Source organism: Excalfactoria chinensis, chromosome Z, assembly GCF_039878825.1.
Source record: "Excalfactoria chinensis isolate bCotChi1 chromosome Z, bCotChi1.hap2, whole genome shotgun sequence".
Taxonomy (NCBI): domain Eukaryota; kingdom Metazoa; phylum Chordata; class Aves; order Galliformes; family Phasianidae; genus Excalfactoria; species Excalfactoria chinensis.
The window spans coordinates 73,985,404-74,057,492 of record NC_092857.1 but is presented as its reverse complement, the minus strand read 5'-3'; the positions used below and the strand labels follow the sequence as shown (position 1 = coordinate 74,057,492).

The window sequence follows — 72,089 nt, the reverse complement described above, 5'->3', positions numbered from 1 at the left end:
ACTGCAACAGCCAACATTTCTCCAAAGCTTATACTATCTATTTTAAAAGCAAATGATAAAACAAATGGCTTCATCATGTGCTAATGAGAGACTATAGACAAATAGAACATCAGTTTGCAAAAATTACACTAGTTCTTGTCATTACACCCGTAAATAGTGACAAGAGGAAAGAATATACTACATTGCACAGTTCTCAGGGGGAGCTCAAACACTGTGTGAAATTCAGATTATAGGACATGGAGAGCTGTGCAGCTGGGCAGGAATTAAACAAGCTCTTTCAGTTTTATTGACAGGGCTAGCTGCTGTGTGTGGCAAAATTTGAGGATAGATTCCAAATCAACCTTGTCTTGCAACCAGATATGACCCAAATATAAGTATAGACAAATAAAGTAGTTAAAAGAAACCTGTACCTGAATTTACTGGAAGAAAAAAGATTTATTAATGGTAAGTATTTATTAACCTGAGCTGGCTAGTTCTAGAACTAAGAGAGCCAACAGAATAAAGAGAGTTGCACTACAAAGAAGGAAATGAGGTTGCAGGACAGTCATACTCAAATTTGTAGAAAAACATTGAAAATTGTGAAAGCAATACTACTGTCAAATGCTACTCTCCTCTTTCACGAGGAGGCTGCACACAAGAAATACATACACTTTTTTTTCACAGGTAAGAAACTGGAATTATAAAGGAAACGGTTAAAAGATGTTCCTTAGAATATAAAATTGGTCCCAAAAAGCCAGAACAGAAAGTAATATTATTTCAGATGGACTGCATTTAAAATTGAAATAAAAACACACTCAAAAGATTTTCAAGAGCAAGTTGTTAGAGGCAAGCAAGCTAGTAATAAACTATATCTCAGAAGCAGGAACCTGGCTAAAGATCTAAGGGAACTAATATATGATTGGCATGTAAAAGAAAGACAAAACCACAGCAGAAAAGAAAATGTATTACTTTAATGCTTTCACTCAGGAGAAAATCCTGGAGTTTGTATGATCTCATATATTCTGGAGCTTCTTTGGATGAACTGCCAATAAAACCTACTTTTTACAAATCAACAAGGGAAACACGAGCAAATTCCTGAAATGAACCATTTTGAAACACTCCAAATCCAAGGAGGTGCTTGGTTTCTTCAACCCATTGTCACTCCAGTTCCGGCTCCTTCTATCTGCTTCTATTAATCTTGTGATTACAGACATGCAGAACCGTTCTATGTATATATAGAACCTTTCTATATATATATGTATTTTTTTTCTATTTTTTTTTTTTTTTTTTCTGAAAATGGTTTTATTGACACTATAATTAAGAAGTTCTTCCAGCAGGTCCGAAAGCTCAGGTGCTCTGACGCTACACTAGGCATCTCTGATGGGTGTGGAAGGTGGGCACTTGACTCACAATCTTGTTATAGCCTTGTTACCAGCTCAAGATAACATTAACTCAAGACTTCGAAAAGTAATGAGATATGAAAGTGGTGAACTGTCTGCTGGTCAAATGGGGTAATAGCATTTGAAGAACCACATTAAAAAACTGAGAACAAAAGAAGAAATACCGTCATGATCTTTTAGAAACCCTTTGCACCTGGTGTCATAAGTCTTGTTTCCTAAATACAGATCTAGTCATTTATTCACAGAATCATTATAGCATGGCTTAGGTTGGAGGGGATCTTGAAGGTCATGTAATTTCAAACCCCCTGCCATGGAGTGTGTTGCCAGCCATTTCATTAGGCTGCCCAGGATCTCAACCAACATGTCCTTCAGTGCCTTCATGGATAGGGCATCCACAACATCCCTGGGCAGACTGTGCCAGTGCCTTACCACTCTCTGAGTAAAAGAAATCTTCTTAACATCTAACATCTAACACAAATCTCCCTCTTTTAGTTAAAAGCCATTTCCCCTTCTCCTCTTGCTATTAGACCATGTATAAATTGGTAACCCTCCTGCCTGTAGGCTCTCCTCAAGTATTTCAAGTACTGGAAAACTGCAATGAGGTGCCCCCAGCCCTTCCCTTCTTCCAGACTAAGATAAGGGCATCAGAGATGCTCAGAATTTTGAAGTGTTTTTCTAACAAATGAACGAAACAAGTCTGGATGATTCTGGAGGGTAAGAGACTACCCAGAAGAAAAATGATGAATGTATATCTGTAAGACTACCAGCAATACTGAAAGGGTGGCAAAGAAAAGTTTCCTTGCACTTCATTGTTCTGCCAGAATTAGGTAACATCTTGAAAGCAAATAAAAATAAATTTATTTTTGATATCACATGAAATTGTAATTTATACTGCTAATTCCCACAGTAGACCATGGAGCAAAGATCTGAAAATATCATTCGTCAGTGGCTATTAAAAACAGAACTTATAACCCACACCATGCTGTGTGTTCACAGTGCTGTGCTGTGTAGTAACCCTCTGAAGAATGTTGTGGCAATTCCTGATCATTGCTGGGCTGGGCAGATACTTCATGCTCTGAGCATGGAGGATGAAATGCACTACCAACTTTAACCTTGCTCCTCATGTTTCTGTATAAAGCAGCTCAGTGAGCGTACATAATAATTGTGCTACTTGTAATGAATAGCCTTCATTTTCACAATTTAATCAGAAGAAACTGTCAAGTAGCTACATACAGATTCACAACTACTAATCACAGAATTAAAACATTCCAAACATTTCTGACAATGTTTATGATTTTTTGTTCAATATTTTAATGTTGAAAAAATTCCCTGCAGTTTATGATACTGTTAAAAGCAATCCAAAGGTGCATACAGACCTCATGAACTGCTTTAGAAAATGTGAAAAAACAAAACAAAATAAAACAAAACAGAACAAAACAAAACAACAACAACAACAACAAACAACAAATACTGGAATATAAGGTCAAATTTCTTCTGTGTAAATGAAAGGTAATGGAACAATAATAAAACATACACATATTCCAGTGCAGACAAAGCCTTGCTAAACTAAATTCCCCATATATGTATGTTTTTTTATTGCAGCACATGCAAAATTACATCGCTGGTTGTAGCTTAAAAAATTGAAGAATAAGAGAGAAAAATCCCTTTTCTGTAAGTAAGTTAAGTGAGACATACATCTGAGAGCAGATATATGGATGATGAGGATGGAAGATGGCTATGCATTCCCAGCATCTCCAAGATGAAAATCCTACTTTCATGGCAGCTGCTGAGACCACCTTCATCCTGAGCTGTGCTGGAGAATAATGTTGGCAACCTAGCTGCTTGCTCTGCAGAATTTAGATGCTGTTATAAGTAAGTAAAGATATCCTCACACAGAATAGTGACCTAATTCATGTTTCTTCCAAGGATCCAAAGTGTTTAGTTCAGAGAACAGTGCAGAGGCAGAGCTATGGACAGAAGTGTCCCAGTGGTGACAGCGTACTATAGGCAATGCTGTTCTGAGAAATGACAGAGCCAAAGGGCATGGAACTGGAAGAGAATTATGGCTGTCGTTTTCATGATTTGTTTTCCCTGCACGACCTTTATTTTAACTATAAATTACCACTTTCACTTTTCAAGTGGTGACTATCAAGGTTTGGAGGGGAACTGAGGAATCATGCACACACAGCTTCTATGTTAATTATGTTCTGTTTATTCTACAGCAATTTTAGGAATATAAAACCTTTTTCATTAGTTTTCTGAAAACCTTTACGGTTAACACTTTCATGAAACTTAGGGTATGAATGCTACGTGTTTATGGGAAACTAGATATTGTCATGTTAAAAGCATGTTAAAATCATTACCAAAACAATTCCTGAATATTTGTTCCGAATCCTGGCAACATTTTAATGGCAGTTGTCTTGGAAACTACACATCTATCACAGTCATGGATAACCTCTGCAATAGCATCCATAGTTAAGTCCACCACTTGGTCTCTAGTCCAATTTTATGTTGCATCTCTTCCTTGTTGGCCTGAGGTCTCGTTGGTCCACTAAGCTAGAAATAATTCACCCTTGTGTTGCCAGTCCAAGTCTATTTGAGACACTTTAATTTTGGAGGCTCGATCTACCTGATGGTGACATGACATCTGTTACAGGATTAATTACACACATCAAATATTATCATTTCCCTACATCTCCTATGAGATAGAGAGCCTGCTAGAATGATGAGTGGCTCTGTATGGTACACAAAGGAACAAACGTAAATTTTATTCAGTGGATAGAAAGATCTGTTCCTGATTCATACCAGAATAAGCTGAAAGACCTTGCAGCTGCAACATTATTCACTAAGATCTGCGAGCAATGTGAAGAAAAAAGAAATCTACGAATTCTGCGAAATTTGTTCTTAAGCTGAGAGAACTCCTGTCTACTGTGATAGTTTTAATTAGTCTGAACTGGTGCTGTGAGTGTGGTGACATGTAAATGGGCATATTAATAAGGCTCCATGCTTGATGAGACCTATTCTCTGCTTACTGTAGATAGTGCTAGGGCTTCTTGTCTCAATGTTAGGTCCTACATCATTTGAAACTTCTGAATTTTAACCAAGTCACTTTTTCAGTACAGAGTGGGAACAAGATTCCTTTTGATATCATAGCAGGGAGGCGTCTGTTTAGTTTGACAGAATCAAAAGAATACTGGAAGAAATATCTGAAAGATCGTCCACTGTTTACAATTAAATACAACAGAGCAGAGTTCAAAGGTGACATACCAAGGTGCAATTAAGGCTATGGGCAGACTCAAACAAGCAATTAGTTGAGAAAGATAACAAATTTAAACCGGAGGTAATCTATTGATTGTGTCACTTTATCACTGCTCATTGTTTCTTTAGAAGTTCTGTAACACACATCCCACACTGATCTCTGTACTTGTGTCACTGAAATATGAAATACCAGATTACAAAGGCTAAGGCCATTGTTCTTTCCAAACCGTTTGCTTCTGCTCCTGCTAACTGACTTTATTCTGGGGGTCGTGTCCTACATGTGGGGCATGTAGCTGCAGCTAGTTGTTTACTATTTGCCTTCAGTCACCTTAGAGCATATACATGTTAATCAGTCAATGCAAAGGCTGACATCTTTTCAATTTACGCTCACATCGCTATAAAATTATATGCCCTTCTCTCCACATGAGACACAACTCATGCATAAGCCAGCAAGGAACAGATTGCAGGATGTCTGTAAAAAAGGTATTCACAGTGAAGATGGAGGCTGACTGACTGATAGAATATCAGGACATGCAAAGTGAAGGGGCCAAACATTTCCTCTGGGTAGATTCTGACACCACAACTCATGGCGTTGACTACTCTGTGACTTAGGACAAAACAACAGCAAGGTTGCCAGAGATATATATAGGGAGGATATATACAGGAGGTATTGCTAAGTCTCCCTTGAGTATCAGCTGTATAGATATGTGGGCGAATAAAATGAAGATAAGGAGAATGCTCTGGCAGAGAAGATAGTTATGCACTTATTGTGAATTTAAATACCACAGTCTACTCTGAGTAGCTTTTCCCTACTACTTGGAAGTCTGATGCATAAAGCCTTTGTTTTTTAAAAATTTGACATCGTTGTTCTCATAGACATTAAACCAGGTGAAAAGGTGAGACATTATTGGTCATCGTTGCTTTCCAAATTGCTTTCCCAAAATAAACTCACTATATTACTGATACAGAGAACATTATGACTGATACAGTATTACTGAACCACAACTGCTGCAGTTGCTGAGCCGCTTTCCATTCAAAAAGATGTGGCTGTCAGGCAAAGCCCCCGGGGGTTGGAAAAAGTGAAATGTCACTGCCATTTTCAAGAAAGGGAGAAAGGAGGAAATGGGAAAATATGGGCTGGTGAGATCATGGAATAGATCCTCCTGGAAGACATGGTAAGGCACTTGAGGGACCTGTGGTAGGGAGGCTGGAACTTGGTAATTCTTGAAGTCCCCTCCAAACCAAGCCATTCCATTATTCTATGATTCTATGATTATTTTTCTCCAGTATTTTTCCCACTGCTTTATGCTTCTTAACTAATCTGCTTTTCAAGTAAATGGGATATAAGATATTTAATGAGATTGCATAGTCATAAAGAATATTTTTTAAACAGTTTAAAATGTGAAATGTAACATGACACAACTGGATACTATTAAAATACCAAGAAGATAATTAGAGGTGGCAACAACTTCTGTACAAAAACACCCAGAGTGGACTAGGAAGAAGTAGAATTTATCATCACAAAGAGGTAATGCAAAATGTGACAGAAACCTTTAAAAGCTGAATTACCTGGAAAAGATGCAAATGAAATGATGGCTCACAGTTAATACAACATAAAATCTAGGAAGCATGTAGCAGAAATTATCTGGCGCAAACCTTGAAGGTGCCGAAAGTAGGGAAGAAAGACATTTACCAACACTGTTATTCTACATGGTAAAAGTGCACAATATGAAAAATATGTACAATATAAACATTAAAAAAATGAAAAAGAGTCACCAGGAGACACACTGATAGTCAGTGGATATGATGGTTTACTTCTTCCCAGTGGCTGTTACTTCCCAGTTACTGGTTGCAATCAGTAATAGAAAAAAGAGCTAAAAAGAGCCTGACATCATTACTGAATTATCACAGTCAAAGAACTTTATCAAATTCATTCCTGAGATATGGTATAAAAAGAGTTTTTACAATGAAGTATTTCCAGTGTATTGCACAAACTGGCTAACGTCTGTTAACATCAACAACTACAAATGTGTTAGCAGAATTGGGGAGTACAGCACACTGCTTGCAAAACACTGAATATGTAGTTTGCTTTTACATCACTTTCATTACATATTTTTTGCTCTGTTACAGTTACTCTGAGGTCCTTTCAGTTCTCACTGCATTCTGAAGAAATGGAATAAATGAAGAACTAGAAGAGTAATTCTTCTTCTTCTGAAGAGAAGAAGAACTCATTAGAGCAGCTCTGCTGAGGACTTGGGGGTTCTGGTGGATGAAGAGTCGGATGGACATAAGTTGGCTGTGTGTGCTTGCAGCCTGGAAAGCTAACTGTATTCTGGGCTGCAGCAGAAAGAGAAATGGGTGGTGAGTGAGATGATTGCCCTCAAGAGGCCCCATCTGATGTATTGTACCCAGGTGTGAAGCTTACAGGGCAAGGAGGACATAGCTGTTGGAGCAGGTCCAGGGGAAAACCATGATAACGACCAGAAGGCAGGAGCATCTTTCCTATTATGACATGTTGAGGAAGCTGGGCTTGCTCAGCCTGGAGAAAGCTCTACAGAGATCTCATCACAATTTTCCAGTACTTAAAAACGTATAAACAGCTTATAAAAAGGAGAGACACAGATTTTTTTACATGATCTGACAGCAACAGGACAAGGGAAATGATTTTAAAACTAAAAGAATGGAGATGGACACAGATCTCCAATATGATGATGATGCACAGGAAAAATCTGCCCAGAGAATCTTTGGATGCCCCATTCCTGGAGACAATCATGCCCCGGTTGGATGTGACCCTGGGCAACCTGATCTATTGGGTTGCAACCCTGTCTATGGAGGGGGATTGGAACTAGATAATCCTTAAGTAAGTGTAAATAAGCCATTCTGCGATAACTTTGTGATTCCGTGCTCACATACATTTCCAAAGAGATACTGATATTATAAGAGGGTTACATGCTTAGCCACACAGTACTGTAGTTATTTCAAGAACACTCTACTTGTAAAAAAATGAAGGTCTAAATACCTGAAAATAAGATTAAGTGACAAAGATTGGTTTGTAATAGCCTGCTTATATCTAGGCCCAGACGCAGCAGATAGGTTGCATCCACAGAATGAAGTACTGACCCTGGTTTGCTATGAAAAACAGGGAGTCTTAATATGATGTTTTATTCTGGTATAGATTTTCACTTGCAAGTTTCTGAAATAAGCACATGTTGGGAAAGTATTTTTATATGCAACATTTTTTGGTTGTTATTTATTTGCTTGCCTTTTTTATTATATTATATTATATAATTTATTATATTATATAATATTATATTATATTATTATAATTTTTTAAATTATTTTATTTTATTTTTTTTAGGTAATGAGATGTGATTTGAAGGACAAATAACAAGGCTACAGATCCTACAACAATGGTAGTGTAGTCAGAAACATGTTTTCTGTAGTGTTCAATATCCCAATAAAGCAAACTCCTGCAGATATGTATTGCCAGAAGAAATTTATTTGCCCTTAGGGACCAAAGATATCAACTTACTTTCAGAATATTGAGGCTCTACCATAGGGCATAATTGTGCCATTTTTTTAATCATTAGTTGCTGTGAATGTTCTGCTATGTAGCCTATACCATAGTATCTGGCAACTATGGTAATTCTTGCCTTTCTTTGTCAATTCCTTACTTCTCCAGCAAAATCCCTCTAAACATCTGAAACTTCCATTGATTTATTTCTTCTCTTGAAGGATATTATACCACTTATGGAGGAAATTTTGCTCCTCTAGGATAGCTTTTCTCTGACTATATAGGACCTCCCTGTCATCATGAAGTGCCTTGTTCTCCCTTAGAAGACAAAGCTGCTGAGCAGTGAGGGCACTTTTTTCACCACAGAGAGCTTTCATTTCTTCCTCGATGCCTATGCTGTACTTTAGAAGGAACTTGGCCTTGTCTTCCTCCCATTGAGCTAAAAGCACTTCCCACCTAGCTTTGTCCTGCATCACAAATGCCATTTCTCGTACTCTGAGAACTCTATCCTCTTCCCTGCGGGCTTTAAATCGTAGATGGAAGGCTTCTTGCCATTTCTCATAGTACTTTTCTTCTGAAGAAGATACATACTTCTCATGAAGATTTGTATTCTCCTCACAAAGAGCTTTATTCTGTCTTAGGATAAGTTGATTCTGTTGGCAATAAGCTTTGTTCTCGACACTCAAGAATCTGTTCTCTTGCTGAAGAATTTGATTCTCTTCCCGAAGTCTCTGATTGTCCTTCCGGACTCCTTGGTTAAACTCTGTGACAGATAGAGGCAGTAATGAACTGCTACTGGTTAAAGACTCCTCTTCCTCTGTGTCAAACATTTTGTCACTTTAGTGCACCATTCACAGGTTGTGCTATGGTCCAGAGAGGCGATTCCACCTTTTCTATTCTATAATCAGAAGAAGTAAAATATCAGACTCTTGTTTGAAGAGCATATAACTAAATAAATAATCAGTCCACAATGTAAACTAGAAATAACGGCCATTCTAGCATTTGGCAAGTATTGAGTAATTTACCTTGCCCTGAAGTACATAAAAATAGTAAATTAAAAATAATGAGATGGAATTCATTATATGGAAAATAACTTTAGAAGTTTAGAATCTTTTTTTTTTTTTTTTTCCTTATAACAAGTGTCCTTTCATGGAAAAAACAAACAAACAAACAAACAAAAAACTATTCCACTTGGCTAATAAATTAAAAAGTCAGTTGGTCATTGCTGGGGGTGCGGGGGAAGGATCTGCCACTATTCCTCCTGGGGGAAGGTGGGTTTGACCATCCAGATAGAGCCTATGAAATTACTGCTTGCAGCTTTCCAGCTGGATGCAATCTCCCTCCAAGATCTTAAATCTCAAAATTACAAGCTTGGAAAGGGCCTACAAGATCATCCAGTCCAACCGTCCTCCCATTACCATTGCTACCACGAGCCACTAAACCATCTCTCATAGCTCCTCATCCAGATGCCTCTTGAACAGTGCCAGAGATGGCGACTCCACCACCACCATGGGCAGACATTCCAGTGCCTGATCACTCTCTGAGAGACAAAGTTTTGCCTTATGTCTAATCTATACCTCCTCTAATACAACTTGTGGCCATTTCCTCGGGTCCTGTTTGTTGCCTGGGAGAAGTGGCCAAGCCCCTTCTCATTGCAACCTCCCTTCAGGTTGTTATAGAGTGCAAAGAGGACTCCTCTGAGCCTCCTCTGCTCCAGGCTAAGCTATCCCAGCTCCCTGAGCCACTCCTGATAAGACTTGTGCTCCAGACACCTCACCAGTTTTGTTGCCCTTCTCTGTACACATTCCTGGGCCTCAATGTCATTCTTGTAGTGAGGAGCCCAAAATTGAACACTATACTCGAGATGCAGCCTCACCAGCGCTGAGTACTGTGAGATGCTCACCTCTCTGCTCCTGCTGGCCACATTATTTCTAATGTGGGCCTGAATGCCATTGGCCTTCTTGGCCACCTGGGCACACTGTTGGGTCATGTTCAGCCAAGCATCGACCAGCACCCCCAACTCCCTTTCCTGTTCATAGTCATCCAGCCACTCAACCCCAAGCCTACAGCGCTGCATGGGGTTATTGTGGCCAAAAGTGCAGGACCCAGCACTTGGTCAGGTTGAACCTCATCCCATTCACCTCAGCCCAGCCATCCAGATCCCTCTGTAGGACCTCCCTACCCTCAGGCAGATCAACACTTCCTCCCAGCTCACCAAGGATACACTCAGTTCCCTCATCCAGGTCATCAGTGAAGATGTTAAACAAGATGGGCCCTAGAACTGACTCCTGGGGGACACCACTTGTAATGGGTTGCCAGCCAGACCGAACTCCGTTAACCACTACTCACTGGACATGGCCCTCTAACCATTTCCTTACCTAAAGAAGGGTATGCCTGGCCAGGCCAGGGGCAGCTAGTTTCCCTAGCAAATTACTGGTCTAGGTAGACCTGTCTAGGAAGACTACATCAACATCCTTACCCTCATCTACCAGTCTGGTCACCCAGTTGTAGAAGGAAATGAGGTTGATCAGGCATGACCTGCCCTTCATGTACCCATGCTGGCTGGGCCTGATCCCCTGGATGCCATGCATGTGCCATGTGATCTCACCCAAGATAATTTGCTCTATAACTTTCCCTGGTACTGAGGTCAGGCTGATGGGCCTGAAGTTCCCGGAATCCTCCTTACAGCCCTTCCTGTAGATGGGAATCACATTGGCAAGCCTCCAATCCTCTGGGACCTCTCCAGTTAACCAGGAGTGCTGGAAGATGGCTCATCAATCACCCCCTCCATCTCCCTCAGCACCTGAGGGTGGAGCCCATCCAGTCCCATGGACTTGTGGCAGCCCAGGCTCTTTAACTCTCTCCACCTGTATCACTGGGGGTGTATTCTGCATAGCATCCTAGACTTTCAGATCAGGGCGTGAAGTGCCCTGAGGATAATTGTTCTGCCCCTTATGGGCTTGTTGCCCACACTGGATGCATCTGTGTAGACACACTTCAGCAAAGTCATCTGCCTCACTCCCTGCTCAAGCATTGTTCCCCTAGGCTCACCTCTGTGTTGTCCCCTTCCCCTGTCGTAGCTGGTTTAAAGCTCTTTCAATAAGCCCTGCTAGCTCCTGCACTAGGATTTGTTGGGGTGGGTTTAGGTGGGTTCCATTATTCATGGACAGCAGGTCAGGGGATGAGTACACTGCCCATAATCAAAGAACCTAAAGTTAATGGCTCAGCACCAGTCTCTTAGCCAATTATTCATTGCTTTTGCTTTCCAAAGCCACACCATGTCCCTCACAGCCCCTGGAGATACAGAACAAAAAATGACTTGAGCACCCACTCCTTCAACTAAACACCCTAAACCCCTGAAATCTCATTTACATAGTTCATAGGCTTCTCTGAGCAGTTTCATCACTGCCCACCTGAACTATGAGTAGTAGAAAATAATCAGAGGGCCCAACCAGCTTTGGGAGTTTCCTGGTTATGTCCCTGACCCAGACCCCAGGAATGAAGCACTAACTGAACCCCCCCTGTTCTCAGAGGACAGCAACAATGCTTACTCACCAGGTATGCCCTGTGACCAGCCAGCCAAGATACCTTCTGCACCTCCTGCCTCCCAAAGCTATTTAAAGCTTATTATCAGGTGTGAATGTTAAGGGCAGGTGTTTAAACGGTGCTGCTAATGTGCCAGCTCCACCTCTGCTGACTCAGCATCCCAGCCACAAGCTTCCCGCTCCCCAGCACAAGTGCAGCACTGTTTCTAGCTTCAAAAAAAAAAAGCCTTAAGAAGAACTTTTATTGTTGGCCCTTTTACTCCAGATCCCTTGCTCAGTGCTGTCTTACCTGCTCTCAAGCTAGTCTCCGCTGCAACGTATACTTAAGTGACAAAAATATACTTACATCTATAACCTTTTTTAGAGGTAGAATTACTGTATCCCTCTGTTTGGACACTATCATTCAAATTATAAGGACAATTATACATTTTTTTTAATTTGTTTTTCTTTATGCCTTATACTCCCAACCATGGGAATGTTATATTGTTTACAATGGACTAAAAGTACTGATCAAGAAGCAGTCTAAAAAGATTTAATTTGTACACATCACTATAAAAATATGGTATTGTAACATCAGGGATGCTTTAGATGTATGCCCGTTGATTGCAAGGAAGCATTAAACAAGTGGCCAATATGACACTTTATCTACATAATTTATATATAAGACTAAAATTGTATATGTATATAAGGAAAACATCTCCAGAGGTTCAGAGAATGTAGGTATCTGTAGAGTATCCAGGATGAGAAATGAAGGAGATCATATGGCACTTACTGTTGTGTTATCCTTGAATCACTCAGCCATCTGGCATATGGTGGCAGATCTGTTAGCCACGTCATTGCAGAACTCACAGCATGGTTGATGTAACAAAATGCCTCTGGTGACCACAAAAGTTCCAGTTATCTGAAAAGTATTTGCTATCATAGCAGATATGTTTGTTTCTTTTTTGGCTGCTGTTGTTACAAAAGTGGTTTAGCGTTAGCTGCTCACCACTTCAAGTTCAAAAGAACAAGTGGCCCCTGATTCACCCAAAATGAAAACACAAAAATGTATCTTAAAAGCTTATAGATAGGATTTGTATTTGGTCCTGAGAGCTGTTTTCTAAGGTAATTTCTTCTGTCCCAGCAAGGGGCACACAGCCATCACTTGGTGCTGATCAAATGTCAGTGATCTGTTAACCCTACTTGGGCTGCAAACAGGGCATGGGGCACAATGCAGTGCTAACTCAAGTCATGGCAAACAGTTTCATGCATGCTGATGCACTGGCTAAAAACACTCCTATGAACAGCAAAAAAAATATGCAGTCATGCTTTCTGCTGTAATAAAGGAATCTCAGAACAGATTTCAAGATTGCTCCCCCAAAATATCATTTTCTTTCTTTTTTTTTTTTTTTTTTTAGGGATTTATTTCTGACTCCATTTTCAGTCAATATAAATGCATTTTGAATTTCCAAGTGTATAGAGTTGCAATCAAAAATTTGATCATCGTTTTTTCTGCACTCCTACAAGCCCAGTCAGAAATACTCCTTGCTTCACAGTCTTGCCTTATTCATCATGTCATCACACTTTTTGGCAGAACATGCATTTGTGAATAAATCTCCTGAAGGATGAAGTACAGGGAGAATAAAATTTCATCTGAAGTCTCTGGAGAACACCTTGGAAACTCAGCAAGCATCGCAACCAATTGAACCAAACTGATTCATTAGTTTCACTGGAATGAGGTCACTATCCAACTAGTATTATGGTTTGGATACTGTCTTTTATTTAAGATTAAATAAAAAGCATTAAAAATTTAAATAAGTTTTGTTACTACAATACAATATACCATTATTAACTATGTTATATTTCATGAGGGCTGCTCTGAAAATAATGCCTTCTATTTTATTATCTTGTCCTATGACAGAAGAGGCTGAAGGAGCTGGAGCCTGGAGAAGAGGAGGACCTCTATAACTTCCTGAAGGGAGGTTGTAGTGAGCTGGGGGCTGGGTCTCTTCTCTTGTGTTGTTAGTGATAGGACCAGAGGGAATGGTTTCAAGCAACAGCAGGGGAGATTCAGGCTGGACATTAGGAAATATTATTTCTCAGAAAGGGTGGCCAGGCACTGGAATGGACTGCCCAGGAGGTGGTGGAGTCACCGACCCTGGGGGTGTTCAAGGAATGACTGGATGTTGTGTTGCGGGACATGGTTTAGTGGGAGCTATTGGTAATAGGCGAATTGTTGGACTGGATTAACTTTTAGGTCTTTAACAACCTTGGTGATTCTTTGATTCTATGATATTGATATAGGAGGTCTGGCAGCAGAAGCTGAACCTTTCTGTGAATACACCACTACATTATGTTGCCATGCAAATAAGCCATTCTGTGATGACTCTGTGCTCACATACATTTCCAGAGAAATAATGATATTATAAGAGGGACACATGCTTAGTCACACAGTATAGTAGTTATGTCAAGAACACTATACTAGTTAAAAAATGAAGGTCTAGATACTTGAAAATAAGGCTAAGTGATAAAGATTGGTTTGTAACAGCCTGCTTATATCTAGGCCCAGACGCAGCAGATGGGTTATGCCCATTATCTCCCCAGAATGAAGTATTGACCCTGGTTTGCTATGAAAAGCAGGGAGCCTTAATATGGTGTTTTATTCTGGTAGGGATTTTCACTTGAAAGCTTCTGAAATAAGCATGTGATGGGAAGGTATTTTTATATACAACATTTTTTTGGTTGTTATTTATTTGCTTGCCTTTTTTATTAATAAAATCATGTTGTTTGTTCTTTTTTTTTTTGTTTTTTTTTTTGGTTTTTGTTTTTTTTAGGCAATGAGATGTGATTTGAAGGACAAATAACAAGGCTACAGATCCTACAGCAATGGCAGTGTAGTCAGAAACATGTTTCTGTAGTGTTCAATATCCCAATAAAGCAAACTCCTGCAGATATGTATTGCCAGAAGAAATTTATTTGCCCTTAGAGACCAAAGATATCAACATACTTTCAGAATATTGAGGCTCTACCATAGGGCATAATTGTGCCATTTTTTTAATCATTAGTTGCTGTGAATGTTCTGCTATGTAGCCTATACCATAGTATCTGGCAACTATGGTAATTCTTGCCTTTCTTTGTCAATTCCTTACTTCTCCAGCAAAATCCCTCTAAACATCTGAAACTTCCATTGATTTATTTCTTCTCTTGAAGGATATTATACCACTCATGGAGGAAATTTTGCTCCTCTAGGATAGCTTCTCTCTGACTATATAGGACCTCCCTGTCATCATGAAGTGCCTTGTTCTCCCTTAGAAGACAGAGCTGCTGAGCAGTGAGGGCATTTTTTTCATCACAGAGAGCTTTCTTTTCTTCCTCGATGCCTATACTGTGCTTTAGAAGGAACTTGGCCTTGTCTTCCTCCCATTGAGCTAAAAGCACTTCCCACCTAGCTTTGTCCTGCATCACAAATGCCATTTCTCGTACTCTGAGAACTCTATCCTCTTCCCTGCGGGCTTTAAATCGTAGATGGAAGGCTTCTTGCCATTTCTCATAGTGCTTTTCTTCTGAAGAAGATACATACTTCTCATGAAGATTTCTATTCTCCTCCCAGAGAGCTTTATTCTGTCTTAGGATAAGCTGATTCTGTTGGCAATAAGCTTTGTTCTCAACACTCAAGAATCTGTTCTCTTGCTGAAGAATTTGATTCTCTTCCCGAAGTCTCTGATTGTCCTTCCGGACTCCTTGGTTAAACTCTGTGACAGATAGAGGCAGTAATGAACTGCTACTGGTTAAAGACTCCTCTTCCTTTGTGTCAAACATTTTGTCACTTTAGTGCACCATTCACAGGTTGTGCTATGGTTCAGAGAGGCGATTCCACCTTTTATATTCTATAATCAGAAGAAGTAAAATATCAGACTCTTGTTTGAAGAGCATATAACTAAATAAATAATCAGTCCGCAATGTAAACTAGAAATAACGGCCATTCTAGCATTTGACAAGTATTGAGTAATTTCCCTTGCCCTGAAGTACATAAAAATAGTAAATTAAAAATAATGAGATGGAATTCATTATATGGAAAATAACTTTAAAAGTTTAGAATCTTTTTTTTTTTTTTTTTCCTTATAACAAGTGTCCTTTCATGGAAAAAACAAACAAACAAACAAACAAAAAACTATTCCACTTGGCTAATAAATTAAAAAGTCAGTTGGTCATTGCTGGGGGTGCGGGGGAAGGATCTGCCACTATTTCTCCTGGGGGAAGGTGGGTTTGACCATCCAGATAGAGCCTATGAAATTACTGCTTGCAGCTTTCCAGCTGGAAGCAATCTCCCTCCAAGATCTTAAATCTCAAAATTACAAGCTTGGAAAGGGCCTACAAGATCATCCAGTCCAACCGTCCTCCCATTACCATTGCTACCACAAGCCTCTAAACCATCTCTCATAGCTCCTCATCCAGATGCCTCTTGAACAGTGCCAGAGATGGCGACCCCACCACCACCATGGGCAGACATTCCAGTGCCTGATCACTCTCTGAGAGACAAAGTTTTGCCTTATGTCTAATCTGTACCTCCTCTAGTACAACTTGTGGCCATTTCCTTGGGTCCTGTTTGTTGCCTGGGAGAAGCGGCCAAGCCTCTTCTCATTGCAACCTCCCTTCAGGTTGTTATAGAGTGCAAAGAGGACTCCTCTGAGCCTCCTCTGCTCCAGGCTAAGCTATCCCAGCTCCCTGAGCCACTCCTGATAAGACTTGTGCTCCAGACACCTCACCAGTTTCGTTGCCCTTCTCTGTACACATTCCTGGACCTCAATGTCATTCTTGTAGCGAGGAGCCCAAAACTGAACACTATACTCGAGATGCAGCCTCACCAGTGCTGAGTACTGTGAGATGCTCACCTCTCTGCTCCTGCTGGCCACATTATTTCTAATGTGGGCCTGAATGCCATTGGCCTTCTTGGCCACCTGGGCACACTGTTGGGTCATGTTCAGCCAAGCATCGACCAGCACCCCCAACTCCCTTTCCTGTTCATAGTCATCCAGCCACTCAACCCCAAGTCTATAGCGCTGCATGAGGTTATTGTGGCCAAAAGTGCAGGACCCAGCACTTGGTCTGGTTGTACCTCATCCCATTCACCTCAGCCCAGCCATCCAGATCCCTCTGTAGGACCTCCCTACCCTCAGGCAGATCAACACTTCCTCCCAGCTCACTGAGGATACACTCAGTCCCCTCATCCAGGTCATCAGTGAAGATGTTAAACAAGATGGGCCCTAGAACTGACTCCTGGGGGACACCACTTGTAATGGGTTGCCAGCCAGACCGAACTCCGTTAACCACTACTCACTGGACATGGCCCTCTAACCATTTCCTTACCTAAAGAAGGGTATGCCTGTCCAGGCCAGGGGCAGCTAGTTTCCCTAGCAAATTACTGGTCTAGGTAGACCTGTCCAAGAAGACTACATCAACATCCTTACCCTCATCTACCAGTCTGGTCACCCAGTCGTAGAAGGAAATGAGGTTGATCAGGCATGACCTGCCCTTCATGTACTCATGCTGGCTGGGCCTGATCCCATGGATGCCATGCATGTGCTGTGTGATCTCACCCAAGATAATTTGCTCTATAACTTTCCCTGGTACTGAGGTCAGGCTGATGGGCCTGAAGTTCCCAGAATCCTCCTTACAGCCCTTCCTGTAGATGGGAATCACATTGGCAAGCCTCCAATCCTCTGGGACCTCTCCAGTTAACCAGGAGTGCTGGAAGATGGCTCAGCAATCACCCCCTCCATCTCCCTCAGCACCTGAGGGTGGAGCCCATCCAGTCCCATGGACTTGTGGCAGCCCAGGCTCTTTAACTCTCTCCACCTGTATCACTGGGGGTGTATTCTGCATAGCATCCTAGACTTTCAGATCAGGGCGTGAAGTGCCCTGAGGATAACTGTTCTGCCCCTTATGGGCTTGTTGCCCACACTGGATGCATCTGTGTAGACACACTTCAGCAAAGTCATCTGCCTCACTCCCAGCTCAAGCATTGTTCCCCTAGGCTCACCTCTGTGTTGTCCCCTTCCCCTGTCGTAGCTGGTTTAAAGCTCTTTCAATAAGCCCTGCTAGCTCCTGCACTAGGATTTGTTGGGGTGGGTTTAGGTGGGTGCCATTATTCATGGACAGCAGGTCAGGGGATGAGTACACTGCCCATAATCAAAGAACCTAAAGTTAATGGCTCAGCACCAGTCTCTTAGCCAATTATTCATTGCTTTTGCTTTCCAAAGCCGCTCCATGTCCCTCACAGCCCCTGGAGATACAGAACAAAAAATGACTTGAGCACCCACTCCTTCAACTAAACACCCTAAACCCCTGAAATCTCATTTACATAGTTCATAGGCTTCTCTGAGCAGTTTCATCACTGCCCACCTGAACTATGAGTAGTAGAAAATAATCAGAGGGCCCAACCAGCTTTGGGAGTTTCCTGGTTATGTCCCTGACCCAGACCCCAGGAAGGAAGCACTAACTGAACCCCCCCTGTTCTCAGAGGGCAGAAACAATGCTTACTCACCAGGTATGCCCTGTGACCAGCCAGCCAAGATACCTTCTGCACCTCCTGCCTCCCAAAGCTATTTAAAGCTTATTATCAGGTGTGAATGTTAAGGGCAGGTGTTTAAACGGTGCTGCTAATGTGCCAGCTCCACCTCTGCTGACTCAGCATCCCAGCCACAAGCTTCCAGCTCCCCAGCACAAGTGCAGCACTGTTTCTAGCTTCAAAAAAAAGCCCTAAAAGGAACATTTATTGTTGGCCCTTTTACTCCAGATCCCTTGCTCAGTGCTGTCTTACCTGCTCTGAAGCTAGTCTCCGCTGCAACGTATACTTAAGTGACAAAAATATACATACATCTATAACCTTTTTTAGAGGTAGAATTACTGTATCCCTCTGTTTGGACACTATCATTCAAATTATAAGGACAATTATACATTTTTTTTTAAAATTTGTTTTTGTTTATGCCTTATACTCCCAACCATGGGAATGTTATATTGTTTACCATGGACTAAAAGTACTGATCAAGAAGCAGTCTAAAAAGATTTAATTTTTACACATCACTATAAAAATATGGTATTGTAACATCAGGGATGCTTTAGATGTATGCCCATTAATTGCAAGGAAGCATTAAACAAGTGGCCAATATGACACTTTATCTACATAATTTATATATAAGACTAAAATTGTATATGTATATAAGGAAAACATCTCCAGAGGTTCAGAGAATGTAGGTATCTATAGAGTATCCACTATGATAAATGAAGGAGATCATATGGCACTTACTGTTGTGTTATCCTTGAATCACTCAGCCATCTGGCATATGGTGGCAGATCTGTTAGCCACATCATTGCAGAACTCACAGCATGGTTGATGTAACAAAATGCCTCTGGTGACCACAAAAGTTCCAGTTATCTGCAAAAGTATTTGCTATTATAGCAGATATGTTTGTTTCTTTTTTGGCTGCTGTTGTTACAAAAGTGGTTTAGCGTTAGCTGCTCACCACTTCAAGTTCAAAAGAACAAGTGGCCCCTGATTCACCCAAAATGAAAACACAAAAATGTATCTTAAAAGCTTATAGATAGGATTTGTATTTGGTCCTGAGAGCTGTTTTCTAAGGTAATTTCTTCTGTCCCAGCAAGGGGCACACAGCCATCACTTGGTGCTGATCAAATGTCAGTGATCTGCTAACCCTACTTGGGCTGCAAACAGGGCATGGGGCACAATGCAGTGCTAACTCAAGTCATGGCTAACAGTTTCATGCATGCTGATGCACTGGCTAAAAACACTCCTATGAACAGCAAAAAAATATGCAGTCATGCTTTCTGCTGTGATAAAGGAATCTCAGAACAGATTTCAAGATTGCTCCCCCAAAATATCATTTTCTTTTTTTTTTTTTTTTTTTTTTTTTTAGGGATTTATTTCTGACTCCATTTTCAGTCAATATAAATGCATTTTGAATTTCCAAGTGTATAGAGTTGCAATCAAAAATTTGATCATCGTTTTTTCTGCACTCCTACAAGCCCAGTCAGAAATACTCCTTGCTTCACAGTCTTGCCTTATTCATCATGTCATCACACTTTTTGGCAGAACATGCATTTGTGAATAAATCTCCTGAAGGATGAAGTACAGGGAGAATAAAATTTCATCTGAAGTCTCTGGAGAACACCTTGGAAACTCAGCAAGCATCGCAACCAATTGAACCAAACTGATTCATTAGTTTCACTGGAATGAGGTCACTATCCAACTAGTATTATGGTTTGGATACTGTCTTTTATTTAAGATTAAATAAAAAGCATTAAAAATTTAAATAAGTTTTGTTACTATAATACAATATACAATTATTAACTATGTTATATTTCATGAGGGCTGCTCTGGAAATAATGCCTTCTATTTTATTATCTTGTCCTGTGACAGAAGAGGCTGAAGGAGCTGGAGCCTGGAGAAGAGGAGGCCCTCTATAACTTCCTGAAGGGAGGTGGTAGTGAGCTGGGGGCTGGCCTCTTCTCTTGTGTTGTTAGTGATAGGACCAGAGGGAATGGTTTCAAGCAACAGCAGGGGAGATTCAGGCTGGACATTAGGAAATATTATTTCTCAGAAAGGGTGGTCAGGCACTGGAATGGACTGCCAGGAGGTGGTGGAGTCACCGACCCTGGGGGTGTTCAAGGAATGACTGGATGTTGTGTTGCGGGACATGGTTTAGTGGGAGCTATTGGTAATAGGCGAATGGTTGGACTGGATTAACTTTTAGGTCTTTTACAACCTTGGTGATTCTTTGATTCTATGATATTGATATAGGAGGTCTGGCAGCAGAAGCTGAACCTTTCTGCGAATACACCACTACATTATGTTGCCATGCAAATAAGCCATTCTGTGATGACTCTGTGCTCACATACATTTCCAGAGAAATAATGATATTATAAGAGGGACACATGCTTAGTCACACAGTACCGTAGTTATGTCAAGAACACTACACTAGTTAAAAAATGAAGGTCTAGATACTTGAAAATAAGGCTAAGTGATAAAGATTGGTTTGTAATAGCCTGCCTATATCTAGGCCCAGACGCAGCAGATGGGTTATGCCCATTATCTCCCCAGAATGAAGTATTGACCCTGGTTTGCTATGAAAAACAGGGAGTCTTAATATGGTGTTTTATTCTGGTAGGGATTTTCACTTGCAAGCTTCTGAAATAAGCACGTGATGGGAAGGTATTTTTATATACAACATTTTTTTGGTTTTTATTTATTAATAAAAGCATGTTTTTTGTTTTTTTTTTTTTAAGGTAATGAGATGTGATTTGAAGCACAAATAACAAGGCTACAGATCCTACAGCAATGGTAGTGTAGTCAGAAACATGTTTCTGTAGTGTTCAGTATCCCATTAATCAAACTCCTGCAGATATGTATTGCCAGAAGAAATTTATTTGCCCTTAGGGACCAAAGATATCAACATACTTTCAGAATATTGAGGCTCTACCATAGGGCATAATTGTGCCATTTTTTTAATCATTAGTTGCTGTGAATGTTCTGCTATGTAGCCTATACCATAGTATCTGGCAACTATGGTAATTCTTGCCTTTCTTTGTCAATTCCTTACTTCTCCTGCAACATCCCTCTAAACATCTGAAACTTCCATTGATTTATTTCTTCTCTTGAAGGATATTATACCACTCATGGAGGAAATTTTGCTCCTCTAGGATAGCTTTTCTCTGACTATATAGGACCTCCCTGTCATCATGAAGTGCCTTGTTCTCCCTTAGAAGGCAAAGCTGCTGAGCAGTGAGGGCATTTTTTTCATCACAGAGAGCTTTCTTTTCTTCCTCGATGCCTATGCTGTGCTTTAGAAGGAACTTGGCCTTGTCTTCCTCCCATTGAGCTAAAAGCACTTCCCACCTAGCTTTGTCCTGCATCACAAATGCCATTTCTCGTACTCTGAGAACTCTATCCTCTTCCCTGCGGGCTTTAAATCGTAGTTGGAAGGCTTCTTGCCATTTCTCATAGTGCTTTTCTTCTGAAGATGATACATACTTCTCATGAAGATTTCTATTCTCCTCCCAGAGAGCTTTATTCTGTCTTAGGATAAGTTGATTCTGTTGGCAATAAGCTTTGTTCTCGACACTCAAGAATCTGTTCTCTTGCTGAAGAATTTGATTCTCTTCCCGAAGTCTCTGATTGTCCTTCCGGACTCCTTGGTTAAACTCTGTGTCAGATGGAGGCAGTAATGAACTGCTATTGGTTAAAGACTCCTCTTCCTCTGTGTCAAACATTTTGTCACTTTAGTGCAACATTCACGAGTTGTGCTATGGTCCAGATAGGCGATTCCACCTTTTATAATCAGAAGAAGTAAAATATCAGACTCTTGTTTGAAGAGCATATAACTAAATAAATAATCAGTCCACAATGTAAACTAGAAATAACGGCCATTCTAGCATTTGACAAGTATTGAGTAATTTACCTTGCCCTGAAGTACATAAAAATAGTAAATTAAAAATAATGAGATGGAATTCATTATATGGAAAATAACTTTAAAAGTTTAGAATCTTAAAAGTCTGGCTATCTATCTCATAAACATACCAAGTGGCATGCATTCTGGGGAAATCCGGAATATTTATATTTATCCTTAATTACCATTTCCTTTTTTTTTTTTCCTTAAAAGAAAAACCAGTGTTATTTCATGAAAAAAACAAAAAGAAAAACAACCTTTCTGTTTGGCTAACAAATTAAAAAGTCAGTTGGTCATTGCTGGGGGTGGGGGGAGGGATCTGCCACTATTCCTCCTGGGGGAAGGTGGGTTTGACCCTCCAGATAGATCCTATGAAATTACTACTTGCAGCTTGACAGCTGAAAGCGGGCTCCCTCTTTGATACCAAACTGCTCCAGGAGGTCTTTCCCTGTCATCTTCTGGATCTCATTCCAGCAGAAAAATCAAACTTCTCATGAACTCATAGCTGGCTCTCTTGAGCACCTCAATCCACTCCTGGCACTGCTTGACAAAACATATGTTATTCTAGAACAGTCACCTTAATTACTATTGAATTTGCTATTCATTTTGGTTTCTACCAAAATCTACCAGAGATTTTGAACTTTCTACTATAGATCTACCAGATCTACCAGTCTGGTCACCCAGTCGTAGAAGGAAATGAGGTTAATCAGGCATGACCTGCCCTTCATGTAGTCATGCTGGCTGGGCCTGATCCCCTGGATGTCATGCATGTGCCATATGATCTCACCCAAGATGATTTGCTCTATAACTTTCCCTGGTACTGAGGTCAGGCTGATGGGCCTGAGGTTCCCTTAATAATACAATAAAATTGTATATGTAAATAAGGAAAACATCTCCAGAGGTTCAGAGAATGTAGGTATCTGTAGAGTATCCACTATGATAAATGAAGGAGATCATATGGCACCTACTGTTGCGTTATCCTTGAATCACTCAGCCATCTGGCATATGGTGGCAGATCCATTAGCCACGTCATTCCAGAACTCACAGCATGGCTGATGTAACAAAATGCCTCTGGTGACCACAAAAGTTCCAGGTTTTTTTGTTTGTTTGTTTTTTTCCCATCATTTCTGCTTTTAGTAACATATTTGTACATTTGCTTATAATGTTCACATCTCAAACCTGATATAACCCATAGGCTCTCCAGGTGCCTGTGGTCCATGTGAGTAGAGAGAAGGTCACCAGGCTCATTCCTGGGGCATAGGAGAAGAGTTGGTAGTTAAAAACAAATAAATCTGTAAAATAGACTTTTTCTTTCAAATCTTTGTTTGCATATTGTATGGTGACAATAACATAGAGATGGTAATAAATATCCAAAAGGTTATTGACAGGAAAAACTTACCTACATGAAGCCTTCTGTCTGCTGGAAAGCACTGAGGCAATCTCCACCAAGGAGCAATCTCCAAAAGACGCTGCCTTAGTGGTGGTCAACCCTTAAATGAGGTCTAGAGGAGGTGTAGTCAAGCTCCACCCCTTCCAGGAGCACAGCTAAATTACTTTCACCTGTGCTCCCACAGCTGACCCAACACTTGCCTCAGCTGATTAATCAGAGGTTCAGGCTGTGATTACCAATTTCCCATACGCATGTGTATGTGCAAGTATATAGCTTTCCCATGTTATCCTTTGAAGTAAGTACTGGTGAGCATTAAAATGACAGCAAAGTTTTGTTAGAACTGAAAGAGATGTTTTTTACTTTTAGTCTCCATTTGAAACGGGGGGATTTGTTTCATGTGCTTATACTTCATTGTGTTGCTAAACTGCCTGATCCTCATAGGCCAACCCTCCCACGCAAATGGAGGCATAATGGAGCTTGAGAACTGTTAGCTCAGCTAATGTCAGCAATCACACCTTCCACAACTATATTCTTCTTTACTCACACAGTCCTCTAGCTGCCATCTGCTCATTGCAGGGTGGAATAAATCCCTTTTGATGTGAGCAAACAGTATACTTGGATCATAAAAAAATAAAATAATATATATATATATTTAAGTGAAACTGTAACAGTGTGATTAGGATGGTGGAATTGTATTGGCACCGCTGGCTGGGCTCTGATGAGGGAAGTGGGTGAGCTAAATGCCTCAGTATCAGGGCTCAGTGTTTGAACTGAGAAATTTCCAATGAACTTGGGAACAAGGTTAGTAGAAAGCTTGTTTTAATACACATTACATTTTCCTGATGTTGTATGAATGAAAACTGGATGGGAGTAAGGGATAAAGAGTTACAAAATTGCCATATCCTATGATGGCTTGCGTTGGAAGGAACGTCAAGGATCATCTAGTTCCACACCGTGTGCCACAGGCAGGACTGCCAGGCTCTTAGATCAATTATTAGATCAGGTTGCCCAGGGCCCCATCCAGTCTGTCTTTAAAGACCTCCGGGGTCTACAACCTTCATGGGCATTCTGTTCCAGCACGTCACCACTCTCTCAGTAAAGAGCTTCCTCAACATCTAATTTAAATCTCTCTTCCTTTAGTTTAAAAACATTGACCCTTATACTGTCACTATCAAACCTTGTTTATTTCCCTCATGTTAATAAACTCCCTTGAAATACTGGAAGGTCAAAATGAGGTCTCCCCACAGCCTTCTCTTTTCCAGGCTGAACAAGACCAGTTCCTTCAGCCTGCCTCCATAGGATGGTGCTTCAGACTGAGTTGTTCTCCACTGCGAGTTGCCGGTAGAGGGACTGGCTGTGTTTCATGTGTAGCACAGAGGCTAACTTTCTCTGAGTGGCAATGTCTAAAACAGAACTTTCAGTTTCATAGGAAATTCTGGATTTAGGGAGAAGGGAGGGAATTATTCCACCTCAAAACACAGAGTAAGTTTGAGACTTTCCCATAGAAAGGAAAAATAAATAAATAATAATTAAAAAAACACCTTAAAAGTAACCCATAGAATTTAAAAAGAAAGAAGATAACCCTGTTTGCTCAATTTCAAGAATCTCAACTCTTCCTTTTGTCAGAACTATGAGGAAATGACAGAACAGAAACTTCTCCTTTTACTGTTAGACTGAATCCTTTGGACCTAGACAACATGTTTCCAGGCTTCTAGATGCATGTTGAGGTAGCCACAGCATGCAGACTTCTAGCTCCATCAAAGGAGACATCATATTTCACCTGGAAGATCTGGAAAACAGAAAGATTCTTCAGGGTATTGTATCACAGAATCATAGAAAGGCTTGTGTTTGAGGCAGGGGTATTGTAGCTATGTAAAAAAATTCACAGCAGATTCTGAGTTGCTGAGCATTTTAAAATCAGTTCAGACTAATTTAGATGTTGAAGAATGGGTCAGTTCTACCAAAACTGTGTCTGTCTCTTAGACTGGGGCTTCAGGTCTTGCTTTGTCTAGAGGCATCAGCCAGCAGTGGTAATTCCCTTCTTGTGTAATTTTATGTAAGTATGTGGCCCCTCCATTTTTATCTTTATGGTAGGATGTGGATTAAAGAGTATTCACGATTAGATTGTTACTGGAGAACAGTTCTGATTCTGACTTCAATTTTGTCTATAGAGAGCTATGACCTTTGTAACATGTCTATAGAAAATTGCATGCTCCAAAACACAATTCTGCTTACAATTTTCAGATTCTTATTTATTTATTTATTTATTTAATGAGGTTTTCTTGTTTTTCGGGTAGACTTTTGGGTGTATTTTTGGGGTTGATTTTAAACTATAAGATTGAAATGGCTTTTCATGATACCCCTCAAGATTTTGTAACCAGTCACAGTCACGGTCACCTTAGCTGATAACATATGAGATGTTTCATTTTATGTCTACAAGTCAGTTTGCTTTTGTTTTGTGTTTCTGAATGACTCTTACACACAATCTATCAGCACTTGTATCAGATCACTCTACAGTTATTCCACATAACCACAGCAAGAGAAATAATGAAGATAACATACATAGGTCAGAGAAAATAGTGCAGTCAGAAAATGTAAAGCATCGGAACATTAACGATTAAAAGGGACTAGACAAAACCAATATGTAACTACAATCAGTGCATCACATCATTGGGAATCAATTCCTAAATCATCTGGAGACAATAAGAAAATATGTTTTTTTTTGTTTGTTTGTTTTTTGTTTTTTTTTTTTTTTCCCCACATTTTGTAGAATTTTCTGCACTTGCATAAATCTGTGTTTAGTGAGAAATGTGTTAAAAATGACACAGCACAGTATCCTTCTTTTGGATTTTTAACAAAAAATGAATGTCCAAGTGGTAATCAAATTAAACATAAATTAAGATATATTCATTTAACATACAATGATCAAGTGTTTACCCAGGTAACAATGTAAAACATTATGTGACTTATTTGATCAATCATAGACAGGCATCACAAAGAGAAAATGTGTTCCAAGCATACAGAAGACTCTACCAAGCATATTTTTTGAATAAATTAGAATAATGAATATGTTAAAGAGGATTGTGATCTACTCACTAGAATTCCATAGTCAGGAAAAGAGGGTGAATTATTCATTGCAATTTACTCGCTTAGCTTTAATGGTGTTCATTATTACTTACCTGATCTAGCAGCAGAACAGTGAAAAGACAAGGCATCAGACAAGAAAGCTGAATTAAAAAAAAAAAAATAAAAATGTTATTGCTATATATTTGATTTGCATACGCATCTATCACCTGAAGGCCAGGACGTGCTGCTTGCACACTCCTTGCAGAAGCAGATCACCAGCTTCCTGTGATTAACAGGTGTTTCATCTATTGCCAGCAAAGGAAAAAGTATTCTTACTACAGAGGGTCATAGTTGACAGAGTTTCAAGGCTTTCCTCAGGTTTGATGTGTTTCTTTCCACTTACCATCCTCACCACCACACACACATTCCTTCCTAACAACAACTCATTATCAGCTATCCATGTAAAGATGTACCACAGTGCCCGGTAGTTCAGACACATGTAGCTTCAAAGATACGAGAAATTAAAATCAATGGTGTTTGACAGAAAAAAAAACCACTAATAATAATAATAATAATAAAAAAATGCCATGGACCATTAAAGTTCCTGATAACCCAGAAAGTGTGAAACTGCAATGGTGCACATCACTCTCAGCACGCACTCAAGCCTCCCACTGTGATAAACAGGGCAGAGTGGCAGCTCAGCATGGTTTACAGCACAAGGCCTTTGCAGCACTCTCTAGATAAACTCTCTTAAACTTGATGATAACTGTTTAGGATTCCCAAAGTCATGGGCAGGGCCTTGTGAAAATTAACAAAGCAAAAGTTGCTCAGTGTTTGTTACTGCCCAATATGAATTTTAAAAAGATAGCCAACATTTCATGTGGTAGTTCTCAGGTATCTTCATTAACTGGATTATATTTAACACAGGCTACATATCAAACATTACATATATTTCATTATCCTAATTAGAAAACAGAGATAGAGATGTCCAAGAATCTTGGTTACCATCTACTTTTTGGACAGGTGACCCATATTCTTAGAATCTCAAAGACTAAAATTTGCTCTGCAGTAATCCCAGTTTAGACCCTCATTTGCTTTGCAGTGAAACCAGGATAAATGATTTCATGGGTTAAAGTACAAAGCCCCTAGACCAATAGTTCTGTGCATTTTTCTGTTGTCAGATCATGGGCAAATTTGCAAGTGACTTCATTATATGAAAGAGAGACATCATGGTTATGAACTGGACTGTTGTGACTTCTATATGAAGTACAAATGTAAGATATTCTTTTACCATTAGAAATGAGAAAAATAAATTGGAGCTGGCCAAAGCATCCTATTACAGAGTAGTGTTTTCTGTTATTTTGAACTACCTTAAAGCCTGTTTAAATATGTATTATTTATATAGTAACACATGATTTAGCAGTAATAATTTACACAGACGATGAAGTTAATTTCCAATTAACTTTTAGCTCCAATAGTCTTAGAAGTTGCCATGGATTAAAACTTTCTGTTTTTCTACTAAATCCATGAAGAGTAACAGGAACCATAATTACAAACATTCTTTTATAACTTTATTTCTCCATTTTCCTTAATTTTATATTTAGCACATTTTTGAAGTATCGCTAACCTAAAATTTGAAAAGAAGAAAACATGGAATGGGAGAATACTGTTTATTTTATATTCTTCTGAGTGCAGAAGAAAAATAGAATGGAAAAATATACATAGATTCTTAATATAAGACACTGACACCTCTGAGTCCTAAATACAATTAATGTTTATTGCCTAAAATCTATTTGCTATATTCTCTATGTGCTAAAAGGAAATCTATAAACATTGGAGGTAAATCACTAACAAGTCTTTCTTTTTTATACAAATGAAACAAACAAACAAAGGAAACTAAACCAAACCAAACCAAAACAAAAATCTATATATCCCCAGCCATTGATGTGGAATAGGCCTAAACAAAAGAAATCTGTTGCTTCCAGTGAGATTTCCAGTGCGGCACTGAAAGAACATAATTTCACATATTATATTGAGTGTCCTGCTTGTCTGTTCTTTAACTAGGGCTATAAATATGGTAGATTCTGAAAACAGCTCTACAGGGATAATTGACTTACAGGTTGCATGAGAAATGATTTTTGAATGGAACAAACCAAGAGGAATCAGAAAATTCACAGATGTTCTCTTCAGGATTTTGTTATGTTAAATCTTCTCCTGCAATCTTAATCCTAACCTCTCATCTCTTCAAGACCACTTCTAAGAGGGAAAGAATGGCAACAGTAACAGAAGGGCTTGTGTGCTTGCCTGCAATGCTTCCACCCAAGTAGCAGAAACACCCAGAGTCCATCTGTCCAGTGAAGACAATGATTTGTTTCAGACACTAATTTCCACTCACAGCACTGTCATGGCTCAGAAGGTGGGCACAGATGGCAAGGTCAGACCTGTGAGAAAGGTCCTGTGCATCTGCAGAATGAGTGCTGAACAGTGGTTAGCGCAAGGCAGATGTGTTGCCGTGCTACAGTATGAAATATGAGTTGTGCTGATGCATTCATATCAATTCAAATAGCCTCGAGAATTTCTTTAATATTCAGGATGTTCAGGGCCCTTGCACCCTACTGTCTTTGGATCTGCCACCTTGTCAGTAGACTAATTTAGAGTGAGAGGAGTTCTGTGAGTTATTTGTAATATGAAGATATTGTGTGCAGCACAATTGCTCCTTTGGAGCTGATAATGACTTTTTATTGCCTAAAAAACAATTTGCCATACTGTGTGGTAATATAATCATTGATTTATGTTGTTAACACATGTAATTATATACCGTAGGCCAAATTCTCTTGTCAGAGCTTGTATCCATGTACAATGAAATAAAGTCACTGAAATAAAGGGACCAAATTTAGTGTTGTCAAGTCCCAGTTTCTCTCCATATATCTTACTAGCTTCTGGGATGAAAAACATTACAGTAGTAGCCCATGTAGAAATGAGTCTGTAAGAAAAAAATCACAGTTGAAATTTGGTGACTGGGAGATCCCACAGAAACAGAAGGAGAAGGGATGATACAGAGATAGGAACTTTGATTCCAAAACTTTACAAATCCAGCATCTCTGTCTCTTGAGCTGAAACCACGTTCTCATGTTGAAGTACTGCTATGCAACATCAGATGCTTTGTCTTAAAGAAGCCTGAACATGTCTCAGAAATAACTTTGACAGAAGTAATAATACTTGCCTAAGAACATATCCACCAAAAAGGCAAGAGACAGTGTTTGAATGCTTCTCAGACACAGAAGGAATTAGAAAACAGCCTTATTCCCACCCGAGTGCACTGATCCTTAAGATGGAGCTGATTTAGCCTCATCCACCTGCCTCTTCTGCAAGGTTGGTTAGATCTTGTTTAGATTGCATCTATCTGGGACAAAGGCTGAGAGAGGCAAGGAACAGATCAGAGCTTGGGAACATGCAGGAGCTGAACAACAGGTGGTCTGCTCCTTAAAATGCAGTGGCTTCAGAGTGCCATTAGAAGACAATGTGTGTCAGTTCAATGTGGTACCTGAGAGAAGGTAGTACTTCATGAAGTCCATCACATGCTTTGTTTACCTCCTGCTTCCTGGTACAAGGGGATATAAAAAGTCATGACAGGTAAGTAATGTATGTGTAATAGATTTTTATTTACTATAGATAATTATCTATCTAGAAATATATCATCTTTCAATATCTTCAGTTTTTCCATAGCATATAGAATTTGACATCATCAAATGCAACAAATAAATGGAAGAAAGAAGCAATTTTAGGAAAGATATAATAAATAAATAGCTGTAATTTGCCATAATCACGTGCTTTTATTGATTTTCTTTTGCTTCTGCTCATGTCAGCTAGATATACTTTAGTTTTCTGATAATGCTTTGCTTTCTTGTGTGACATTTCAAGAACCTACCAACACTTTCCTGTGTTGCCATTAGATTTATAGCTCCATATGAGTGTGTAGGGTCCAATCTGTCTAATTCTGTTAGATTTGCAGGTAGTTTGAAAGGGCTTTTGAAATGAGGCCAGTAAGAGAACCCTCCACATGTAGATGCTATCTCTGTTTTTTGCCTCACAAAAAGTTCAAAAAGAACTAATAAGCTTACCAATAAGCCTTTGACTTGCTTGGAGATGACATCCATAACAAATTATTCTGTCACCTTCCCAGGGTCAGAGTGAGTCTGCCTGGCCTGTAGTTTCCCAGGTCTTCATTCTTGTTCTTACTAAAGGCTGGAGTGAACCTGGCTTCCCTCCAGTCCTCAGGCACCTGTTCTCAGATAGAGAGTAGTTCAGCAACCATTTATTCCAGCTCCTTCAGCACTCATGGGTGCATTCTATTGGGGTCCATGGATTCACATATTGAGTTTGCCTAGATGATTTCTGACAAGTTCTTCCTCAGTCAAGGGGAAGTCTTCCTTTCCCCAGACTCTCTCACTTTCCTCCAGGATTTGCTGTTTCCCAGGGGCAGTCCTAGCAGATTGAAGCACAGAAGGTATTCAGTACCTGTCTCCTCAGTGTCCTCTGTCACCAGTACTCTGACCTCATTCAGCAGCTGGCTGACATTTTCCCTAGTCTTCCTTTTGTTACTGACATAGTTTAAGACGCCTTTCTTGTCCTTGTCCCCCTTGCCAGATTTGATTCCAAATGGACCTTAGGCTTCCTCAGTGCACTTCTGCATTCCCCGATAATGCTTATTTATTCTTCCCAAGTGTCCATACACTTCAATTTGAGTTTTGTTATGAGTTTCTTGCTCATCCATGTGAGTCTACTGCAATTTTTGGCTGTTTTATTACTGTTAGGCATGCACTGATCTTGAGCTTGGAGAATGTCTTGGCATTCTGGCTCCTGTCATGAGATGCACCTAAGGAACATTTATATTTCTCTCTGCACCTTTAAAGCTATGTGAACTCCCTCTTCACCATGGAGTCTGCTAGATTTCAGGATCTTCCTCACACACTGCAAACACCTGCATTGCTGTATAATGCACTTACACTGGAGTTGACAATCTCAGAGGTAGACTGAGACTGGTTGTTTTAGAAAAAGTGCAGCAAGAGACACTGGTTGTGGTCTAATATCATTTTAATGCACAGAATGCTTTGGATATTGTTTCTATTTTGGGCTGCCTCCCTCAGATGATAAAATACCATCTATCAAGAGAAAAACTAAAAGGTGTATGAAAAAGGCAGTGAAAATATTTATGACATAGAAAATGTTTACCAAGCTGTCACTTAAAATGGGTTGTTTAGCTTTTGAAGTAAAGGAATAAGAAAGGATATAATGGGACTATGCCACAAAAGTAACAGAAAAAGCCATCTGTCAAATTTACTTCTCCAAAAAATAAATCAGAATGTTTGGCAAATAGTTGGTTATAAATTCAAATTAATTGCTGAGAAGAATTTTTATCCTTTCCTTCAAGGACTGCTCTATCCACGTGATTTAAAATCACCTTATGGTAGGACAGAGGCACGAAAAGAATACAAATTACATAAAGAGTGGATTGGGAAAGTATTATCAAAGCAACTGTTGCTTTCTTTTCCTCTCACGTGTCTTCTTTCCAGTACTGTGATGATGTCAGAGCGATTCCTATAAAGATCTGAAGGTACAGTGTTCAAAAGAAAAGCTCTGTTATGACGCTTACCTCTAGTTCTCTTCTATGTAGAGAATGAAATTTTGAGTGATAACAGAAACCAGTTCCACAGCTTGGAGTCTTTTCCCCAAAAGCTAGCGACTAGCTTTCCAGGAAAGTGGGATAAACAGAGTAAGTTCTTGTATGACAGATGGCTAATATACTTGACATTGGCCTGGTTTAGAGGCTTCAGTTTCGTCAGCTTTATCTTCATGTCCTGTAAAACTAAGTCTAGTTTGTATGCCATAGCTCCGTCATTCATTAAGACAAAGGTATCTCTTTGGTCAACTTTACCTTTTTCACACAGAAAAAAATTTCTTCTCCCTCTTAGAATTTCAATTAGGAAAAACAGCAACAAGAACAGCAACAACAGCAACAAAACCCAAAACCAACCAACCAACCAACCAACCAACCCCCTGCCCCCCCCCCCCCCCCCCCTCATTTCCCCCCCAAAAGCAATGCTGAAAGCGTAAATACAATTAATCTTAGATAAATAGTGGAATTTCCTCATTCAAAAATACAGCTGTTACCCTGCTTTTGGTTTCAAAATAGCCTACTACTTGGTAGCATTTTAATTTGGCTTCTTCCCTTCTGGGTATTATCTTGCATAAACTAATCCTTAAAAATTTGGGTGTTGACATTAATAATAACAGATGATTAATTTCAGCAGATCCTCGTTAGTAACACTATTCATTTCAGATCCTCATTAACCTGTCAGATAAGAGCTTTGGATTCACCACTGTAAGAATCAAAAGGGGTTTTAATAAGTTCTAATTAAGGTGAATGAGTTGTCACACGTTATATTTTCAGTGTGTTTGTATGCTGGAGGACTGATAGCTTTCTGCTCAAATACAGTTACAAACATCATAGCTCTGTTTACAGAATAATGGTATGGCTGGAGAAGAACAAACTCATTGTGAAAGAAATTGCTATCCAAACTATTCAGCTAAGAAGCTGTCACTGGGGGTGGACAAGGGTTTGAATCAGTTCTTTTGTAAACACTCACAGTCCATTATTGTGTACACATACAATTGTTGTTTTCAGACTACAGTGGACTTCAGATTTACCTTAAGTAGCTAAAAAGAATGCAAATGAAATAGAACTTGATCTGCAGTAATGTAAGAGAGTCAGATTTAAACCACTTAGTAACAGCCTTTTAATTTTTATTTTATTTTATTTTATTTTATTTTATTTTATTTTATTTTATTTTATTTTATTTTATTTTATTTTATTTTATTTTATTTTATTTTTTAATCAGTGAAGAAGCACTGAAACATTTTCCAGTCTCTGATTATCTTAGGAGAAATCTGATAGTGTCCACTAAGCAGAGCCATTACTTGTTCCTGGGCTAGCAACAGAAAAAGCTGTCTAGAAAGGAAAACTGTGAACCTCAAATACCATTTCCATTTACAAGGATAACCAGCACGCTTTAAATACCTCTCCTAAAATACCTTATGTCGGACAAAATAGAAAACTGAGGACTGCCTATGGCTATTAAGGTCACTCATGTCTGTCAGTTCATTATCAAGGTTTCATCTGGTTAATTCACTGGAGGTGTTACATAGGAAAAGGAGGGGAAAATGGAATTGCATGATAAACTGTGTTTAACTGGCAAATTAATTACAGATAAGCATTTCCGAAAATGCGGTTTCCTGGCAATAATATAATCACACAGACAAATCCTGTTTTTTCAGGGTGTACTAAGCACAGCTGGAATTTGCTGCCCACTTCTCTGTTACGTTCCCTTTTCCTTAGCTTTTATATTACCATTCTCAACTTCATGCTGGCAACTGTAGTACTTCTAGTTCAGTGAAATCCAATTATGTGCTTTAACCATACTAAACTCCTGCTGCTACCAGCATCTTTCGATTTACACTATTAATAGTAAGTTTACTGCTTGCCAGATGTCTGCAGGTAGCCCCTCAAAAAAATCAACAAAAGCAAGAGGAGATATGGAGGACAGCTACTAACTTTAAAATGATCAAGGACAAATTAGTCTTTTTGAAACTGGGGAGAGAAAAGATCAGTAAAGCACAGGGGAGGGAGAGAGACTAGGGGAATGAAATGGAGATACAATTAAGCTCGAGTACTTTTGCTGTCAAAAATACCCATCTGCATATGCTCATTGCCTCAAAACTGTCATCTTTCTGCTTCATGATTTTGTATAGCTGTTCTCTGACTTTGGTCCCCTTTTTGCAGTTGGAGCAAAATACATACACCTGCTTCTGATTATTATGATTATTTTTTTTGTCTGAGTGAAAACACTACACTTTTTAATAAGGAAAGAGAAAAGCTGAAACAAGATTTTTTTTTTTTTTCTCCTTACCATAACTCAGACGTGACAAAACTTTGATATATGAAACTCAGCATGTAACCAGTCTCTAGTGGATAGTGCATATTTTGTTAGGTTGTATAAGAGTTGATTGTGAAATGATAGAGTTATGAACATTTTGAAGAATGCCCCAGAGCACATGCGATAGAAAATTCCACTGATGCTTAAATAGAATTGTTAACCATAGACACACACATGTGCATAGAGTTGGTTCTCCATTTAATCCAATACTTGAGCTAAATGTTAAAATGAAATTCTTGAATACTGCAAAAGTTTTTCTTCCTATTTTGCTACACATCGACTTATTAATATGTTACTGACCAAATTTATATGAAATTAAGGAGAATTTTTCATCTTATTTACCACTGGTATAAGAAAAATAATGTGAGTTACACTGGAGAGAGCGATTAGCCATTGTCATTGAGGTCTGATATATAAATCTGCTCTGAGCTGTCTGAAAAGTTCAAGTTGTTCAGCCTTTCTTTACATAGATTAGTGAAGTCAAACCTCAAATAGACATAAATGTGAAAAAATCTAATTGCAGGTTTTTATAAATAAAGTAAAATAATTCATTTTTTCTTCACTAATGATTTTAGCAGAACAGTGTTGCTGAAAGGTATTTTCTGTAAGTTTGATCACATTTTCTTTGAAATCAACAAGAACAGGTTTGAAGCCCACATCAATATGCAGAAAATGGTGGCAGGATTGTAAATGTTTATGAAGTGAATAAACTATCATTTCCTTCTAATAATTTATCTTAATATGAATGAAAAGGCAGTGGGAAAAAAAAAAAAAAAAAGAAAAGAAAAAAAGAAAAAAAGTTCATTTTGAGAAACGATGGAGTCAATTTTCCTGGTCCAAAAATTCTTTTGTCCACTCAAGTGTGTCTGAGTTGTCTCAGACTTCAAACCATTCAACACTCTGTGAGTTAATCAAGTTTGGGCCTGCTTTCAACAAGGTGAGCCACTTCCAAAGAAAACTCAGGTGCTTTAGGACATGGTGCTTCTAAAATGGTAGGTGTCATATTTCTCTACAGCACACATTAGGCCCTCACCTGTCTTAGCTTAAGTACGTTCTTAAATTAAAGTATTTCCCTGAGATGAGCAGGTTTATTTACATTCTTAAATCTAAATAGATGATTAAGGGATTTCTGGGTTGGTGTCTGAAACTTTTGAAGGTGTCCAATGTAAGAGAAGTCCATTAGGAAAGGGTAAAAAGAAGTCCCTAACTGTATATGGTAGCCACTTGTGTTCCCATGACATGTTTTGTAAAGGCAGGATAAGTAGCAGCACTTGAGTAGGCACTTTGCTATTTGAAAATTATTATATTAATTTGCTATCATAAAACTAACTTAAGTTGTTCATGCTAATGAAAGTAAGGTAATTATCAAGCCCATGAGATTTCCATGGAACAGAAAATGCTTCTGTTTCAAAGTTAAATTCAACTGGTCACATTCTTTCTGAGTTTTCATGAGCTTCCTTCTGAACCATACATTCCAGCTTGCCTAGGCTCCTGAAAATTCCTCTTCTATTTTCATTTGGAAAAATAGGTGATATTTTTCATTTTCTGGTAAAGGTCTGGTTGGAGATGGCAAAGGGATGAAGAACTTGACATCATGGAATCACAGAACTCTAGGTACTTGCTGAGGGCACATGTCTGTAGGGTAAGCAATAATTTGTTTTAGTCTGTTGAACAACAGTGCAGAGTATTTCATGATGAAAAGTGTTATAGTGCTGTATGTATGTATATATAAGTTTGCTACTGGCATTAATGGGATTAACCAGACTAAATTTCTACTGCATTACAGGGAGAATTGTCAGAAAATATTTGTGCTGATTTTTCCAAATAAAGATATTTCAACCATCCTGGCACAGAATCTGAATTCTGTTAAGAGTTTTCATAATTATTATTTTATTTTCTATTCTTGCTCTGTGTGCTTCTGATTATAATTTTCCTTGATAATAGCCATAGCTTAAAGATGTATCCCATGAATTTCCCTTGGAGTTACAAGTAGAAAACCCAGGAGTGTACTTTTCAGCACATCTGTTTTTGCTGTTGCTTAAGATGTCTGCAACTGGAAAACATCTAGCATGTGAAAGGATATATTTGAAAAGATTAAACTTTAATTACAAATAATGCTGCAAAATGACAATGTGGAGTATTTGCATAAGAAAACGAACATCTATTTAACACAGTTGCAAAACATAGCCTGTGACAAGTAATGTTAGTAGATTGGTTGTGTTTGATACGCTAGCACATACAGAATGCTGTTTGAAGAGAGATAACATAGAAACACGAAGCATTATGACTTTGGCTTTAATTGGGTTGCCTTGATTACATACTAGCAGTGATAAGCTTGATTAAGTGACTTTATTTCTATGAAGTCATTAAATAGCTGAGTATGTAATTTGTAGCTTAACCTACTCAGTTACATCTGTGTTACTATGGCAATAAAGTACACTCTGGAATGACATTTGATATTCTTTTAATTTTTATAATTTGTAATCAAGACAGCTGCATGAGGATGTGTTATTTTAAGATGGCTTGTGAATAACGAAAAGGTAAATAATATCTTCCCTGATGACATAAATCATTATAAACTGTATGTATTTGCTTCTGAAAACAAGCGCATGACTTGGACCCAGTGAAAAAAACTCCCTGTGGACATCAGTGTAACAATGTCACTTGCATGTCACAGTGTCACTGTGAAATGCAAGTAGAGTATCTGGACTTCACTAAAAAGTAGCTGGAAGTAAACCACCTTTCTCACTGTCTAAATCCCATTTCTTCAAAAGCATATTTGAAGTCTGTTCACTTTTCTCATAGAAGACATAGAAACACCATCAAAAAGAAACATAGTCATAATCAGATGTGTGTAGTGCCTTGAGTGTGCATGTGAAATAGTCTAGAAGGCTGCTGGATGGACAAGACATCCTGAAAAATGACAGATGCTAGTGAGATTATTCATGGTTTCCTGAAAGAAAGAGGTGGCTGCAAGTTTAATACAAGTAAAAGGACACATAAAAATGAAGACTGTAGAAATGTTCCTGTAGAAATCTGAATTTATATGCTTAAAAGTAAGTTGAAAATAAATTTTCTGCTTGCTATTAAACGTAACTACCTTTGAGCAATCTCTAGTTCAGAAAGGCAGTAAATTGCTGTAGAGTGGAAGCTGGAAGAAGATGTGGAGAAGACCAATAATTTCTTATATGACCTATTTCATTTCCTTACATGTCTGCTACAAGTCTTTTTCAGATATAGGAGGTGTTTGATCTAACCTGACTTGCCAGTTCTTAGGTATTTTATCCAGTAACAGAAGCATTCATTTGAGGGAGGCAGGTCACATCAAAATACATAGGTCACTCTGACAGTAATATCTCCTGTTTATTTCTGTTGAATCTACAACAGATACAGAGCACCAAAGGAGTTTGATAGAGTACACTCTCAGCTACAAAACATTCTTGTTCAGCATACCCTTCAGCATTAGCTATGCACTTTTGGCAGCAATGAACAAGAGCCTACATGCAGCTCTTATACACATCTGCACCACCAGTGCTGAAAAACACCCAACACTGTGCCATGCCCACTGTTTGATTTCCATAAACACTCAGTAAGCATTGATTAATGACAGTGAGTGCAATTGTTTCTGAATTCAGGAATTCAGTTCCATTCCTTATCTTCATGTGCACATCCATGCCAGGTGCCATTTTGTGAGAGACTGCCCCTCTGCTGCCATGGCACCAAAATGAAACATTGGTGGGAAGGTTGATCCTTTATTGCTCTACCACCAACATCCACCTCTGATGTTCTGGGCCAATATCGTAAAACAGGAGACACTACTTTCAGAGTAGCTCTCATAATTCTACTCAGATTATATAATTGCTTCCAAATTTAAGAATACCTGGTTTTAGACAGGAAAATCTATTGCAGCAAATTACTACATTACCAGTGATGTCTGAAAGGAAGTTCTGTGTGTTTGCAAGGTCCAAAATCTGAATCACTAAATTCAAAGAATGTTTGTGGGAACAGCTTTCCTGTTTCTGACTGATGTCTTATGCCAGGGTAGTGCCTAAGTCTCATTTGGGACTCTTTAAATACTTAGAAGAGAACATTTTCCTCAGACACTCACCCCTCCCCCCCCACCCCCACCCCCCCCCTTTTTGTTTTGTTTTGTTTTGTTTTGTTTTAAGTTTCCAAGTGCTAATTGCTCAGGCACACAGTCAGCAATCCTGTTTCCTGGCATGAAGAACTGGAGCAGCTTATACAGCTATTAACACATCTTGAGTGGATTTTTCCAGCCTCGAGGGGAAAAGCATGATAGAGTTGGAGTATTTTGACTCACCAGTCAGCAGTAGCAGTCAAATCAGCCTACACTTTCTTTTTTAGACAGAAGAATGATCTCCTATATCACAAAGAACAGAGTACTTGATACAGCCAGGAGTCTGGTAGGTTGATTCTCAAGCACAGCGTAATCCAATCTTTGCCTTCTAAGGGGTTTGCAAAACAAAAACAAAAGCAAGAACAGATTAAAACAACTCACCAGAATTTGGGATTTGGAGAATTTCTAACACTACTAAACTGCTTTGAAATCCACCTGCCCAGCTACGATGCCACTTTTAGGGGCCACAATGAAATGAAACACAACAGGATTCCTCTATCCAGATTTTATGATTCCAGACTGCCCTCAAAAGTGACTTCTATCATCATTTACTTCCTTTGTTTCCTTCCTTTTCTTCCTTTGCTGCTTATCAACAATCCTTAAACTTTTAATTAGTTAAGTACATTACTGAACCTCAGTTCATTAATTCTCACAATATAGTCATTAGGTACGTAAAGAATCACTGTATTTCCTGTGCCACAGATAAAATAAATGAGTACTAGAGTAGTATGTGAAAGACCATGCAGTGAGTCAAATGTTAAGACATTTCTTAAAAGTCTCGTCTGTGCTGCAGCTCAGAACACCTCATTAGCTGTAATTTTTACTTTATCACTTAGTTTTACCAGGATCACTAATTTGACCAGTTTGCCTTTGATTGCACTTCTTTCTCACTGAGGTGTGCTATCAAAGAGCTGCGTGATAGCTTTGTCCTCAGTGCAGAGATGTATAACAGTGAATCAGAGAGGCTATTTGTAAGCCTAGGAAAATGGCAGGAGACATTATTACTCTGTTTCTCATAGGATTCATCACGTGGATGTTGCTCCTGTGGTAGCCCTCATATGAGCACTGCCTGAGAAGGATAGAGTTTAACGAGAAAAGACTCCCTACTCATTCAAGGGATTTTCTTTTTATTTCTTTCTTTTTTACTTTTTTCTTTTTTCTTTATTTTTTTTTTTCCCTGGAAAAAACTTGAAGCTAAAGAACATTACCACAAAATACAACTACTTTAAACAATACACAGTGAAGAAAAATCAACGCTATGGTTGTAAATGTGATTTGAAAAGTGTTCATAAGGCATGTGTTATTTTGTTATGATAAGACTCTTCTGTTCAGCCAAGTATAATATAAAACAATAGGTCCCTTATTGCCACAACAGCATTATAAAGCCATGTTTTGTCTGTAACAGCATATTTTTTCATAGCAATGCAGTCCACACCAAGCTGAAGTTTTACATGCTGTACTGTCAGTAAGAAAAAGTGTCAGCATTTTGCAGTGTTGTTAAATGATATCTAAAACTGAATTACAGAGGGGGCTGCTGTCTATTCTCACTCTGACACTGTCATACTGTATCAAAAAGGAGAACAAACAGAGATAATGACCCTTGTCTTGAGACAAAATATTTGTGTAGTTCACTGCCTAACAATAATTTTCACACATTAAGGAGTTACATTTGCTGATGGAAGAGTTACGAATGTAGGTTTTTACACCTTCTTGTGTCCAATTATAATAAATAATGAATGTGTGCAATTCTAGTAGACCCAGTGGCATCCCAGGGTCCTGAAGGAACTGGCTAATGTGATTTCAAACTACTCTCCATTCCATTTGAAAAGTTATGTCTGTCAGGTGAAATTCCTGGTGACTGGAAACATGGAAACATCAGTGCTGTTTTTAAGAAAGGAAGACTCGGGAAATTATGGGTTTTTAAGATTTAAATTTAAGAAAAAAAGACTCGGGACTAGTAAACCTCAACTTTGTGCCTGGGAAGATCATGGAATGGAATCTCTTGGAAACAATGTTAAGGCATGTAAAAGACAAGGAGAAGATCTGATAGAGGCATCATGACTTCACTATGCGCATATTGTGACCACTGACCTACAACAGAATTGATAGTATTGGTTGACAATGTAATCTATCAAGATTTCTGCAAGGTGTTTGATATGATCTTACCATCTCTAACTGTGAAGAGCTACGAGTTCAGAGACTGGGCTATTTGGTGCATAAGGAATTAGCTGGATGGTTGCAGCCAGAGATTCGTGTTCAGTGGCTCTATGTCCAGGTGGAGTCTGGTTACAATTGATGGGGCTGGTGCTCTTTAATATTTTTTATCAGTGGCACAGAAAATAAGATCAAATGCACACACACCAAGCTGAGTAGTGAAGTTGACACAATAGAACAAAGGGCTACCATACAAAAGGACCCACATGAACTTAATGAAGTCCAACATGGTTAAGTGCAAGATGTTGCGCTTGGGTAAGGGCAATCCGAGATCTGTGTACTGACTGGAAGAAGAACTTGTTAACAGCAGCCTTGTGGAGAAGAATTTGGAAGTTCTGGTGGATGAAAAGCAGGGCAGTAGCTATCTTGCAGCCCAGATGGCCAAGTGTATCCTGGGTTGCATCAGAAGAGCGGTGTCCATAAGGGCAGGGAAATAATTGTTCCACTCTCTGAGGCTCCAACTGGTGTACTGAATCCAGACACAAGAAGGATGTGGAGTTGTTTGAATGAGTCCAGAAGAGGGCCATGAAGATAATCAGAGGGCTGAAGCACCCCTCTTGTCAAGATAGGGTAAAGGAGTTGAAGAGAAGGCCACAGGGAAACATCACTGCAGCCTTTCAGTTGTTAAACAAACAAACAAACAAACAACAACAACAACAACAAAACCAAAGAAAAAAACCACTGGAGAACAGCTTTTAACAACATTGGACTGATAATGAATGTAAGGACAAGAAAGAATAGCTTCAGATTAAAGCAAGGGCGATTTAGACTGGAGCTTAGGAAGATATTTTATACACAGGAGGTGATGAAGCACTGGAACAGGTTGCCCAGAGTTGTGGATGTCCCATTGCTGGACACACTGCCAAATCTGCTTTCCATCATCTATCAGAATTCATAGCCAACCAGAGATGTTCCAGATGACTGGACAGCTACGAATTTAATGCCCATCTATAGGAAGGATTGTGTTCCCCAGAACAACAACCAGCATGCTGACAGTGTTTAATAGGATGAAGGAGAGGAACACAAACATGCCCTTCACAGCAGGTACAAATCAGACCTAGGTCCTGAGCCTCAATAAAAAGTAAAAACATCAAACAAAACTGACTATGCCAGACACAGTTAATGACTGTGAACATGCTGAAAGAAAATTATTTCCAAGTTTGACCCTGGCCTAAAATATTAGAATAGTAGATCACCTTGTATGAGGACTTCCCTAATATGTATGTCATATGTATATGTATATACATTAGCCTTGACTTGTCTGTCAGAAGTTGAAATAGGAAAACAAGTTGTTCAGAATTTTGCATTATTAACTGCTTAATCCTGGTCCCTGTGTCTCTCCAGTGCCATATTCACTGATGGAGGATAAGGGCAGGAGGAACAGTGACTTCCATCTTAGCAGTGTTTTTATAATGTACAGAATGCTGAATGTCATTTAAAATTGACATGGAACTTTACATATGCTCTCATTAAACATTGTGAAATGGATACAAACAGTGGTCATTGAAAATGTTAGAAAACACCTTTGTGAAACACCTTAAATAGATTGCTTTCAAAAAATAGCATTTCCTTAGCTATCCACAAATACTATCTTAGTGTGAAAGAAAAAAAGGAAACAAATTGCACTGCAGTGTGAAGTTATATCTCTCACCTTGTCAGTGTCTGTGGTTTCTTTCTTCCCCTCTGTCTGCTGATTTTTCCCACTGGTATCTGTTTGGGTTTAGAGCTTAATTCAAAAATGCTTCCAGGCCAAATTCAAAAATGAGTAAGTGTTTGAGGGAAAGATGCCAGAATACAAATGACAACAAGATATCAATAAATCTGTGTGAGCTTGACATCCATAGAGGTGTAATTCTCCTTGGTTAAAGAAAAATGGTCATAATTTTTGGCCCAGGACTGTGTGGAATCATTTTCATGTTGTGTGAACTGAAAGACCATGGTGTGCATCAAACTCCCTGTCCTGTCAGTAAAAGATTTAGAATCATCTTGTGTGAACATTACCATTGGTTGCAGCTCTGATACTTGTTAAGGTATACTTTCTTTATATTCCAGGAATTTAGTTGGATTTGGGATAGAAAACAGAAGCTAAAAGGATCAGTACATTATTTCCTGAATATAAAAGTACTTAGTACTAAACCTTGGGCTACTTCTCATTTTCTGTGACTTAATACTTTAAACTAAGTGTTTGTTAAATAAGATGAGTCTTTCCTGATAAGTTCAGCTGCAGAATGTGTCTCAGCAGCAGAATTTGATGTTACTTATATAGAGAATAAAGAATTTATACCTACACTGTTGCATACAAATACGTAGGGGAAAAGATATTTTACAGTTGTCAATAGCAAACTTGCCAGTGGTTTCAAAACTGTAAGATCAATGTACAATAGAGATAACATAGTGATTTTCAGGGGTAAAAGTAGACAAGTTTAATTCCTTCAAATGATAACGGTCATGTGAAAATGACAGCTACTAAAATTAGGCTGTAAGGGATGGGAATTTTCCTAGTGGAAATTGAATTAATTTTCGAGAAAGACTCTCATTAAAAGAGTTGTTAATTACAGTTTTTTCAGTGTGTTGTAGGAAGCTGTTTCAGCCTGTAAAATAAATTATTTTATGCATTTGAGTGTATTACGAAATTCATAGCAACAGTTCCAATTCTGGAGACATTGATTCTGAATAAAATATGAATGTCAGGCACTGTGGCTTTCCTTCTAAAGGCATAGATAGAAAATTAGGTAACCTAGGCTTTGTATATTTTTAATTATTTTCTTTTGTCTTGTAATAATCAGATTGATTAACTTTCAAGTTAACAGAAATTGTATTCTGTTGAGCTATAAACAACTGGAAGAAAAAAAATTGTCAATCATAGGAAAACTAATTTTATTAGAGGTAGAAGACACAATGCATCTATGAGCTAATGGAAATAAAACCAACAAGCCCTGAAAATACTAAAGGAAACATTAATTCAGTCAGCATCCTTTCAGTTTGCCTTAGGAATCATGAGCAGCAATTTGAAATTCTGTTTGTCTCTTGGGAAGAAGTGATGCCTGGAATATGATATAAACTATACTGATCAAATAAAAAAGAGGAGCCGCAGGCTAAAACAGGGGGAAAGAAGTTACAACAAAGAAAACAGCTAGTTGTATGAAATGACACATTTTATACCAGAAAAAAACAAAAAACAAAAAAAATAAAAAAATTAGAATCCTCTTCATTTACTTTACATCAACTGCTGAAGAAAAATAGCTGTATTACAGAAACCAGACAACAGAATAAATCAAAATTAAGGGTTATTTTGTCTCATCCCAGAGGATGTCTCCCAAAATATGAAGTTAAGATGTGCAAATCAAATAGTATAATTGTCTGTTTTGGATATAAAAAAAAAAAAAAAATGCTTGCAGGAATATTGATGTAAACAAAAAGATCCAAAAATGTGTGTAAATAGTATTTGGGCAAGATTTCGTTCCATAGAAAGCAAGCAAGCAAACAAACAAACAAACAGATAATAAAGAGAAAAAAAAAACAACAAACATTCTTTATAATAGAAGAATTACAGTGCAAGGGTTTCTTAATCTCTGGTTACTTGTAGTCTCTTATTATGTCTAGTTTTGTTTGACTTATGTTCAGTTTTTAGACTGACCAAAGAAAAAAGAAATGTATACCTACTAAGTAACAGAGTTATAGGAAACCACTGACAATGAGATACAGAACTGATGTAAGAGGTGAGGGAAAATGGTGAATTTATTGTTGCCAACAGTGTCTTTGAAATCCACTCTGTGCTAAACCATTCAGTCCAGCATTGTACTTGCAATAGAGAAGTAATGGTGTCTTAGAAACATTCTAAGTATTTGCATTTGCTATTACAAATTAATGGCTCATACTATTATGTGTGATATGTGAAAATAAACAAACAAACAAACAAATAAATAAATAAATGACCCATGGCACTTTGTTCACATTTCATAGCAAAGATGTGCTATCAGCTAAATATCAGACCCAAATTTCAGCTCCAGAAGTGATTTGTTTGCTAATTAAGGAACAGTGTGAAATGGATAAATTCAGTAGGTTCGTAATATCAAGTATGACGGGAGAAACCAAGATCAAGATGTTATACATACATGAAAATTTAAGAAGAAATTTAATAATAGAGACATTAAGCAAATGCTCTGAAAGTCTAATAAAGGTCAACTTAAACAACTGCTCCCATTCTTCATGGCTGTAATAATCTATATCAAGGCAAGCAGGAAGAGAATAATTTGCATGTCATTCACGTTTGATCAGGTAAGTTGTAGTAAAATGGAGTTTTGGCCACAAAAAATCCATGAAGGAGACAAAACAAGCATGAAACAGCCATGATTAGATTGAGATCTTGAGAGTAAAAATCAGGGTCTAGATCAATAAACTATACCTGATGTTCTGGGTCTAATGCAGGCCTCCTCAAGGGGAGCCTGTTGATGAAGCATTCTTAAAACAGCTACAAGTAGCATAATGCTAGCAGGTGCTCATCCAGGTGGGGGATTTCAGCCACCTGGATGTCTGTTGGGGAAGAAACACCAGGCTGCAAACAGTCCAGGAGACTCCTGGAATCCATTGAGGACAAATTCCTAGGCCAGGTATTGGACATACCAATCTGAGGTGAAGGTTTGCCAGACCTGATGCTTACCAAAACAGATGAGATCATTAAAGAGGTTAAAAAACACTGGGGACAGTCTGGGCTGTATTGACACTGGCTGAGTTTGTGATCTCAAGGAACACTGGCCTGGCAAAGAGAAAAGTCTAAAGAGTGAATTTCCATACATTTAAAGAACTACTGTATGAAACCCCCTGGGAAATGGTGCACAGGGACAAGCATACAGAACAGAGCTGGCAACTCTCTATCATATTTGTGAGAACACAAGAGACCTCCATCCCCTAGAATAAGAAATCAAGAAAAGGATACAGGAAACCAGCACGGCTGAACAAGAACCCGCTGGCCAAATTGAGAGATAAGGAGAGTGACTGACAATGAAAACAGGGACATGTGGCTTGAGAAGAATGCAGAGACACTGTCCAGATGTGCAGAATTGGGATTAGCAAAGGCAAAGTACATACAGAACTGAACTTGGCAAGAAATGTGAAAAATAAGAAGATGAGTTTCTACAGGTACGTTGGTCAGAAGAGAAAGGCCAAGGAGAGTTCACCCTCTCTAATAAATGACATGTGAAAAAAGTGGCAACAACAGACATGAAGAAGGATGAGGCACTCAAATTCTTTGCCTCAGCATTCACTGTCAGTCAGGCTTCCCACATCTCATGTCCCTCAGTCTCTAGGTAAGGGCCAGGGGAACAAAATCCCTCCTGTAAAAGAAGGGAAAGTTCAAGACAATCTGATGAAACTGAATCAGTATAATTCTATGGGGCTGGATGGCATGTGTCCCAGGGTCCTGTAGGAACTGGCTGATGTAATTGCCAAGCCAATCTCCATTATATTTGGATGGTCATGGCTGCTAGGTGAAGTCCACAGTGACTTTACATATAAGGTTATGTATATAAACACTGATTAGGATTAGGATTTTGACAGAAAGTTGCCAGTTGAAATCTTGTGTATCACATTACTTCAGGAAATAAACTGTTGACCATGCTGGCTCTCATTCAGTACCTCTTGTGACCAAAGCAGCATGCTGTATTCAGCTGCCTGCACATTGCAAGCTGCGACTCAAACTACATTATGAAAACAATGTTTGTTCTTGTTTCCTACATGCATCTAACCTTTGCTTACAGGTATATCCACTTGCTATACTTTCAAAGACCTATTCTGTCAAAGATCCCTGGATGATTCTACTGAACAAGGTCATAAAATATTTCTTTTACGGTCAGTGCAGCTCTGTGAATTGTTTATGTAGCCAATTTCTTAGTAGCCCTAAAGAGACGAATGACATTTTGTTCTGACTTTCCATCTCCATTTTGATAACGCTCCTGAATAGAGGGGATCAATTTAGCACTCTTCCTTCTTTCTGAAGCCTCAGTATTTTTTGGCCTGATAGTGAGTCCTACTACTGTCCGAAGGGCTAGATGCTACATCCTGTAACTCTTTACCACTTCAATAAAAATGAACTTAGACTGTAAAATTCTGTTTTCATTTTATTCCCGTTGTTCACTCTTTGGGTGACTGAAAGCCTTCTGGTGATACGCACTGAGAATATGTCCCATTTCTTCAACTACATTAATATATGATTTCTCACAAAAAAACCAGGGACCTTACTCTTGATTAATTGTTCTTTCAGCAAAATGTGTAAAGCTTGGTGAACAGTAGTATACTTTTAGATTCCTTCCTTTTCTATGTTTGCTTTTCAAATATATTGTTTTGGGAATGCAGAGGTTTTTTTTCATAGGCTACCCATGATAAGGAAACTGCAGTTCATATTTACTTGTGTTTTTATGCCTGTACACATAAAAGGTATAACCAATGCAGGTACACCATAAGTAAGTGAAAAAATGCTGCATTTTTAATATTTTGAATTACTGCAGTATATTCTAACTAGGTGAAGGCTTTCCTCCATTTCCCACTACATTCTCTTTGTTTCTGAAATGGTGATGAGTTTTCTCAAACATCTTTCCTTGTGCCATCTAAGAGTGGAGGAAAGGAAATCAAAAACAATGTTTACAGTGTTTCCTTGGCTTATTATGAAGCTTTGATTGTGTGATCATCATTATATTTATTCTGATACGATCAGTAATTGGCAATGTTGAGCTTAAACAGAGGAAAAAACAATGGCTTTGGAAGTCAAAGCATTTTCTGGTTACAAGATACAGTGGGAAAAGGAAGAAAAAGAATGAGAAGAGGATTTGATGGCAACCTAAGCTTATGCCTTTACTGCCTGCTAACCTCCTCTCGATGCCAAAGGCAATGGCTGCTTTCCTGCAAATAAAAACTTCAATAAACTGCTACTTATCAGGATAGAGAGGTTGAACCTGACAAGTAGAGTTGGCATTCACAATTATTTTAACAAGAAACCACTGGTACTTGTATTTATTTATTTTTTTCCAGTTTCTAGTGCTTCTAAGAATAAACCTGTGGAGAGGATTTATTGCTTTTATAATGAAAGTCAATTGAGCATGACAGTAATATATTGTTCCAAGAAAAGTTTAACCTAAATAAATTGAGACTCAGTAGGAAATTTAAAGAGAAGCAATTCCTGTTATTGGTTTTAATGAATGCTATTAAGTGATAACCAAAAAGAAAGAGGAAAAAAAAGATTAGTGATTGCTCAGAAAATATTGTTCTCACTCCTCTAAATTATGGTGACACCTCAATCTTTAGCTGTGAAGTTAATTTCCTCAATAATTACATTCTGTTTAGAAGTGCAAGCACTCAGAAACACCCACTCGGTATGTATTCCCCAGGGAACTGTGAAAAATTAGAGTCATAGCAGAACTTCTGCCCAGAAAGCCAACTGTATCCTGCACCACAACAGAGCTTGGCCAGCACGGTGAGGCCTGTCCCTTCAACCTGAGCTAGTGTCTTAGTTTCAGCTAAAATGGATTTTTTTTTTGTCAGAGTGTCTTCATTGATGCTATGTTTTAGGAAAGCAAAACAAAACAAAACAAAACAAACAAAAAAGAAAAGAAAACAACAGGAAAAAAAAAAAAAAAAAAGACAAAAAAACCAAAACCCAATACTGATAACACACTGATGTTTCTAGTAGCTGCTAAGCAGTGTTGTACATAGCCAAGACTGTTCTCAGTGAAAGACCCAAGTTGCTGCAGGACAGAATTAGGACAGATGACTTAAGCTGGCCAAAGGGGTATTTCATACCATATGACATAATGTAGAAGGGATTTTGAAAGGTGTGGGATTTCACCATGTTCTTTTCTGCTGCTCAGGACCTAGCTGGGTATTGGTCATGGGGTGATGAGCAATTGCTTGTGCTTCCCTTGTTATCTACATTCATGTATATATGTAGCCATAACTAATAACCTTACACTTTTCTCCGTCTTAGTAAATAGTTTCTTTTCAACCCATGAGTTCTTTGTTTGTTTTTTTCTCCATGGTTCTTTCCCCCATCCCACTGAAAAGCAGGGTGGGGAGCAAATGAATGTGTGGTCCTGAGCCATCTGCTGAGTTAAAGCACAGCAGCTGGTGAGAACTCACCTGGATTGTTGCATCCATATCTGAAGACAGCAGATATGTGGATGTGTTAAAATACTTCCCAAGGAAGGCTATAAGAATGATCCAAGACTTAGGGCTTCACCCCTACAAGGACAGAGTGACAGAGCTGAGGCTGCTTGCCCTGGAGAAGACAAGACTCTGGGGAGACCTGATAGCAGCCCTTCACAGTTTAAGGAGGGACTATAAGAAAGACTAGATACAAGAAAAAAGATTTTTAGTGTTGTGAGAAGGGTGGTGAGGCAGTGGAATAGGTTACCCAGAGAGGTGGTGGATGCCCCATTCTTGGAAACATTCAAGGTCAGGTTGGATGGGGTTCCAAGCACCTGATAGAGCTGTTGATGTCCTGGTTCTTTGCAGGGGAGTTGGACTAGGTGACCTTTGAGGGTCCCTTTCAACTCAAATGATTCTGATTCTATGATTCAAAGAATTGAACAAGATCTCTTCTTGTCCTTTTTTCAAGGTCCTAGAATATAAATCCACATTGTCCGCAACACATACACAAAGTGGGCATCTTTACCACAATTCGCCAGGACGATCTCAGAAGATGTCAGTGACATTCACCCAAATGTAGATTCACCCTGGAGGGATTCAAATGACGTTCTGATTTTCCCTGGATACATTAAGTTCAATTTTGCTTGACAGAATTGAAAGGGAATGTAATTTTGTTATTTTACATTATTATTTAAATTTTTATTTTGCTAGATGGCCACGATGTTGACCACAACACTATATTAATCCTCAAATGTAATTTTTCATCATGAGCGCACATCCTAACCGTATATAAGTACTTTTTTTTTTTCTTTTTTAAATAAAAGAATCCCCAGGTTCTTGTCAAAGTAGCCATTGTAACCATGATTTATTGACTGTTGCGTCTTCACATCTCACTTGTAATCTACATCTTCAGCCTTGATCTCTGTCATAGAGGTTCAGGTACACTATAAAGAGTCCTACACTGAAGTAAAAGGAGAATTTTGCAATACCAAACAGCAGCGATCAAGGGTACAGTGTGGCTCTGCAGTCATAGCTGTCCCCTGTTCCCTACTGTTAATCCTGCTTAGGGAACAAGGCTCAGCAGAAAGCAGGCAATTTTGAATTGCTGACATACAGTTGTGGCATGGTGGAATTCCCAAGAAATCATGAAGCACCAGTGAAAAATCAACAAAAACTGCTATCTCAGGCCAGCAGGCTTTACAGTGAGGGGTCAAGACACACATACACACACAGTGAATACTGATGTGGAAAAAGACAGCAACCTAACGGAATTCTAGTGTAACGAAATCTACGGTACTGTCACTGATGCAATATTTGAGTAATAAAAAATAAGATCTGAGAATATCCGTGTTCTGTCCCATTTACACACAAAACAAACGAACAAAACACCTTTCCATAGATATTTCAAATTCCTGTTTGGTGAAGAACAAATTCTCAACATTATCTGCTGCTTATCATAACTATTTGGACAAATAAATATATTTTAAAAATTTCCTTGCCGTTATTTCCTTCAAGTTTGCCTGTGTAATAGTCCAATACAAACAGACAAAACTTGGGTAATTTCTAAGGTGCTCTAGTTATACTAAAAAAGAAAAAAAAAAAGCAAGAATAAATCAAAATCCTCTAGTGCCAATTAAAAAATAATTTATGTCTGACTTCCTATAGCTTGTAGTAAGAACACAAGAAAATATATAGAATTGATGAAAACCCTTGATGTGCTGTTTAAAAATGCCAGCCTGTCTTCTTGTATGCTCTCACAGTGAGGAAATGCCCTGTAGCCCAGCATTAACATCAAAAGAGGAGCTGTCTTTTAAGCTGGTTGTCCAAAGGCTTTCTGGAGGCTCTGGCAATGCAGTGGTCCTAAGGCTAGATTCCATCTCTAATACCTGTGACACAACTCTTCGTAAGAAGTTTGCTAAGTAACAGAAATCAAGGAACAGGTCTATGCTTGTTTAAGAAGAGAATGAAAAACAATGACCACATCTCATAGCAAGTCAAAGATATCCATTCCTGTGTGAAGAGGCTCTTCCATTTATTTTTTTATTGAAGTTATTGTCAGATTACATTACTACTCACACTGATACACAAACTAGCAGCTATAATCTGTTGTTTTTTCTTGACCACAAACAGTAACAAACAGAGTGATTTAACCATGCTGAAAACGATATCAGAAAATACCAGACACTCAGATTTGCCCTTTGATACATACCTCTTCGCTATATTTCCTTCATAGATTGTACTTATTTCTGCATCTAGTGCAGCTTGATGTGACAGCTTGAGCTGTAAAAGTGTGTTTGCTTTACCAGCCTTTTTATTATATCAGTATTTTCTTTAATATCTTAGAGAAAATAATAATATCTTAAAGTTACCACCACCACCATTCCACTATCTGCTCTCTTCCAATTTTTTCATCAACATTTTTAACTCTTTCTGTAACATTCAGTTGTAATTTCTTCTTCTCTGATCATCAGTCAGTCTCATTACACTTGCTAACGATCCTAGTAGAAATATTTCAAAAACATCAATATTCATAAAATCAGTATTCATAATGGTAAAACAAAATTGGCCTTTCTACATGCAAAATACTTAAGTAAAACTTAACTAATATTTTTAATGTGAATTGATCTAGTTTGTTATGCGTGCTTCAAATAAAATGAAGAATAGAGTGGGAGGTTGGAACTGGAAGTCAGAAGTGAAGCTGCTAGGAATTTTTTCTTTGTGTAAAAGAGCAGTAGCCTTTGGATTCAGACTATATATAAACACTTCAAGAGAATTTATATCAACAAAATCCAGATATTGCACAAATCCTGCAGAGAAATCTTATCTTCCTAGTACCAGGTGGAAAAGTGAAGAACTCAACATGCCCTTCTATACTGATGCTGTAAGAGAACAAATACATGCCCCAAAAGACAAAAACTTTTTAGCTTTCAAAAGTTGAGTAACACAGTAAATTTCAGTCCTACTATGGGGAAAGGCAGTGTTCATCTTTGTAATATTGAGAGCTAGCGCTTGGCATCATGATAGCTTAAATTGCTGTACAGGATTTTTACTTTTTACAAGATTATACTTCATGAAGATTGACAAAAATTATTTCAAGTCTTCTTAATGACTAAATACACACTCTCCTAGGATCAACTCTGAGTTTAGTCAAAACTGGAATTCCCTCACTGGAACCTGAAATAGAAAGAGTTGGAAATGAGTTTTCTAGTTCTCATGACTTATTAAATCTTCACTTTACTTCTACCCCAGAATATATCCAATCCTAATTACTTAAGGCTTTGCAAGTCTTCTAATCCAGCATTTCACTGAGGCTGAAGAAAGACTGAGTTCAATGAGATCATTTTTAACAGCATTGATAGATGGTTCTCTATTTCTAATTCACACTCCATTCAAATGATAGCTATCCTATAATAGTGACCTTACTGAAGAAAATTATCATTACTCCTGTTGCACTTTCTCTTTCTTCAGCCTAGGACAGAGGTCCTTTAGTTTATAAAATGGTTTGATAGAGAGATACAAACGTATTCAGTGAATAACTGTGAACAGTGGCAAATTGGAGGGGCCAACTTATATATTTCTGTTTTATGACATTGTGTTGCTGGTGCATATATCTCTGAATCTGATTCAATTACTGCCTTACACAAGCTGTATTAACGAAACTTGTTAATGAAACTGTATCATGACCGAACACGTGGCAGCCACAGTAATTAGCAAAGCATCCTTCCATTCTTTAAAATGTCATCAAAACACTTGTCAGGAGACAAACTCATTTTAAGTCTCTTCTGCCATTTACAGGGTTTCAGGCACTGATGATAGCTTGTCTGCTTAGTTTAAAAGAGCTCTTGATACAACAAAACCTGACACTGTTTACTTCAGTCTATTATGCTTGCTGCATTCACCGAATGCTTCAGTGGAAAAGAAAAATTGAAAGAAAGCCATTCATTGTGATGCCAGCTGCTTTTCTTTTTTAAAAAAGGAAATCAATTTCTGCTTGAGCTTAGAATGTATTTATCAGGCCCTGAGTGACCCCATCCTGATGTCAACAACAAAGGATCTACCTGCATTTTCCACAACAATCACAAAATGACTCGAGAATATTGAAAATGTAAGATTAGTTTCAATTTAGTTTCTGTTCAAATTGCATTCCACTAATACAGACACGATCTCAAAATAGGATGATTGCAGTGACAGTGTTTGCATGCAGGAACAGAAGAGAAGTGAGGCTGTTTTTTCACCATAATGTCTCATGAGAAATGACATGGCACGAGAAATGTAGGGATGAAATAATTAGTTGTGTTTAGGCTTTATAGCTGATATCACTGTGATATTCTGTTGAGCTAATTTATGCTTTTACAGACTGCTTGTTTCAAGTGTGGTCATGGAAATGTGACAGCGTTTGTGATGTTCTACGTCACTCTCATGACAGCTCAACTTCTACACTCAAAACCTCTTGGTATGAAAATGTTGAGCATATGTCTCTCTTTTCATTAACTTCTATATCAAACTGTTTGCATAGCATGAGATTGCAACAGCCTAATTGTAATATTGTCTGTTATTCCAGTTTTATATTTACGTACAGATAAAAATTAGGACTATAATAATCTATGTAATAATGTAAATTACATAAATAGCCTCTGTATAATAAAGCTTATAGTATACATAGTTAGAAGTCTACAAAGCAAACAAAGCCCCTGGATCTGTAAGCAACATACGAGTTCCCTGGTTTTCAATGTACTCATAAAGATAACTACATAAAAGTGAACCTGCCCGCAAGTCACTAAATACCTTAGCTTATCCATTTCTTGGATCACGTTTGTGACTAGATTACACATTTCACATGCTTTGTTTATGAGTTCTCTCCCCCCTTTATCCAACAGAAATGCACAATTCCCAGAGCAATTCTAGTGAGTGAAGCATAGATTGTTAATACAAAGTACAGCCCATGGAGTCCTGTGAGGGATGGAATTTTCTTTTACAATGTGAGACAGATTCTCTCTTCTACAGAATGGAAAAAAAAAAAAAAAAAAAAAAAAAAAAAAAAAAGAAAAGAAAAAGGAGAAGACAAACAAGAGGTATTGAGTTCTCTGGAGCTCAGTAGAGACAACTTGAAGAGTAAGCAGGAATGTAGAAGCACTAAGGAAGTAAAAAAGAAATCAGAAAAAAAAAAGAGTTGTGTGGATGTAATTCCTGGTCAAGATCCTAGATGGTTTAAAAAGAAATAAGATTTCTGAGATGGATTCAAAACTGAGTTTCTCGACCTTTGTCTATTAGCTTCCAATACTTTCCTGTGCAATACTGGGAATGACAAGAAAAATGTAGGAGCTGCCACTTGATACCATATCAGGAACCAGACTCAGTTCCAGATTACCAAGTGTGCTAGCTGTAAGAAATGAGTAATGATATACAGAGGCCCAATAATGCTTTTTCAGTTTGCAGTCAAGGTAAGAATTATTTGTGTTCAGCTGCTCTAAAAGTGTCTCCCTGTGTATGCATTTCAAGATATAACAGTCTGGCGTTCTTCTACAGTATTTCAGAAAGATGGCTAAGGAAATGAAAAAGTTTATTTAGTGAGACAGTCAGATATCTGCTCAGTTTTCTGGTTGTTCTGGACATTTTTTAACATTTAGCATGGTGCAAAAGCCAAATTAACTCATAACCCAAAGAAGAAATTACCTCAAAACAAAGAATGCATTAAAGCAAAGAAAGTAGGGAAACTCCTCTAGTTTCTGAATTAATTTTCAGAGAGCCTCCTGTCTTATTCAGCCATAAATCTACAAATCACTGCTGCAAACAGCAGGCAACACAAGTCACATCCTGCTCAAACTCTTAGTTACTGAAAGATTGGTGGGAGATAAGGATTAACTCCTCTCTCATCTCCTCATGAAGAGTGAAGTTTGCTGCCTAGGACTCATCCCGTCAGCTTCAATGGAGTACACTGGGTGTTAGACAAGACACACACCACAGGCTTGGACTATACAGGGTATGCTCACTTCCTTGACCTTGGTGTGCTGATGGACAGTCGGCTGAATATGAGCCAGCAGTGTGCCCAGGTGGCCAAGAAAGCCAATGGCATCCTGGCTTGTATCAGGAATGGTGTGGTGAGCAGGACTAAGGAAGTCATCCTGCCCCTGTACTCATCATTGGTGAGGCCTCACCTCGAGTACTGTGTCCAGTTTTGGGCACCTCAGCACAAGAAGGACATGGAGGTACTGGAGCAGGTCCAGAGAAGGGCAACGAGGCTTGTTAAGGGCTTGGAGAATCAGCCCTATGAGGAGAGACTAAGGAAGCTGGGGCTGTTTAGTCTGAGGAAGAGGAGGCTGAGGGGAGACCTTATTGCTGTCTTCCAGTACCTGAAAGGTTCTTACAGTGAGAGTGGGGCAGGTCTATTCTCACTACTGACTTGTGACAGGACGAGGGGAAATGGCCTCAAGTTGCGCCAGGGCAAGTTTAGGTTGGATATTAGAAAGAACTTCTTTACAGAAAGGGTGGTTAGGTACTGGAATGGGCTCCCCAAGGAGGTGGTTGAATCGCCATCCCTGGATGTGTTTAAGAGCCGCTTGGATGTGGTACTCAGGGATATGATTTAGCAGAGGTTTGTTGTTGTGGTATTGTTTTGTGGTTGTTTTTTAAGAGATAGGCTACTGGTTAGGCTGCGGTTGGACTTGATGATCTTCAAGGTCTTTTCCAACCTGAGTAATTCTATGATTCTATGATTCTATGATTCCACTTAATTATCAAGTGCTTCTACAAATACTAATCTTAACTGTCTCATGAACAAACAGGACCTGAGAATATGGCCACAAGTTGTACCAGAAGAGGTTTAGATTGGATAAAAGAAAGAACTTTTTCTCTCAGAGAGTGGTCAGGCACTGGAATGGCTGCCCAGGGAGGTGGTGGAGTCACCATGGTTGGCAGTGTTCAAAAGGAGTCTGGATGAGAAGCTCCAAGATCTGGTTTAGTGGTTTTCTGTAGTTATGGTAGTGGGAGGACAGTTGGACTGGATGATCTTGTAGGTCCTTCCCAATCTTATGATTCTATGGTTCAATGATGTTGGTATCTGCCTTTGACACTGATGGCTTAGTTACTCTGTAGTGCTCAGAATTACGATCCTTCCTAACCACTTTCTTATGCCACACACAATTTAATAAGTCCCTAATGTTTTCAACCAAATTTATCCTTGTTTCATGTTGGAAACCTGTGTAATCTACTTTTCACTTAGAAAAAGCTTTGCTCATTCTTCACTCTCCTGTCATCATGTCACAGCTGACCATTCTGGTCCTTTGGGTACAAGCAACTCTGCAAGGATAAAGAGGAGTGATTTTAGAGAAATACTGCATGGAAAGAAGTTTTTTTTTGTTTGGTTGTTTTTTTGTTTGTTTGGTTGGATGGTTGTTTTTTTGCATAATTCTGGCAAGACTGTGAGAGAAATAAGCATAGAATGAACTGACTCTGACCAAAGCCTTATTACAGTTACAACACTGTCATTATTACCCATAGTAGAATTATGGATGTTTTCAGTAAAAGACATATGGTACATTTCATACAGACAAGTCTGTCTCTGTTCCACAGGGTTTTGTACATGTAGGGTAGAAACAAGCAAGTTCTGCACAATTACACAATTACAAATACCTTTGTGAAAAAGACACATCATTTATTTCATGCATATGTACTCACAGTGTGAATGCAACATGCGTTCTGTTTGCTTTTAAGCCCACTCTTCACCTGGACAATGCAAATGGTGATTATCATATACAAAATCATACTTATGCTCACCTATATGCAAATACTTCTTTATCTTCAGACACTGCACTGAGAACACTCCAATGCTTCACTAAATTCTAGGTGCTACAAAATCTGCTTGTGTACCTGTCAACTGAAGAAAAGAGTTATTTTCTTTTTTAAAGTCAGCTTTCAATGCAGTAAAACATCGTCTGAATTTCTGTGTGTATACATCATGAGAGTTATGCTATAAGAGATAAATTGTTAACATTTTTGAAATTCAAATTTATGTCCATATTTACAAAACATGACATGAGTATTGTGAGTTATCCTCAGATGAAAAGGATGATTCTCATTTTTTATTCTCTTTGCTTGGAGCTGCTGGGCATATAGACATGATGTAGCCTGTAAAATAATGCATGCCATCTGGGAGAAGTTTCTGTTTTCCTCAGGCAAAAGCACAGCTAAATTTATTTTTAGTTTAAGAGTATCTGTAAGCCAAGTTAGACTTATGTGGTATGCGTGCGTGTACTTGATGGTAATTTTATTACCATCTGATCTCTTGAAATTTTATAGAGACGGCAAGTGCATTTCTGACTTGTGACTTGTGACATTTCTGACTTTCTGATTTTGCCCCATGCAAAGACCTGGCAAACTTACAAACTGTAGTGACTTGGAGAAAACAGACACATAGCATAGTTCTCATAAAGGAGTTATGTCCATGTAGATATTAACCATCATCATGAGTAATCCACACACGGAGCTACCACAGAAGGAGACTTTAGAACTAGCAGGACAAATTACTGATATAACCCTGCAAGTACAGCCCTTCCCTTAGCACTGAAGTAGATTTATTTTCATTTTCATAATTTTCCCCAGAAATGAAGAAAGTTTTGTGAGTTCTTTTCCGTCTTCTATCACCTCTGCAGATTTTACTCTCTTCAGTTTTTAACTGTGGAACAATGTTTCCTGTTTGTAGCTAAGTAGTCTGCAGCAGGGGAGGAAAAAAGAAAAAAAAAGAAAAGGAAAAAAAAAAAAAAAAAAAAAGGCATATTCATTATTATTCATTATTCACTTTGACTGGAAGAAATCAGTGTGCATTACGTTTTGCATCTAAGAACAGGTGTCATGCTCATAATGAAGGCAAAGTATTTGCAGGTAGGCCAGTAGTCATATATGTAAAGCAGAGTTAAGCACACCCAGTTAGTGAAGGGGCTCTCCAGCTGTACAGCGCTTCCCCTCAGGAAGCAACCAAGTTCCAAGAGATGCTTTCCACTCAGTGGCCAGCTCTTTTGTGAGCCCAAGGTGACTCCATTTTGGGTCTATCCTTTCTGATCACATGGAGAGCACAGATGCAAACAATTTGCCTGTGCTCACTGGTCCAGCCAAAGCCCTTTTCCAGGTGCTTAGCCTACTAGTTCATGACCTAACAGTTCCCCTACAACAGAGGTTCTTGTTCTTTCCATTTTGGGATTAATATGATTCTTCTGGACAAAACAGTAATAAACACAACTATTAGTGGTATTTAGGAATGGGGTACTGGTTAAAAGCAAACTTAAATTTATGTCTAGAGATTGGTATGGTAGCTATTGCAGATACAAATCTTGTATGCACAGATGGAAAGAATCAGGAGGAAGAAAATTTGTGGTACTTTAGTTTAGGTAATAGGAAATATTTTAGACCTCTTTTCAAATTATTTTTCAATTTATTCCTTCATGTGGATGCACTTATTAATTATGAGCATGATCTAGACATATTTTTGCCCTAATGAAGAACAAAGTGAAGAAATAATTTACCTATCTTTCTTCTACTGAATCTGCTCAGAGTGGCGTGAAGAGGTGGCAGTCTCTCCGTGACAGGGAGAGGAAGTAAACACATTAGCTGCCATGAGCTGCTAGATGATTCCAAGCCATACTGTTGTGATTTCTTTATTTTCTTTATTCTAAGGCACTTGAGCTTCCACTGAATAAATACTGACAAAGGCTGTCAGTGTCAGGACAAGCGTATTTGTTTTGGGGGAATTTTTTCTGCAGTGGTAAACAGGACCAGCTCAGCACAGTTTCAGGAAGCATGCTCAAACCATTATCCAGGATATGTCAGAAGTCACTGTGGAAAAGCTTCATGTTCAAAGGCAGGTGACTTCAGTTTCTAGGCCCTCCAATATGGACTATTTTCACTTAGAAAATATGCAGACCAAAATACTCAGACCAAAATATTATTAATATTCAGTTCTATCAGAATAAATACAATCAGAATTTTTCATGAAGTAGTGTCTAAAATAAGGAAGCAGTAATTCAGATATTTAAAATGAAAAATGGGAGGTGAGTGTAAGAGGCAGTAAAGGAAATAGAAACTTGGGGTAGAAACAGGGCCTTGAGAATATTTTAACCAGCATGGTGCACAAGAGGAGATCATTTTCACATCCCTAAAGTCGAAAAAGTATGAAAAGAAACAGAAAATGTTGTTCATAGTGTGTATATTATCTTTTGAATCCTAAGGGTATCAGCAGTTTTCTACAGTTATATAAAATAATGTTTTTTGGATCCAATACCTTTCTTCTTCACTCAAAATCCTGAACCCCAAGAAAATTTGTAAGGCATTGATGTTAATATTTTTTGATTATAGAAACTGTAATACAACATTAGCTAAAAAATGTGAGATGACATCTAAACAAAGTAGGAGGAGCTCTACATTCTCTGGCACACAAAGTTTTTTGCTTCAGCCAAGGATATGATTCTTTTTTGTAGAGGCTTATATTTTCTCCTCAAACAATTCAGTGAAGCAGGGTAGTTTTTGGAGAAAATGTATTGGCTATATTTGTTAATACTTTGCTCTATATTCTCCCAAGTGAATTTAAAGTGAGTATTTCTAAACATCATTTCCATTTTCAATAAGTAGCAGACCCGATACTTGCTTTGCTTGATGATATCACAGGAAGCAAATATAATCTGCAGTGAGATTTTTCTCACTACAGCACTTGAGAAAATCTCAAGCATAATAAGCTTTATTGCTACTTTTCTTCCTTTAAGGTGGTGGAAAACAGTGGTGCTGAAATGAAAAAGTCCTTGGCAAATATTTGTGCACAACAAACTTAAGCAAAGATGGAACAATAACATAAGTTTTATATCTTACAATTTCTTTAAGATTTTAATCTCATTACTGTGCATTAAACTTTCTTCCCGTAACTTTAAGAACAATATTGTAACTCTATGAGGATTTTATTTCCTTGTGCTTGGACCTTTAAAATTTCAGATCTGAGACCACAGCAAATTAGATTCCAGGATAGGATATCTCAGTGACTTCATATCTTTCTATGCTTGCAACTGGTTCCTCTCTAATAGAAAAGACATATGTATGCAGCACCATCTGACTGACAGATCTCATAAAACACCTTTGGCATAATAAAATTATTTTCTGTGACTGGAGAAACTGTTAGAATTTGGAGGCTCCTGAAGTTATAAATTTGAACTGCTAATTCTGTGGCACAGCAGCAGCGGTACCGTCTTTCCTAACAGGTTAGACAAAAAAGAATTAGAAAGAAAAAAAAAAATTAAGAGAAAATCTGCCTTAATTTTAAGATTCATTCAAAAAGAGAAAAAAGAGAAAAAAAAAGAAAACAAAAAAGAAAAAAGCATGTACCTAAACTTTCAGGTTTACCGAAGATTCAGTTTTGGTCATGCGTGTGATTCCTGGAGTAAATCTTTTTTGTTCTCAGTACCATTGAAGCAAAATCTGACCTCTGCTCTAGTCAAGCATTTGCTTTTTATATCAAATTATTCTGAATTTCTGCAAACATCTCTCTGTGAGTGTTCTGAGGTAGATGGGGGCACTATATAATTGGCCAAAAGGGCACACAGCCCATGCTCAGCTGCAACACTGAAGCCGAGTAGTGTATAAGTAACTCTGATTACTGTGAGGAGAATGGTGGGAGAGGGCTAACTATCCCTGATAAATCAGTATGGTGAATATCTGTCCCACAGTCAGTTTTAGGGGGCCATTTCAATTTCTTTGCTCAGTCATCTTGTCTGATTCAATGGATGCTAGATGGATTTATTTGAAATATCCTACACTAGTTGATTTTTGAAGATGTATAGCACTGAATATTGGAGATCTAGGGCCATGTTTTGGAGAGTAGAAAATTATGTTCTTCAGCTTGTTGTCTAAACGGGTGCTGAACTGTTTTGAAAGTATTGGGTATTAAGTTACCTTAAATTAGTAAAAATGTATTAGTACGAGCTTTGCTGTCTTACTGGCTTGGCTGTCTTACTGAGGAAGCAAGGAGTACTGACAACAGATTTGTAAACATATAAGGTGCTCAAATGTTGTGTGAAAGAGCCAATAGAAAGTTTTTACTGCAGAAGCAGGGCAATGAATCCCACTCTTTTTGGCAGACCCCAGGGCTCTCTTTCATTCAGAAGTTTACATTAACTTCAAGCCACACTGTCTTTCTCCAGTGGTTTCTCCTGAATTCCTGAGGCATCACACTTCATGCTTCTTTTATGAGACTGCATTTCCAAAACACATACAGCTCTTTCCCTCCATAGCTGTTCCAGCAGCCAGCATAAATATCTCACCATGCGTTAAAAGGCATTGAATTCTTCTTCTCCAGCACTCAGGAGGCTCAGATTTCACTGAAATTATTAGGATATGAAAAGTTCAATCCTCAGCAAATCTAAGCCTCCTATCCATCTACCAGACTGAATTTTGTAATTACTTTCTGACAGAAGACCTACTCCTAATTTCTTCTCACTCTTACTGAACATCAACATTTTTCCCAACAGGCCTTTCTTGAAAAATAAATAAATAAATATATATATATATAATCTATATCTATAGATTATTATTATTTAATATATACATATAATTTTATTATCTATTATTATATATATTAATTATATATATTTATTATATAAATATATATTATTTTATATATATATTATATCTATATCTATATTATCTATATATTTATCTATATATAAATATTTATATATATACTTTTCTATTAGTGCTATGCAGAAAATTGGGTGAATAACAGACCTTTTGGAAATGTTCTGGTTGTCATCTCCATAGAAAACAACTTAAAGAACTGATAAGGGAAGTAAAAATCATTGTCCTTTCCCATCATCAGTTGGAAGCAAGTTTTGAAATCCAAAATGGTGACTGAGAGAAGAACTGGGAAAGTTTTGGTTGATGATATTAAAGTCATAACTCCCTGTCCTGTGGGAAAATTCCCAGGCATGTCAGCCTGCCCCAGTGTAGCACTTCAGTGAAATAAATGGCTCTCTGCAGAAGTATAGACATTGACACTAAGGCATTTTCAGGCAGGATAAACATCAAGGAGGTAAATGTAAAAGTACCAGGTTGTTGGGAGAAAGGAAACTAAACATGAGCACTGTGTCACTGGAGACAAAATCACCTTGTGGTTTGGCAGCTCATGTTAATTTCTCTCTCCCATGCTCATGTTAGCTCCCCTTGAAAATCTGCATGTGCTGTGTAAACATTCCTTTTAATAAAAACCTTGGTCTGAGTTTAACCCAGTAACAGTGGTAGAAATCCAACGTGAACTGAATGGATCTGGTTTGTTCTGGAATTACACTACAATAAGTTAGATCAGAAACTGGGCACCTGACCCTCATCTTGTTAAAGCATTTCCTTTGTCAAGTGACAATTTGATGGAGAATTAGTTATTTTAGGCTTTACTGGGTTAAAGGAAATATTATCATCTGAACATGTCTGAACCCAGTTATTCTTAGAAAGATGAAGATTATAAGTTATTTTAAAAAGCGCAAAATGTTGCCAAGCATCATGGCAACAGATTTTCACTCTTAATCAAGTAGAGACCACATTCTTATTGCTCCTCTTCTGTTCAAAGAAGTCAAAAAGAGGAAATGATTTTCACATCTTGCTTGAGGATATGTGGTCTAAAAACTTCCTTTGGAAGCAAGACAAAGTAGCACTTTATGAAAGGCTTTTTGTACTAGATATTTCAACATTGATCTTAGTTCTTTTTTTCTTGTCTTCTCACTATTCAGGACTCTTGCCTTGAAGAAGGGCTCATTTCTGTGAACTAAATTCGGCATCCATTCTAATAACGATTTCACATTAAGAAACAAAACTCGAAGCAGTGATACCAGGCCATTGCATGTTAGCCATATGGACAAAGAGATAATGCAGATATTAAGAAAAATAAATAATCAGGAATGCTTCATTTTTTAAAATTTTATTATTATTATTATTATTATTTTCTTTCAGTCTGTACTGCAGAGAGCATAATCCTCTTAGACTGACATGTCTGGGACAAAATCTTTGTCTTTTGTCAATGGAACAATGTAGGAGGCAAATTAACAGTGAATTTCCTTGGAAGTAGGTTACAAATGTATTTAACTTGCTTTGCTTTGGGAACAAGCTTTTAAGGAGCTACAGCCAAATACTTATTCCATTGTGTAAACAACTTGCAAAGTCTAGAAAATGCATGCTTATACTTAATTATCCATTTTATTTCAAAGCATATCACATAGCCCTTTTTCAAAATGTCCAGACTATGTTTATTTTCATGAAAAAATAATATATTTACTAAAGATAAAGATATATCTGAGTATTTATTACTGTAAAAAACAGCCCCAGGAACAAATTATATTATTTAGGGTAAATATTAAAGTAAGGTGTTCAGGCTTGTCCTGTGTTCTTACCTCACACAAGTAAGAGAAAGGTCTGTGGGTTGACTACATTTTATGCCTGGGGAGATTCAGGTTTGATGTTAGGAAATACTTATTCTCCAAGATAGTGGTCAGGCACTGGAATGAGCTGTCTAAGGAGGTGGAAGAGTCACCATCCATGTAGGTGCTCAGTAAATGTTTACATGTGGTACTGAGGGACATGTTTTAGCAGGACACATTGTTGATAGGTGGGTGGTTAGAATGGCTGGTCTTAGAGGTCTTTTCCAACCTTGGCAATTCTGTGATCCTATACTCTCACTGTCCCATTACAACACAAGTCTTCTGTCACGACCTCTATTGTTCAGATTCCTATTACATAAATAGTAATTTACATGGAGAGTAGAAAGTAATGACACAGTGTATCTCACCAGGAAAGCATTTGTCCTGAGTCTCAGGTTTTTTATGCCAAATGCAGAATAATTCATGAACTTGCATCTTTAAAATAAAAACCGTGAACAAATATAACACAAAGTGCTCCTGCATCTAAGGCAATGTGTCTTGTTTTACTTGTCAGTGAAATAACTGGCAATAAATTATCAACATAACAGGAGAACCAACCAGCTTTTAAACTAAGATAGAAAAAAGGAAATTCATAAGTCCGTATATGAATTTATGCATTTATGAATTTTTAACTCTCCAAAAATTTCAAGTAGCTTTCAGATTTTAGCATGGATATGCCAGAAACACAGAGGAGCACAAAAGCAGTATTTCTAGTGTTTCTAAATCGATAACTTCAGGACGTTTCACAAACACAGACAGATATTGTAAAGACTTAATTAACAGGCAGGATAATTACTCCATTGACTGCTTCATGGGGAAGTCTGTGATGCCTCTCTCTTCCTTTCCTCCACCACCACCCCAGCAGTAAACCACATAGGAATAAAATAAAAACTGATCACAGTATGATGTTTCAGGAGTTGTTTCAGTACAAGTTAAATAATCTTCATGCATCCTAACTGTTAAAAAAAAAGAGAGTTACACAAAGATATCTATGTTGATTTCAAATGCTAGAAGTCAAAGGGATTTCATCAGGAGCATTAAATATCTGAAAGCTGTGCAATATCTCATCCCTTTTTCCTTAAATTTTATTGGAAGTGGACAGTGTATAATTTTCAATAACAACTTTTTTTTTTTTTTAATTTTTTTTTTTTTTTAATTTTTTTAACAGTCTTAAAGTTGCTTTAAAAATATTCCACAATTACTTGTGATTATGGATAAATACTGGCCAGACACTTACTAGTTGGCAAAAACAGGAAGACCGGACTAATTCTTACTCCCCCACATTTTCAGCAGGCTGCAACTTTCACCTGCTAGTACAGTCAAAATGCCAAGAAAAATGTTATCAGGTTAACTTAACCTTAATTTGATTTTCAGCAAGCAGAAATCCAGAAAAGAAAAATGCAGTGGGAAGAATTCATTATGGTTTATGTACTTTCTGCACAAAAAAAATGCCACTTATTACAAAAAACAAAACAGGTTTTGCAGCCGTGTACAAGTCTGTGTTGTGAGCGCATACACAGGTGGTTGTCTGGTGTTGCCTTTTACCACTCAAAAGTTTGCTAAACAAATTTTCCTCCTGTTTGTTCATGCAGAGAGGTCATAATCCCTAGCGGCTTTAGGTATAATCTGTTGCTATGGGAATGGCTGTGCTGCTACAAAAGGAGGATTATGACCTTTCACTATATAAAAATGTTAGGTTTCCATTACCTTCCTGAATAGAACTAAAGCATTTCATTGCAGTGTTGGGAGTTATCTTTACTAAATAGATGTAGGGCTAACTATCCATGTAGTTGATAAGTGTTATCCCTAGTCATTACTGATTGTGCCAGTGCTTTGATTTCCAAAAGATAATGAACAACTTAATAAAGAACTGTCAATGAAAGAACTGAAGCCTTTAACCAAGCAGTGAAAAGCTTTCACCGCTTAAAAAGGATTTATCAGTACATGACAGAGGTTGAAAAATTACCATTAGATCCTGGCATAAATAATATAAAACACAGCAGAGGAAAAACAAGAGCAAGCCGTACATGTTTCTTAATTAATGCAAATTTTCATGTTGCTTCATTTTGGTTCATTATATGATTTAAGATTAAAGAAAGAAACAAGTCATCACTTGACTGCCTATTGCAAGACATCTCTGGCCTTGACTGATAATAAAAAGGACTGAATGGTATGAAGCCTAAGGAACAAGGCTCAATCACTCCCAGCAATTACTGTGTCTTATTGATAACTTGCAGCTCTATCCTGCAAATGCCATCTCTGGAACAAAGCCTGTCACAGATCAGACTGAATCCATTAAAAAGCTTTGATTAACATGTCCCTGGGGTGTGCTGGGGAAACTTTTTACACCAAATGACAGCCTATTGCTACTGCTTCTGAATTGTCCTCCTGAAATACTCTTGTGTTTTAATCTAGTGCACAGTTTAAATTAAAAAAACAGCAACGACTTTGTGTGACCTAAATACAAGCTCTTTTTATTCACTGTGAGATTTGTCAACTGCTAGCGGATTAAGTGTTCAGAGAAGCAACAATTAACCTTAATGTGTGTTAGCTAATATTAATTATATATCTTCCACGCTTTCTTGTGCTAGTGTACATGCGCCCAGAGAAAGGGTCATGTTTAATGTGTTCCGTTTAGTGGACAAGAAGCTTTGTGCCTGTCTTCTCTTGAAAACAAATTGTTTGTATTTGACAAGCATGACATCAACAATGTTGGCTTTCTTTAGCAGGAGATGACATTGATGTATAAATGGATTTCAGCCCTTTTAAACAGACACACAAAAGCTCCATCTTCCTGGGCCTCAAATTTCAAGAGGGCGAGGAATTGCCCTCTACACACCCAATCATTTTCCCATCATCCACTGGGGAAAACAGCCCTTATCTATTGTGGATATTATTTTTCTTTGTTACTCTGCAGCTCCTTGCAAGACATGTGCTGAACAGTATGTGTCAGGGCCAGCAGGGGATAATATATTATGAAAAAAAAAAATGGATTTCTTTATAATCTATTAAAATTCAAATTTAGAAACACCTGCAGGTATAAGAGCTGCTTGCCAGAAACCTGCTTGATGCGGGGGTACTAGAATCTTGGAAGGAGACATAAAAGAAATTCCTGATTCTGTTCGCATTGAGGTCAGCTTTAGAAACACATTAAAACAACACTGAAGCAGCGCTAAATCCATAGAAAATCAGGTGTCAAAACACAGAGCCATTTGGCACAGTGCTCATTTAGAAGCAATTCAGATTACCCCTGTGCTGAGCCTTTTACAGGGGCTGGGGCTCTCAAGCAGCACATGGACACTGCAGTGCCTGAGGGGAGCAGCTGGCAGGACTGGGAGCAGCAGAGCCACATGCTGCAGCCCCTGAGGGGTTGTCAGAGGAAGAGAGGCAACCAGGTGGGTGGCACAGCCATTCCTAAGATGGGGTGGTGAGGAGAGAGGGATGTGCATCACTGCAGCAGTTTCCAGCATCCGACACTGTCTTTGAAACCACTATACAAAAAGGGGTGGGGTGTAAAGCAGCTCTACACTACTGGTAAATGTACTGGTATCATGACAGACAGGTAACTGCACTTTCACAGTAGTTAATATGTAATAAACCCTCTGTGCAGCATTCCAGCCTGGAGTCAGTGATGGGAAAATATCCACCCCTTGATAGTAACCCTTCAGATAGCGCTGGGGTAAGTGCTGTTTCACATGAGCTGTACTCTCTTCTAGGTTTACATTCCAGTATGATAGCTCTCCACATCCCAAAATAATTAATTTGCCTACAGTTGGGATGGTCAGCACAAGCCTCAGGGTTTCTATTGGTGAAGCTTGTGCTGCTTTAAGAGACATGCATGCAGATATTGACCTTAAGTATATTTTCAGTGCATAGGAGTTGACACCACAAATCGAAATAAAGGCAGAGCAGGAACCTTGCTGAAAACAGTTCTGAATAATATGCAGAGCTGTCTGAAAATAAATGCTATTGCACTCACTGATTTGCGTCATATAAATTAAATGACAGGGACATATATGTTAACACTCCAGAAATGTTATTTGTTGTCTTCATAGAGTGACCACCTATGTCTGACTGGAAACAGTTGACAAAAACCTTTCTATACGGGGTGGCTGTGGCTACAGATGTGCTCTCAGTGCTTCTATTACCTTTCCTTCAGCAGGTGCAACACTTTATTGTTTGATATTAGTTCCCATTTTAGAAATTGGCTCCAAGCCTCCTTTGTTTCAATCCAGATGCCAGCATCTATTTACCTATTATTAAAAAAACAGGGGGGGGGATGGAGGACACAAACACAATCATTTGGAGTAAAATGTGTATGAGAATGGATTCATTTATGTACTTTTTTTGTTTGTTTTTTAAACGGTCTTAAAGATAAAAGAAGAATTTGTCAAAACCATTATCAAGCCATCTTAGGTCCAATAGACACTTCACATTTTAAAAGGCTTGTTCGGAAGCAGATTCAAACAAAGGAAACAGAAGCAAGGAAGAATGTGCACAGGGGGCAAAATGGTTTGGGAAATATAAATCTACTCAATTATAATTGGAACAAAAGCAAGAAAGAAACTGTACTCTGCTAAGGCACTCCTAGCCAAGAATCTGGGCTTCGCATTCATGCATAATTAAGCTTTAGGCAGCTGCAGGCTTCTCCAGTGTGGTAGGGCATAGGACATCACAGTATAAAGTAAGAGGCATGTAAGTGCTTAAAAAAATGTTGTCTTTATGTGCAGTTACAGCTATAAATAAGAAGAAAAATCTCAGCAAAAAGAAAAAAAAAATAAAACAGCAACCAATAACTATTCAAGATGTCAGTGAAATGTGAGCAGGGACTCACTGAATTCCCCTCCTGCTCTTGCTGTGTTATCTATGTTTTTATATTTAAGCTTCCACAATGTATTAAATCAAAGCAAGCAAGAAGCACTGGGCGAGTTTCAGGTCACTGTGTTTGAGAGCAAAGCAATATTTAAAAAATCCACACTTATCTGTTGGGGTATTGTGACATGCAGATGGTAGCTTCTAAGGATATTAAATGTACAAGGAAGATAAAGTCAGTGGAATTTTTAACATAAGCTTTAAACCCATCACTGTCTTGCTTACAGGAGCTGGCCTATTTCTCTATTCTCTGATTATTCGTCATAGAGATGCAGAAGGAAGCAAATTGTGATGTCATCCACTGGCAAATTTTTGTTAGCTTTTTCTCAGCTGTGATGATCTCAGAAAACATTGCCATGAGTAAAGAGTTTGCCTATATTTTCAATTTTATGTTCCTTTGGGACTGCTTCAGTTCAGGAAGACTGCTTTGCTGCATCCTGTTAATTGTGTTAAACCTCTGAAAAAGACTTCGTAAATGAATATACATCTTAGCTGTCATGGGACAGAGAGAAATAGGTTGCTAATGTACATGAAGTCAAATACATTCAATTTTACAGACTTAGTATTTTATTATTTTATTTTATTTTATTTTATTTATTTTATTTTATTTATTTTTTGTAAAGATATCATTTGTCTTATTTGACAAAGGATCAAAGTTTCTCCTTGGAAATTTTAATATGATTAATCACACGTGGATGGGAAACGTAAAGTCAAAATAGCCCGGAGACAGGACAAGTACAAGTCAATTAGTACTCAATTCAGTTATTAGTAGTGAAACAATGTAAACATGGAACAAAACACAGAGGTCTGTAATTCTGAAGAAGATGACAGGAACAGTTCTGATTGCTGTGCACGGAAGTCTGAACAAAGACTTTGCTAGTTGTGAGTGAAAATAAAGGGAAAATGAACAGGAAGATGTAAGAAATTCGTCTCCCCTACCGACAAGATGGAAAACCATTAGATATATTGCTGAATTTGCAGTCTTCAAAGATCTGTGTTGACACCAATTGCTGCATATTTAAATGGGTATTCTTTGTTCATTTGTTTATAAGAAAAACAAAAGCAAACAACAACAAAAAAAAAAACAACTGAAAAGATTCAGTTTTATGTCTTAAGATACATATTTCTTTTCTGCAGTGTAGATTTTAGGAGAATCATAAAGCTATGAATTTATTTTACTTTGATACAAATTTAATTGCATGTTTATGACAAAATATTGTAATAAGATCTTTGTTTTTGTTCTCACCCTTCTTTTTCTATCATCCTCACAGACAATGATCTAAATAAAAGGCCAGCAATTAAAGAGTAAACCAAGACAGTAAAAGCTGCACAGGGTGAAGTTAAGGTTAATTGCATTTGTACATGCAGTAATTATTTTATCAGTTCTGCTGTGCTGGTCAGTCATAATTCTTCGCTTCATCTTGCTCTTTTTTTTTTTGTACATGATTTTCCAAAGAGATTACTTTCCATTTGAGTTTAAATGAGGCAGACTATATGGCAATACCATGCATTTTTGGAGTGTTAAGAATCTTGGGTCTTAGTTTACTACAAATCAAACAGACCACAGTTTCCAAAACAGTCTGTAGAATTAGAATGCTTTTCACATTAGTAGTTTTAGTACAGATTAACTAGATCATGAACATTTGGATTTATTCCTTGGGTGTTAAAATGATCTTGATGATTGTTCGTGTGATTCTGTGTGTGACAGAAGGGATAGATGGTATAGCTGTTAGTCTCATGGGGAGGTCATCTTAAAAAGCAGTAATCAATCATTTATTTTCACAAAGTGGGAAGTATTGCTCTCTTCTGATGTTAGTTATGCTGATGTAAATTTGTAGCTATTTCACTGATGTCATTTAGAATCACCTCTGAAACCAGTGAAAATATTTCAGACTCACATACTGGCATCTGAGATGATAATTCTGCTTGACTCATTCAGATTATCTAGTGGAAGCCTTATCGGATAGGCTGCTAGAAAGCTAGGCAGCCTGCCCATCAGCATTTCATGAGCTTGCTGTTGCCCAGCTTTTCCTTGCTAGCTGGTTTTAGCTGCCTACCCATGTCTCCTTGCACAGCAGCTCTGCCCCCAGCATATCAGCTGCTCACCCTGCCCTCAGCTTGGGTTTGCTCAGATTGCTGAGGGTCCACTTTGTCCCACTGGTTGGGTTGTTGATTATGAAGTTCAATATTTTGTGAGATAGTTTTGATCCCAAAGTATGCTACTCTGAACTCACTGCCAGTTCTGCTTCAGATCACTGACCACAATCCAGATAGCCCAAATGCTCAGTCAGCCTTTTTTGTCCATATTTTCTTTCTACTAACCATCATGACTTTTATGTTCCCTATTTGCCCTGAACTGAAGTGAGGCTGACCAGTCCATACTTTCAGATCTTACATCATGCCTTTGTTAGAATATGTGCCAAACATTTGCCTTCTTCCACACACTGAGCCCAAACCTCTATAACCTTCCAAGTAACACAAGCTTAGAGTGTCATCATTCAGCTTGTTCAGCATCTTTAGACACAACATTTTTAGGCTATCCACCTGTTTACATTCAAAGTACTTAAGTAGTCCCTTGTGCAATTAATCTCCTGTGCAGGTAGTAGCTCTCACTCTGAAGTAGGCTGCTCACTACTGATAATGGGGAGACCTGAGAACAGACACTGCAAGTAAAACTCAGGCAAATGAGATACCTCTTCAACAAATGATTCTTAATCATGAGTCAACCAAGGTGCAGAAAGGCAAGTTTTCTTCTAGGGTTACTTCTACTATCTATCTAAATTAACCAAGGTGATAAGGGATGTATAATGAAGTCTATTGCACAGGCATAATTAAATGAAGGTACTAATGAGCATCTTTTCTGTGGAAATTGCACCCTGTTTTGACAAGGGACAGTCACAACATTCTAGGACTACTCATGTGTTAACTCTGCTTGTGTGTCAAAATGAACAAGAGGCTGACTTGATCTGTACAGTTGAATCTGTTTCAAAGTTATGGTAATCAGTGAAGAGATAAATTACACAAATCAGTACTTCTCACCTAACCTGCAGGCCTGATACTCATTTAATTATTATTCATTTCACTGCTTGTACACCAGTGCATAAAAGTGCAAGTCTTAGACTATGTTTGATAGCCACCACACCAATATAATTTGTCTCAACATCTCTTCTTGTCAGAGCTGAGCAAATAACAAGCCTGAGAAACCTAGTGAGCCAGTGGAAACTTCTAGAAGGAAATGGTCGTAATTGTCCTACTTATGATACTATGGAAGATCTATGGGAAACTTGTCTCTTAATGGGATTATCTCCTGATACACAGCTCACTCAAGAACAATTCTCCTCAGGTTGTAATTAAATCCCCTTGAGGAACAGGGAATAAATTTATAAAAGGATAATTCCCCACATTTCTACTGACAAGGTTTTCTCTTTTCTGCCTCAGTACTTTCAGCCGTGCATTACAGAACTTATTATATATAAAAGCAATTTAAAAATCACATATATTTCCATATTTATTTTTTGCTTTGTAAACAGGTTGAAACTAAGTGCATGAGTTAGGAATTTCTCATTCTGAATGTGGCTGACCTTTCTCCTTCTTAAAAAAGTGATTTCTCTTATGCAAAATGATCTATAAACAGCATTGTAGGAATCAAACTAATATCTATGGAAATGATGGATGGACAACAATTACATAAGATGACTATATCAAA

At 38.2% G+C, this 72,089-nt stretch overlaps 2 protein-coding genes across 3 annotated transcripts; both read right to left on the bottom strand.

The window, feature by feature from the left end:
- Positions 1-14,640: 14,640 nt before the first annotated feature.
- Positions 14,641-18,277, bottom strand: LOC140264463 (uncharacterized). 2 transcript variants are annotated; one of them, XM_072360277.1, is made up of 2 exons: positions 18,220-18,277; positions 14,641-15,562 (listed from the first exon to the last, which is right to left on the bottom strand). In XM_072360277.1, exon 2 carries the CDS (start codon positions 15,492-15,494, stop codon positions 14,868-14,870), a length of 627 nt encoding a protein of 208 aa, XP_072216378.1. In that variant the 5' UTR covers positions 15,495-15,562; positions 18,220-18,277; the 3' UTR covers positions 14,641-14,867. The 2 variants fall into 2 exon arrangements, with proteins under 2 accessions (XP_072216378.1, XP_072216379.1); XM_072360278.1 differs by lacking the exon at positions 18,220-18,277 and adding an exon at positions 17,895-17,946.
- A 3,058-nt stretch (positions 18,278-21,335) lies between these two features.
- LOC140264673 (uncharacterized) lies at positions 21,336-23,329 on the bottom strand. The gene is made up of 2 exons (XM_072360612.1): positions 23,318-23,329; positions 21,336-22,020 (listed from the first exon to the last, which is right to left on the bottom strand). Exon 2 carries the CDS (start codon positions 21,960-21,962, stop codon positions 21,336-21,338), a length of 627 nt encoding a protein of 208 aa, XP_072216713.1. The 5' UTR covers positions 21,963-22,020; positions 23,318-23,329.
- Between the last annotated feature and the right edge of the window lie 48,760 nt (positions 23,330-72,089).

What these genes read in the sequence shown, in the direction of transcription:
- LOC140264463 (XM_072360277.1), bottom strand. Translation starts at nt 15,494, where the DNA reads ATGTTTGACACAAAGGAAGAGGAGTCTTTAACCAGTAGCAGTTCATTA.
- LOC140264673 (XM_072360612.1), bottom strand. Translation starts at nt 21,962, where the DNA reads ATGTTTGACACAGAGGAAGAGGAGTCTTTAACCAATAGCAGTTCATTA.